The 72089-nt window shown below is 40.9% G+C and overlaps 1 long non-coding RNA gene across 1 annotated transcript; it reads right to left on the bottom strand.

Moving 5' to 3' along the window:
• Positions 1–34273: 34273 nt before the first annotated feature.
• LOC116600640 lies at positions 34274–61639 on the bottom strand. Its single transcript, XR_004289739.1, has 3 exons — positions 61579–61639; positions 38522–38667; positions 34274–34352 (listed from the first exon to the last, which is right to left on the bottom strand). It is a non-coding gene; the product is annotated as an uncharacterized LOC116600640 (long non-coding RNA).
• Positions 61640–72089: the final 10450 nt, after the last annotated feature.

Raw genomic sequence — 72089 nt, 5'->3', positions numbered from 1 at the left:
CATCTTACAAAGAACCTAACTCTCATTCTGGAAGGACTTGTCAAGAAACTCTCGGTTTACCAGCTTACAGAAAATTAAGCGGTCTGGAGACTCGAAACCGAAATTTAAGTTGTAAATGATCTCAGAAGTAATAAAACATGGAGAAGCCATCTTCTCAAGAAAAATCCAAAAGGTGCTTGCCAGAAACCAGCCCAAAAATAGCTCAAGAAAACTGATCCGACATATCAAACCTTCCTACGTTCCTTTTCCTTTTGAAGAGTTTGCTTTAAGAAATTAAACAGGATACAATCCTCCAACTTCATTTTTTTCCCCTCAGGTCCCTCATTTTGATTCAGAACCACATCTTTGTTGAAAGGTTTATGTAGATAAACCTCAATTTTGTCAATCTCAATTTTGTCTAAGAAGTAGGATCAGCTTCTAATTTTCCGTGTTAAATCCCACGCTCTACTTTTTTCTTGCGGAATTCTCAAGATGACTGTACCGGTGTACATCCCATGCTGGGCTGGATGTTCTCAGTAAACTGAGCAACTGTCTCCACATTATTTGCTTGGTAGTGCTACATGCAGAGTCTAAAACAGATGAGGCTCATCGAGAGCAATTGCTTCATGTTAAGGCATCAAATGCTGGAGAGAACAGAGGGAAATCCCAGCAATGCTCACTGTCTGTGCCCTTTCCTACCCGGTTCTGTGAGGCAGGTAGAGGTCTCCTGGGATTGCCTGAGGCTTCTTTGGTGAGCCTTTGACTCCAGCAAAATTAATCCACATGGTTACATTTTCATAGTCATTTGAAGGCGATCAGAAGGATTCTACAAGCAGCAAGATCCAATACTACAATGGCAGATGAAATCAGCACTTTTGTCATTGTCAGAGAGTAACCAGTATAAAAAAGCTCAGATGCTTTGGGTGAGGGGCGCAGGCAGGAAATGTAAAGGAATTTAACAGGGCATCAGAGAGTAAGGAGCAGTGGGGACTGAGAATTCACAATGCATTCTTGCCCAGAGGCACTGAAATTTAGAATAAATTCTAAGGTGTTCAATAGGACTGAAAAAATCGAAACAACTTGCCATCTAAATTTGTTTACGAGACCTGTAGTATAAAACCTCTAGGTAGTGGTTGAAACTCTGAAGGAGAAAATATTCCTCAGATAACATTCATCTGTAGGTCTGTCAAGATGACCACATCTAAGACTAATGAGCTGGTGACTAGCTACTAGTTAGCCTCAAGAGATGGCTTAACGATGTGCCTCACCATGTACGGAAGCCAAGCTTCTAGAACCATTTCAGAAGCTGCATTCAAAAAATTGTCTTTTAAGTCAAGCAAACAGACATTTATGAAAATTACTTTTCTGAGAAACATATTTATGTGCGTTATAAACAAGAACACTTTTTAACATTAAAAAATTTGAACTTTAAAAAATATGTAAAATGTTCAAGAAATGTAAACAGGAATTTTCATCTCGTTTTCCATATGGTTATGTAAGCACCTTAAATATCAACACAGATCACAGACAAGCCCATTTACATTCATAAGAATTTTCTAAATAAGAAAAAATTAATTAAAAAATTGTTTCCAAAATTAAATGTTATTTTTTGGCAGCTCAAGTAATGCTTCTTGCAACCAGAAATTCTGAAGGATAATGTGTGCTAAGTCTAAGTAAAATGTCCACATAATTGAAGTTTTTTTCTTCTTAAGAAGCAACTTTGAAGTGTTTATATTTAACATTTGCAGTAGACACTTTCCCACAGGTCTCTCTACATTTTTGTGTCTGAAGATACAGAATAGGAAATTAGATTTTCTTGATGACTCATGTTGGCATTATAAACATTCATAATTGTTCAGCATTTCCTTCACTATTCCCTTTCTTCTCAGTAGTTGGCTGTTTATAGGGATTTAGGGCCTTATTTCATCTTCCTTGAATATCTCCTCCAACTCTAGTATTACCATTTGCAATAGGCAAACAACCTAGATTATGAGAAATGCTTGTTCACCAAGAATAAGTTGTTATTGAATGAGATTTTAAGACACTGCTCAGTTGAGAGGAGATAGTTATGATCGTTCCTTGGCAAGTGTTTTAGGTGAGCAGTTCCTTTAGGTTTTTATTTATTTGTTGTTCTTGTCTGTATTTTTGTGTTTATTTTTTGATCACAATTTATGTCCAAAGGTGGTAAGAACACCGACTTTCAGAATAGCAACTTTTGAAAACACAATGCACCTATCTTGGTTTCTGGTTAAAGGAATTGACTTTCATAGATTAAGATGGAATGAAATCTCTACTTTGTTTCCAGTCTCAGATACAAATAAAAATATTTAAATTCGGTTAAAATTGAAAAATTGGGTAAAATTTAGTTTTCTCAGCCAAATCACTAATTTTTGTCTTACTGTGAAGAAAAATGCACTTATTCTTGATATAAAATGCAGAAACAAATGTATGTAGTATTAGTTTTGGGGGTTCTGTGAGAAAGTTACCCCAAACTGGGTGGTTTAAAATAATAAATTTGCTCCCTGACAGTTTGGGAGGCTGGAAGTCCAAGCTCAAGAGGCCATGAGGCTTGATTCCTTCTGGAGACTCAGAATCTCTTCATGCTTCACTCAGGATGTTGGTGATTGCCAGCTTTCCTTGGCTTTTTGATCTTCTCTACCCCTTCTTTACCTAGGCTTGGTTTATCCATATATGCACATGTGTGTGCCTGTGTTTATCCATATACATACACATCTGTGTGTCCAGCCCCAGTCCTCTTATAAGGATACTCATCACTGGGTTTGGGCCTCACTGTAATTGATTCTGACTTCATTTTTAACTTGATGACATCTGTAAAGACTCTATTTCCAAATGAGGTCACATTCACTGATACTGAAGGTTAGGACTTGAACCTATCTTTTTTTGAGAGGGGAGCATACAATGCAACACACCACTCACATGTACATGTGAACTACTGCCTTTGTCCTATAGAATGTGCAATGTATAATTAGGTAAAGTACAAACCTCCTTGATAATTTTACAGATATGGAGGAGATAATCAACTGCAAATCGATTGTTAAATGGCACCATCTTACCAAATTAAAGTTTTAATGTCCTACTTGGAAAAAGCATGTAACCTTTCATGTCAAAGAATGAAGTTCCAACACCAGGAAGCTCTCTATTCTGGCCACTCTATCTTGATTTTAAGTGAACATTCTAATTAGAACCGACCCTCATAATTACTTTTATATTAATAGCATTATAAGGTAAATGTTCTTCTATCTAGGTTTTATCTCTCTGCTATAAATTGCATTGTTACTTCATATCATGCCCCTTGCATTATCAATTATTGGATATGCTTTTAGACAGAATTGGGGCCATGAGTAATTGTAAAGGCATCTGATAGATGGGAGACATTTTTTCCTTCTCTTGCAAGACTGGAGCTCTAGAATTTGGCTGTAAGAACATTAATGTAAGGCAACCCTGAATTCATCCTGGCATATTTTTGGAATGCCACCTCAAAAAAGCCATTGAACAGGTAAAGGGCTTCCTAACAGAGGAGTCGAAGACTGATTTTTGTTTTTGCCTTTTTTTCCTCCCTGATATCTTGCTGAAAACAAAGTACATTTATGCTGATTAACACAAGGAGCTTCTATCTCTAGGTGATCGTCTCTACAGTTCAGTGATAGCCACCGTCAAACAAAGGAAAAGTTGTCATTTTAAGGGAGCAGACTTTTGTTTTTACCCTTCTAAATTCAACACCAATTGCTGACCTCCCAGGGTAAAATATTTTAAGACACTTCCATTGCCAGAAACACCCAGAAATCCAGCTTGGTTCATTTCCACTCTTTATACTAGTCTGATTTATGTCTGAAGATAGTTTTTACGGGTATCAGGTTGCCTTTCTCATAAGCCTTTTTAATGTGCACCATTATCTAGCGATAATGGTGTAATGGGCTTGCGTCTTCTGGACGATAGGAAAGCAGACATTGCCACAAAACACTCCGAAGTCTTCGTGCATGGAGGGAAACTCTGCTGGATGCCAGGAAGGGTATGGGAGCTGACAAAAATGTCAAAAATATAAGTTATTGTTCCAGTTCACTTGAAACCCTAGAATATGTTCCCCCAGTCACCTTATTAATGGAGATATATTATCTCTCTGAGAATTTCCTGTCAAACTCTGTTAAGTAAATAAAGGCTCGGTGAACTATCAGAAACAGGGCTAACAAATGGAGTGAAGGCCTCCCCTTGAAAGAAGGGAGCCAGCTGTTTACCGCACTAATTCGAAACAAAATGAAAATGTATGTTTCTCATCTTCGTGGAATATAATTTTCAAACACAGATTGAAAATTGGCTTTAGAAAAGATTTTTTTTTTTTTTTACTTTTTAAAGGATTATTCGTGGTCTGGTTTTTGTGTGACAAATGTGACCAGGGCCTGACAAAAGACAAATGCCCGGTGGAGCCTAGCATATTGCCTCTAAATTGAACTCCAACCACAAAGTCATGTTTGAATCATTTAGCTGGGTTAGTCTGAATGTGTCAAGATCAGAAGAGACTCAAATTTTTTTCTTGTCTGTGATTCCTAATTGTCAGGACCAAGGACTGGGCAGGACATGGGAAGACTGGTTCAAAGGAACAGAGCTACCTGGCGCTCTGGGTCTGGTGTAGATTGCTGGTACACTCCCTCACTCTGGGAATCCAATGCATACTTGGTAGTTCAACCCGTAGGCCAGCGGTTCTCAACTGGGTGTGGTTTCTTTTCCTCCCAGGGGACCCTGGGTGATGTCTGGATAGAGTGGTGGTGGTTACAGCGAGGGAGGTTGTTCCTGGCATCTACTGTCTTCAGACCAGGGAGACTGGTCAACATCCTGAAGGATTCAAGTCAGTCCCTACAACCTAGTAGGGTCTGGCCCCAAATCTCAAGAGGGTCACGGGTGAGAAACCCTACAGTGGAGCAGTGATTCTTAGAACCAGATCTAGGTCAGGACCACCCGAGAAGATGAGAAAGGCCAAGCTCAGTGAAGTAGATGAGGGCCTGTTCCTTTGTATGTTTACAAAGTCTTCAGGTGATTCCTACCCGAGCTGGAGAGCCACTGCTGTGGGATGTGAGTGAGATTTGAAAACTGGACCCGAATCCATCACCTTCGACCACACTAGCTCTCTTGCACAGGCAAGAAAGAAATCCGAGGGCAGGGAGTAGTTCATGGTTACTTCTTCAGGCCAGTATTTCCCAGTCTGCCGGCTGTGAAGTTACAAGGACTGTGTGGGTCCTTGCATGCAATATTGATAATACAGAACATTCTCTCATACATACAAGTAGGAGCGTTTCCCAAGTTGTATAGATGATCTCATGAATAATATTCACATTCGTTTAGAAGTGTTATTTTTAAACTGAGATTAAAAAAACAATTAATAGGTAGTTACTGTCATGTATAGATTCATGAAATATTTTGGTATTCATTTTGAAAGGGGTCATCTGAGTTGAAAATCACCAGGTACCCCCGGACTCATTAATTTTTTGAACACAGTGTTACTGGACAATAAGAACACTGGACAGAAATTCAAGTGACAAGGGCACCTGGGTAGCTCAGTTGCTTAAGCAGCTGCCTTTGGCTCAGGTCATGATCTCAGGGTCCTGGGATGGAGCCTTGTGTGGGGGCTCCCTGCTCAGCAGGGAGTCTCACTCTCCCTCTGCCTCTGCCTCTCCCCCTAACCCTCCGGTTGTGTGTGCCCTCTCTCTCTTTCAAATTAAAGAAAAAAAAAAAAAAAGAATTTGGCTATGGGAAGACTCTACTGTAGAGGTGCTTTGGATCTCCCTGGGTATGAACTGCATTTTATACCCACTCAGCTCTGACATCTCTTCCACTAGCATGGCCAGGGGGAAAAAAATCTACAATTTCATGGCAAGCAAGTGAGATCACTGAAATCACTTTAAAGTTTGTCACCTGTCTCGATAAGTGCTCCTAAGTATTCCGCCCCAACTGCAGGCAGCTATTTATTTTTATTTATTTTAAATATTTTATTTATTTATTTGACACAGGGAGAGAGAGAGAGAGAGAGAGAGAGATCACAAGCAGCGAGAAAGGCAGGCAGAGAGAGAGGGGGAAACAGACTCCCCACTGAGCAGAGAGCACGATGCGGTACTCCATCCCAGGACCCTGACCACAACCTGAGCCAAAGGCAGAGGCTTAAATGACTGAGCCACCCAGTTGTCCGGCAGCTATTATTTTAATACATAAACTTAAATACACTAACAACTGTGACAGAATTTATTAGATTGAGATTAGATTTAATAGTTCTTTAAAAAAAAACACAGAATTAGGTGGATTTCCAGGACAATTAATTGGTTTGTTTTTCTGTGGTAGAAATGGGACATTTGTGCAAGGAAATTAGCATTTAATAGATTCTCAGTATGGATTCTCAGATTAGTACCAATTTATATAAAACATTCTAGCCCAATTGGCATTTCCTCCTCTGGCCTAGTCTCAGTTACTAAAATCTGTCCAATAAAATAATTTAAAGCCTTTATAAAACTATAGAGTAGTGAATGAAAACACTGATATTCACTATGCATGGACAGCTAGGTTTTGAAAAAGCTAAGATTCAGGGTGCAATTGTCTCCCCCGGCAAGTTATACAGAATAGACCTTACCTAATTGGGGGGTGACGTTGACTCATCCCAGTAAACGGGTATGATGCAAGAATTGGAGTTTTGAGACTTTCTCAATTTGTGAGGGTGGAAATCTGAATTTGTGTGTGAAATCTCCTGATTTAAGTATAGAAAGTTAAAAAAAAAAAATCCCTGTATGGAAGAAAGTAAAATAATAATGGAAGTTGAATTCGGTTTCAGAGCCCCAGTTAACCACATTTGCTCTAAAGCAATGGCTCTCCAACTGTGGATCCCAGACCAGTAACAGTGACGTCCTCTAGGAACTTGTTAGAAATGCACATTCTCAGGCCCCACCCAGATCCTATGGACTCAAACTCTGGGGAAAGGCTCTACCAATCTGTTTTAGAAGGCTCTTATATGGCTCAGAGACAAGATCCAGTTTAACAATCACATCTAGAGATTTTCCCACATGTCTGATCAATTCCTTCTGCCATGAACCAGCACTTCTGCCTCAGTTTACCATTTAGTGCTCGAGGAACTCTGAGATATAGGCTATACTCTGCCATTCTAACTCTTACTCCTGATGGTCTGTCTGCACCTTTACTCCATTCATTCTAACCTGCTTCCTACTTGCAGAAATCTCTGGAAACCCTTTGGCCCTTTTAATATTTAGCTGAACCATAGGAAAGGTCTGTTTTGGAGGTCAATCCTTACTGGTTCTGATGCAACACACTTGACGGTATTGTGTGTATGACCTAGCTCCTTTCTACCAGGCGCACTATCTTGATGAGTTCCAAGCAGCTAACAAAGTAATGCATATAGAATGTCTAGCCCAGTGTTTGGCACTGAGTGAGCTCTCAGTAAAGGTTAGCTATTTCTATCATCATGTCTGAAACAATAACAATCCAGGAAGACCATATTTTCTCTTTCGGGTGAATACCTTGAGGCTCAAGGAGTTTAATTGTTGGAAACTCAGTCACAAAGCTCGTAAGAAGGAGGGCTAGGACTTGACATAGCATATTTTTGCTCCCACATCCTTTAATTTACCTGATCGTACTTTCCCTTGACCTATGCTAGTGAACGGGGATGCTGTATTTGCCACTTCTTTGGGGATGCTACATTTTTAACTTGTCCGACCCCCTTGACCAGAACTTGCCCTGCTCTGCCAGCCCACGATATACATAATGGAGGCTTCTGCTTCCATGTAGTGTGGTAGTGGGAATGCCAGGGTGATACCAGCTCTCCAAGATCTCTGATCTATTCCTCAGTGATGCTACCGGTAAAGAGAAGTCAAGGGAGGAGGTAAGCCTGGCTGGAGGGAATCCCAGGTTTGCTATCAGATGGGGCTGCTAAAGGATATAGTGTTCCTGGCCACTAGCAGGACATTTGAGTTCCCACAGCCCGTAACAAAACATCCAGGAAGGACAAGTTACTCCCTGAATATGTGTCAATGGCACTGGTAGGAAAAGCCCTAGGTCGGAGGTGGTGGCCAGCAGAGGGCAGCACGGGTGACTGTGCTTTGTCAGTGAAGCCAAGACCCAAAACAACAGAGCCCCCATGAAGGTTTGGGTCTCCCTCTAAGAGCAACCCCCAGCAAGGAGGGAAGAGGGAAGAGTTGACTAGGCTCCGCTGCAAAGCTCAATTCCTACAGGCTTTGCCACTTGGAGGAGGTAGCTTTTTCTAATTTTCTCAAAGATAAAGAATGGGTTCAGGCTAGTGCTGAGTCAAAGATAACCCCATATCAGACAGAGTGCTATATAGGACCTTTGAAGCTTAGGTAGACTGAGGAATGATACACACTGTCACTTGTTTATTGAAAGGCACACATCTACTTGGTCCCTCATCAGCAAAAAATTGAGAGCCTTTTAACAAATTATTAATAGACTTTAGGTTGAGGACAGATTTAGGTTTATAAAAAAATTTAGCAGAAAACGAAGAGAGAGGTCATAGGTGGCCTCTCAACCTCACATAGACCCCTCCCTCTCCAGGTACCACATTTTGCACTGGGTCAGTACCTTTGTTACAAGCGATGAACCCATATGGATACATTTTTATTAACTAAAGTCAATGTTTGTGTTAGGTTTTATGCTTGGTGTTGTACATTCTGTGGGTCTCCACAGCTGGCTATCACACTATCAGACACCATAGTTTCATTGCCATCACACTATCAGACACCATAGTTTCATTGCCCTAAAAATCACCCATGTTCCCCTTATTCATAGTTTGCCCTCCACTCCCTGATGGCTGATCTTTCTCCTAGCTCTGTAGTTTTACCTTTTCCAGAAAGTGGTAGAGTTGAAATCCTAGAACATGTAGCCTTTTCAAACAGGCATCTTTCATTTAGCAATATGCATGGAAGTTGACGTCACGTTTTTTTCTTGGCTTAATAGCTCATTTTTTAAACATTGTGCGGATATACCTTGAAGATTTTTATTTACGGACTCATGCGCTAAGAGTCTGGGAATATACAATAAACCACACCTAAAATTTTCACCACCAACCTGATGCCTGGAGTTTTGCATGGCAATTTGAATATATTAGCACATTTAATTCTCATATAATCCCCATGAGGGATGCCCTGGTTTCCCTATTTCACACGTGGAAACTGGGATTTATGTAAGTTAGCGAACTTGCTCCAAGACAGTGTGTGGTAGAATCTGCATTTGAAGTGGGGACTGTTTCCTAATTTTTTCAGTCCTTTAAATACATTGTCCTTGGGAGACTCATTCAGTGGGACTCAAGACCAGAAGGATTTGCATTCAGGTTTCAGATTTTCCACTTGTTATCTGCCATGAAAGCAAAAATCTCTTCCCTTGCAAATTGTCTCTTTCCCCATCATAAATATCCTCCTAAAACTAAGTCTAGTATGCCATGCAGTTCACAACTTGCCCTTAATTTGTATTTGGCACCAGAAAACAAAATCCTGGTGTTTAAGTAAATGCTGTCCCCCACCACACTATACTCTAACTCCAATGCCCACTGTTTGCTCACTGTACCCACGTCCGTATCTAGAAAAGACACAGGTTCGGCAGATAAACTGAATCTGTCTGTAATTTTCTATACTTAGCAGGTCCTCTGACAGCTTGACCACATGGTTTGCTTTTGGAAAACTCAGGATGTCCAGTGAGCATTGTTGGCAAGGCTTCTGAAGTGGAGTTCAAGGTCAGAAGAGTAGGACAATGTATTTCCTCTTCTCCAAAAGCCTCAGGAGCTCACATGCTACATGCTTGATTTTGGCTATCACCCCCAGGGCCCAAATCCCTTCTCTAATTAGTTTACCTGATGGCAACATTATGTCCCATTTTCCCTAAACACTACTTTGAATTCTATCTTCTTCTACTTAAAAACTCCCAGTGAAAGGAAAGAAGGTAATTTACAAGTGAAAAGCCTGGCAGACATTTTCTTAATCTAGTGATCAGAGTTATCATCAGGAATGGGACATAGGGAATTCCAAGGCCAGGAAAGGGGGACCTAAGTAGAACACAACATTGCCCCTATGATTTTCTAGCCAAAGTGGGGTTATCTCAATCTAACCATGAAAGGTTTAGACAAACCCAAACAGAAGCACATTCTACCCAACTACTGGCCTGTAATCTTCCAAAGAATCCAAGTCACAAAAGTCAAAGAAATTGCTGCAAGCCTAAGAAGACAAAAGAGACAAAGCATATGCAATGTGTGATTTTGAACAGGACTATTTTGGGGGGGGCGGGGGGAAAGAAAGAGCTATTAGCTGGGGAAGAGAGGGGGAAGGGCAGAGGGAGAGAGAGAGAATCTTAGGCAGGATCCATGCTGAACTGATGTCAGGGCTTTATCTCATGACCCCAAGATCATGACCAAGCACAAAATCAAGAGTTTTTCACCCAATCATCTAAGCCAGCCCCTGAACTGGATCATTTTGCTCTAAAATGGGCCAAATGGAAAAATCAGAATGGGGTCTGAAGATTGAATGATGGCGGTAATTTACTGTGTTAATTTCTTGATTTTGACTTTAGTACAGTAGTGATATCGAAGAATATTCTTATTTGTAGGAAGTACTATTTCAAACACTGGGGGTGACAGGGTCAGCCATGCCAGCAACGTCATCTTTTTAATGTTCTTGTACTTTTGTTCTAAGTGAGACATGTCAAAGGTATTTATTTATTTATTATTATTTTTTTTAAAAGATTTTATTTATTTATTTGACAGAGAGAAATCACAAGTACACTGAGAGGCAGGCAGAGAGAGAGAGAGAAGGAAGCAGGCTCCCTGCTGAGCAGAGAGCCCGATGCGGGACTCGATCCCAGGACCCTGAGATCATGACCTGAGTCGAAGGCAGCGGCTTAACCCACTGAGCCACCCAGGCGCCCCTGTCAAAGGTATTTAAAAAATGTCAAGATAGCACTCAGTAGCTGCATGCTTATCCATACGGTCTTCAGCAGATATGTCAGGACCTCCATAGTAGGATTCCACCCTCCCTTTATTGCCTTTACATCCCTGGGCTGCTGCTCCTGTCCTAACTATTCTAAGGAAGGGTGTTTCCATTCCTGCTCCATGCTTCCCTCTGTAGTCAAAACTCCCCCTTCTGCCACCGCATCACTATGCTATCTGTTAGTTCAAGTCCAAGGTCAAGCTTGTCTTTTTGCCAGCATGCTGGTCATAGCAGCTTTCTCTATTTATCTCATCAATTGGATTGTGAGCTTCTAGGACCCAATTTAATATTTACCTGTACAAAGATACCTACTCCCTGCCAACTCAAATGGACCCTCTTGGGATGCGTTTAATTGCAAATACTCTCATGAATATCATCCTCATAGTATATGCTCAATAAACATCTGATCTTTGGCTCAACGAGGCCCGATCAGATGTTCATGGTTATAGAATAAAGAACTATTTATGATTCATTTCTCCATGAAAAACTCAACACTTTCCTAATACAAAGGATTTCTACTCTTCCTAGGCTTGACTGAAAATTTAAAACATGTGGCAATGAAGGTTCCAGAGCCAACTTCCTCAAACCTAAGAAAAACTCAGCTGTAAATATCCTCCAACAAATGACTTGATCTGGGTGTCCATCAGAGACTTCTGACATCTTTCGACTCCCTTTTCTTATTGGTTTTTACCTTATTAACACTTGCACAGTAAAGTGTGTTCAGCAAATACAGAGCCTGAGAAGTAACAGAACTGAAAGAACTGAACCCACACGTTGGGTTCCTGCAGGAACATTAAGTCTAGCCACGTGCCACACCGTCGGTCAATCATGCACACTATGCCTGCTTTCTTATGAAGATACTGGTCTTTTCAAGGTATCTGGTCTTTAAGCTACAGATTGTCTTTGGTGGGAGGGAAATCAAGGGAATAGAAGTGGGGTGATACATGAAGGGTAAGGAAGTTTCTGGAGTCTAAGATAACTGCATATGTGTCTCCCTGACACACTGATTCCTTAACTACATGTCCAATTGCATTCTTACAAAATGGGAAATTACATGTGTATCTTCAGACTATGCATTGATTGGAAGACAGAGGAAGCCTCTGACACTTAGTGCATGTCTCTGCTTTTGTGGATGTACTTGCTCAACCCAATTTTGGAAATATGGCCTTCGGTGGCTCATTTTTGTATGATTGGTACATAATGATACTCATCAGTAGCTTATTGCTATGTAATCAAAATCACTCAAGATTTCAATGCTGCACTAATATTAACTTCAACCATTTACTATTTTAATGAAGTGAGTGTTGATATAAACATTTGCATACTTATTTGTCAATACAAACAGATTTGATGTTGAGTAATAAGGTCATTAAAAGTAATCACATATTTACGTTCTTAATCCCCATTCCCCTCCACCCCTTGTTCCAATTCCTCTCTTCTTTACCACTGAACTAAGTCAGTCAACAAGGGAGGGCTGAAACTACAGTACAGGACCAAGAGGGGCTTTTCTATTATAGGACCTGTCACCCTCTGTTGAGAATCTGCTGGCAGGTGCCAGCCACACAGAGGAAGGCTGCTTTCTCTAGTCCGAATCCTACGAGGGACTCAGAGCCCTAAGAGTCGAGCTGTGATTCATTTTGGGAGTTTGATGCATTCACAAAGTCCCAGAGGAGACCAAGCAAACAAAAAATGAAAACAGCTTTCATCGGGGTGGATTAAGGTTATATCTCAAGCTGCAAATGTGCCTCCTGGACCACGCTTCTCCTAAAGCCTCTGGACCTCCTTCTCCTGACAGCCCCAATCCAGGTGATGGAAGTGTGGCTTTGGGAGAGGAAATGAGCTGGGATGGGCGATGAGGGGGAAGGAGGAATCTAGAGTCACTTTCTAGATGCCGTAATGCTGCGTATGAGAGCCTAAAGGCATCCCTGAGCGCCTTTGACTAAAACTCTTATCTTACACGTCGACAGTGAGAGACTCAAAGAGGTAAGGTGATTTGCCTAAAGTCCTACAGCACTCTGGATGGTTCCTCAAAGCTATTCTTCAGTGTGTTTTTTTTTCCCCCTCAAACTAATACAAGGAACTCCGCTACTAGTCAGAAACAGGATCAGTTGTCCTGAGTCATTTCATCGTGTGTGTGTGTGTGTGTGTGTGTGTGTACATATTCTGACTAGCATTCATTCCCACTCCACACACCCACTCCTCCCAATCACCTTTGGGTAATAGCTACGGGAATCTATCCCTTCTGCTTTAGCTACAGTCTTGGTGAGAGAGTTCATCAAAATGCCCTGTTCTTCTTTCCCTGGGGATAGGCTTATAACCCTGGGCCGATCTTTCTCTTTTTCCTTGGAATTTAGGTCTTGAACGCTCAAAGTGGTTAGAGTGGATTCATCCCAAGGGAGCTGTCTGGTAGAGATAGTCTCCTGGGTCCTGTTCCCTTGGAATCAAGCACTATTCTGGTTCTTTCACTTTGTCTTATTCTAGGAATACCCCTATCGTCTGTGGCCGATGCTGTGGGTATGCTAAGCCAGTGATTCCTAACCAGGAGTGATTTTTCCCTCCCAGCGGATAGTAAGAAATGTCTGGAGACATTTTCAGTTGTTACAACTGGGGCGGAAGAGGGCTACCAGTACCACGTGGATAAAGGCTGGGGATGCTACTAAAAGTCCTTCAATGCACAGGATTGCCCCCAAAACAAAGAATTACCTGGCTCAAAAATGTCTGTTTGTAAGGTTGAGAAATCCTGGGCTAAGCCACTACTGATTTCCAATAACCCCTCACATGCCAACTTGCCTCCAGAGGGTAAAAAAATTTACTTTCCCAGCCTTCCTTATATAGGGAACAGGGATCCAAGTAATACAGTTTTGGGCAGTAAGACTCAAGCAGAGTCTACTTTCTTAATGTAACAAGCACAGCTTGTACCTTTCCTTCTTTCTCCTGCTGTGAAGGCAGATGAAATTTTGTCTGCTGGCAGTCATTTTGTGATCAACGGAGAAAAGCCAAGAGCCTCAAAGGCACCCAGTTCTTACACTGTCCAGTCATCAAACCAATTCCAATGACTATCTCCTTTCAGTCCTGTTGCTGTTCAATAAAAATTAAACCCTCACTTGTTTAAGTCTGGGTTTCCTTCACTTCTAGTTGAGAGCATTCCAATGGTTGCTCCTAACAAATGGTTTTTCTTTTGTTAGCTAGAATCCATTTTTCCATTTTTTGTAAGAAAAGAACTCCACCTGAGACAGTATGCTAAATATGAACCTTTGTGTTTTATTATGGCCAGAACTGAGCTATTTCTAATTATTCTTGACACTGGCTGAGATTTTGGCGACATGTAGTAAGTCAATGTGGTCAACGCTTTGCTAGCAGTCAGCTATATTTTTGGATCCGTGCTTTGTGATAAGATTTGTGATAAAAATCACTTTCTGACTTTAACTATAGATCAGAAAAATGTTTCTGCCTTTTTAACTGGAGGTCAGAAAAGTCCTTCAAATTATGGAGTCAAGTAGATATGTATGCAGGGAAAGCTTTTCCATCTTGGGACTAGGGAGTAGAGATGAGGAAATGTTTTCTATGCTCTTCTATGAAGGGACGTGAGGATTCAACAGGCCTTTAGCTAGGAAGGCAGGTCCTTGTATTTAGGTGGAGTAGACAAAGCTGATGCAGATAGACCCATACTCCTCCAATGTCCATCCCTTGCTCTCTCAGCACTTCTTCCTGGAGGGGATAGGGGAAGGGTCAAGGCACTGCCAGAGATCCTTCTGACTACAGCCCAATTGCTGCTGGACTTGCATACTTATTGCTGATTTGACTTGGGGGGGGGGTGGTGGATGGGGAACGTCAGAGATGTGGAAGCATCTCTAGGCCCTCCCCATTCAAGACCTGAACCATTCCTGTCCCCTCACCCTGCAATGGCGGCTCAGCCCTCCCATACTGCTGGGCCTCCTTCCCCCACATGGGGCCACCAGTCAGGGCAGGAACCACTTTGGCCTCTAGCCTCAGTCTCAATAGGAAGCAGTAGACAGTCATTCATTTGTTTATGTACCGCGGTCACGCATCGGAGGCACCTGAGGTCGTAATAGCTATTCGCTCTACAGCTTCTCCTGGTCGGGGTGACAAATTTAGACAATTCTCTGAACTGAAGCATTTTTGGGAAGCACTCTGGATAGAGGTTAGGACCACAGGTTCTGGAATGTACCTGAGTGCAAATGGAGATTTACCCCTCCATAATAATGCCAACAGCAGAAGCAGCGGCTAATATCAGTAGGAACCGACCAGAGGCAACAGTGTTGTAAGTGCTTTACAAATACTGACACGCTTTGTACCTGTAGGACTTTCATCCTGTTGCTTAACCCCTTTGAGCTTCAGGTTATCAAACGAGGGTAAAAGGACCCAATTTAGACTGTTATGAGGACAAACAAACAAAAGACACAACAGAGGGCTAAACATCTAGGTAATAGTCTTTCAGCATTATCGAGGCCACAGGTCTTAACCAGTTGAAACCTGCCTAGAATTCTGATTAACAGGATACATCCTCAAACAAACCATTCGGCTAGACATATTTTGACTTTTCAAGAAGAGATTGTCATCATAGCCTGAACTCTGGAACATCTCTCTTGCTCAGTAACCGCTAGCTAGCTTATCAGGAATACAAAACCAAGACTGGACTACAAAGGTCCCAAGGTGGTTTCCAGCTTCTTTCTTGCCCATGAAAACCAGTAAAATTCATCTCTTAGGCAGGATAGCTTCAATGTATAGGACTGATCTGAGCGTTTGGAAGAATCATGATCCAGTATTTTCTTCGTTTTCTTGCTAACACAAGCCTATACTTAGTCATTTAGAAGCTGTTTGGCCAAAGCGCCCATTCTAATGATGTGCCGTGGTTGGAGGGAAAGGGGGCTGGTGAGCTGGAATTATGAGGACTAAGCAATAGTGGTGATCACTGATAAGAGGAGATCTAAGTACTGTGTTGTAATAGAGTACTGAAAACCACTCCTTCCATCTTAGCAAGACACATGTCCCTCAGAGAATGACATTCCCAAATCTATGCAGTAACCCTCAGTGGCTTACCTTAGTCATTTCCAAGTACACTTCCCAGAACCAGCTGACACCGAAGGGACAGGGCACCCTGCAGCTACTCTGTGTGGCCCCACCATGCAGGAGAGCAATTGGCCCACTGGTCTAAAATGAACAAATGAGGCTTTGTGGCCTTCTAGAATGTTCATGCTGTTTGGAGTGTAATGGGGAGCCCAACTGGTCAGGAGCTGAGCTCTGGGAAGCCCTAACCAAAGATTATTCAAGACAGAATAAAGAAACTTTCACCTCACAGAGCCAGGGGATTAAAATCAAATTCCCATTTGATATTGGAAAACCAGTTTGAGAAAATTCGGCCCATTTTCCTCTAATACACCATACCCCAAACCTTCAGGGTCCTCCATGTCCTGGAGATGTCCAAGGATCTTCCCATGAGATACTCGGTATAAAGTGTATCCCAATGACCTCATGCAAGGAGCTGGTATTTACCTCAACTCTGAAAAGCCGATGGTCTCCTAAAGGATAGGTTACAGCTGTTTGGCTTCTTTCATGTATGCTTTGCACAATCTACGTGCATTCATAAACAACCTGTCAGTCAGGTTCCGGCCAACCTCGCCGGTGTGGATGCACTCAGCTGAACCTGTAAACCTCTCACTTCATTAGCCATACCTTTCTAGCCATTGTTTATTATTCCTTGAGATAAATGAAACATTTCTATTTCTTGCCAGAGCTCTTACTGAGAAACCTGCTCCCCACCCTCCCCCTTTGTGGTCCTTTGTCAGGTTCATGTATAAAATTCTTGGAACTCATTAAAAAACTTAAAATCAAGTCCAAGTTGCTAATTGTGCCTTAGATTATTAATTAAGTCAACAATTTTTTTTTTTTTAAAAATAAAGAGCTTACTAAAGGAGACTCAAACCAAGCAATGCACTTCCAGCCAGTGATAGTGATAAGAAGAATTTCTAGGAGAGGCCTGCTGGTCATTAGACAAGGCAGTAGAGCCTTAGATAATTTTAAGAATATTTATCAAGGTCTAAGGGCTAACACACAGAGCTTTCTTTCCCCTGCCCCTCTCTCTTGCCAGGCAGTAGCCATATTTATCAAGTAGGGCAACCATGTAGTTGCACAGGTTGTACACTGCACAATCTATGTCACAAAGCTCATTAATAAAGCTAAAATATTTTAGTTTACATGAGACATAATTCATTTGGGGCCCACAATTTCCAGAGTCATCAGTTTCTTAATTTCTTGTCATCACAACTTTTGAGGCCCAGAGAACAGCTCTGGATACTATCTCCAGAAAAACATATGCTGACTATTGAGAGTTTATACAATTTAAAGGGGTTCATGGGCCTCCAAATACTATGCTTGGATTCCAAGTACTTAGGCTAAGACTATCAGTTTCTGGTAGAACCTGAGAAGCCACATCAGAATAAGAAGCTTGCATGGTGAGCAAATATTCACATATTTAATGGTATCAGACTAAGAAAACACAATGCATCTAACTCCATGCTGGGAATAGCTTTACTTTGGCGCAAGAAGACATCTCAGTTCTAGGGAGGCTCCCTCTCCTCCATAGGCAAAGCTGGGACGGGCAATGTAAGTGCTGAATGTCCAGATGCTCATTTTTTCTTGGCTTTGATTTCAGATCAACACCAATCCAAACCCTCTGTTTCCTGATTGACACATTCCTCCTTCAAATATGTTGATTTGTGTAAGCCTCACTGGCTGAATGCCAGTTGAGTCTTCAAGAGATCTGCCATATTTCTGCCCAGATCTATTCGGTGTTTATCTTGCCTTTTAACCTCACAGCGTGAGGTCTTATTTCCAAATCCTCCAAGGGTTCCCTCATTCTAGTTTTCTATTAGACACTATTCTGGACCCTAGACCTAATATTTTATTCACTCTATGAATTAAGTCCTCCAGCTATCATCTGACATATAATGACCTGTTTTTATCTTATCACATTTTGCCACAGGTACCAACTACAATCATCCGCCCCATTTTACAGGTGAGCAAACTGATGCCTACAGCTCCAAAGTTAGTGAAGCAAAATTATACAGTCTATGCTAGCTTTGGAAGTCAAACCTGATCACGGGCACGTAACCCCTACATAAAAGGTGGGCAAACTTTTCCCCATCAGATAGGAAATATTTCAGGCTTTGCAGGTCATACAGTCTCTGTTGCAAGTACCCTATTCTGCCACAGTAGTGGGAAAGTTGGTGTAGATAGTGCTGGAAATGGCCACGGTTTTATCCCATAGGCCTTCGTTTGTCATCCCTCTCTCCATGCCCTACTTGAAGCTCCATGTTTCAGGCTGTGCTCATCTCAGAGAAAAAAATGATCAAAACTTGAACATCCACAGCTTGGTAGTCTTTTAATGCAAATCTCTGTTCTTATCGTTTAAAAAAAAAAGTGTCATAGTAAAATACCAATAACGTCGTACTTGGAAACTAATGTGCATCACACTTGTTATGGGAAATTTTGTCTAAATTACATGTTTCAAATTATGCAAGCCTTCCAGGACCTCCCTATTCTTTATTTTCTGGAGATGTGGGTTTTACCTGAAATAGGACAACAGCTAAAATAAAGGGTTAGGAATATCAGGATTTCTCCAACTTCTTTGCATGCCTGGGTACCATGGGAAAGCAACTTCCTTTTTAAATATTTCTATAGCATGCTAGGTCTGAGGAAACAACGGTTTGTTTATAGTAAATACCATTCACGCAATGGTGATACAAGACACTGAGTAGCTCACAACAAAGATTCATGCTAATGTTTCCAAATCACACTCTCATTGGTTTTAAGTATTTTCCTGTTCATGCTTCACAAGCTCCATTCTTTCTTTGTCTAGAGAAATGGATCTTAAAGTTCAATTACAGATACCATCGTGACGGATGAAAGATTTGATTTGTAACTTCTTGCTCATGCATTGGCTTCCTTTGTTAACACAGGGTGGCCAAGGCAGCAGACAACAAAACAAAACAAAACAGAGAATAGAAAGTCTGAGTTGCTTGGAACCTGGCATGGACACATTGGAGCCATCCTTGAGGGAAGACCAATGGTAGATGGGATAGCCTTGGAACCAGCCAGAATAGCAGGTGTAATAGCTCAAATCATGATGTTGCTAACTTGAAGATGAAAAGAACAGTGACTGTATTTAAGAGCAGTTCCATTTTATAGAGTGGTTACTGCCTTATATTCCTGAAATGGTCACAAAGGTTCTAACAGAACAGCAACAATGAAACAACATTAACAACCACAAGAGCCACAGCCAACCTTTATGAAACATTTTTTATGTATGAAATATCACTCTTAAAACTACGGTAGGATTATTTGCTCCAGCTCTTTGAAGAATACTGGTATTCTTCAAAGAGCTGGAGCAAATAATCCAAAAATTTGTATGGAATCAGAAGAGACCCCGAATTGCTAAGGAAATGTTGAAAATCGAAAATAAACCTGGGGGCATCACGTTACCTGATTTCAAGCTTTATTACAAAGCTGTGATCACCAAGACAGCATGGTATTGGCATAAATACAGACACATAGACCTGTGGAACAGAGTAGAGAGCCCAGATATGGACCCTCAACTCTATGGTCAATTAATCTTCGACAAAACAGGAAAAAATATACAGTGGAAAAAAGACAGTCTCTTCAATAAATGGTGCTGGGAAAACTGGACAGCTATATGTAGAAGAATGAAACTCGACCATTCTCTTACACCATACACAAAGATAAACTCAAAATGGATAAAAGACCTCAACATGAGAGAGGAATCCATCAGAATCCTGGAGGAGAACATAGGCAGTAATCTCTTCGATATCAGCCACAGCAACTTCTTTCAAGATATGTCTCCAAAGGCAAAGGAAACAAAAGTGAAGATGAACTTTTGGGACTTCATCAAAATCAAAAGCTTCTGCACAGCAAAGGAAACAGTCAAAAAAACAAAAGAGGCAACCCACGGAATGGGAGAAGATATTTGCAAATGACAGTACAGAAAAAAGGTTGATATCCAGGATCTATAATGAACTCCTCAAACTCAACACACACAAAAGAGGCAATCAAATAAAAAAATGGGCAGAAGATATGAACAGACACTTCTCCAATGAAGACATACAAATGGCTATTAGACACATGAAAAAATGTTCATCATCACTAGCCCTCAGGGAGATTCAAATTAAAACCACATTGAGATATCACCTTACACCAGTTAGAATGGCCAAAATTAACAAGACAGGAAACAACATATGTTGGAGGGGATGTGAAGAAAGGGGAACCCTCTTCCACTGTTGGTGGGACTGCAAGTTGGTGTAGCCTCTTTGGAGAACAGTGTGGAGATTCCTCAAGAAATTAAAAATAGAACTTCCCTATGACCCTGCAATTGCACTCCTGGATATTTACCCCAAAGATACAGATGTCGTGAAAAGAAGGGCCATCTGTACCCCAATGTTTATAGCAGCAATGGCCACGGTCGCCAAACTGTGGAAAGAACCAAGATGCCCTTCAACGGATGAATGGATAAGGAAGATGTGGTCCATATACACTATAGAGTATTATGCCTCCATCAGAAAGGACGAATACGCAACTTTTGTAGCAACCTGGATGGGACTGGAAGAGATTATGCTGAGTGAAATAAGTCAAGCAGAGAGAGTCAATTATCATATGGTTTCACTTATTTGTGGAGCATAACAAAAAGCATGGAGGACATGGGGAGTTAGAGAGAAGGGGGTTGGGGTAAATTGGAAGGGGAGGTGAATCATGAGAGACTATGGACTCTGAAAAACAATCTGAGGGGTTTGAAGTGGGGGGGGTGGGAGGTCGGGGTACCAGGTGGTGGGTATTAGAGAGGGCACGGATTGCATGGAGCACTGGGTGTGGTAAAAAAATAATGAATACCGTTATGCTGAAAATAAATTAATTAATTAAAAAAAAAAACTATGGTAGGTACTATCGTTAACTCCATTTTGTAGAAGAATGGTGATTAGAGAGTTTACATTTTTTAGGGTTTCACAGATAGGAAGCCCATAGATAATTACATTGAGTCAAAGAGTTACCAGTGTTTCTCAAACTATTTCCACTGTGGTACCCATAAAAGCACAGGAGAGACTGGAGGTTTCTAGGTAAAAGCCAGACATAAAAAAACCCAGTGATGTATTTGTGATCTCCAAGTATACTTTACTTTCTTTTTTCTTTTTGTATTTCAGATCCTACTTAATATTGTAACTGTGTTCGATACAAAAAAACCCAAAAATAACAACAACAAAAAAACCCTCAAAACAAACAGGTTCAACTTGAGAATACAAAGAGCCATTTCTACCATTGCTTCAAGTATTACCAGGGTCAGTCTGCACATGTTTGAGAAATGAAGGTCAAGCAAAGGACTAGTCAGACCCAAAGTCCAAGATGGTCCAAAGCAATATTCAGATTGTCCAGCAATACAGACACAGAAATATAGGTACTGGACTGTGAGAGTGAAGAAGTAAATCCGGTTGACCTTTAAGGACTTTAGGGGGTTAGGAGTGTTTGGAGATCAACAGATACCAGAATATGGTATACCATACCAGAGTATGGCCAGGTGGTTCTGGAAAAAAAAGCAACATTTCTTGACTCTGAAATGCCCTGTTTTTCATGGATAGTAAAGCCAAGGCCTAGAGGCTGCCCTTCTCCACAAAAAGGCCATCCTGGTCGTTCTCACTAAGCGCGCACGCAACGTCAGAGGCCATCCTAACACACTGCCAGCTGCAAAAGAATCAAGAAAGCAAAAGATGGAAATTCCTCTGCCTGTATCTCCAGTCCAGATTTTTTGTTGTTGTTATCTCAGCATATTGGTAATTGCTTGTTTATGTCTACATCAATCAGACTATGAAATGAGGATTTCTGGGTCTCTCTTGTTTACTAATGAATCCTTACTATCACTCACTCATTTCTTTACACGTTCCATAAATATTTCACAAGCATACCTTATTAATTTCCTATTGCTGCTATGAGAGGTTCCCATAAACTCAGAGGCATTAAAGAAAACACGAATTCATAAGCTTCCAGTTTTGGACGTCAGAATTCCAAACTCAGTCTCACCTGGCTACAACCAAAGTGGTGGCAGGGCTGCGTTCCTTCCAGACACTGCACCAAAGAATCCGTTTCCCTGCCTTATCCCAGTTTCTGAGGCTCCCTGTATCTCTTGGCTCTTGAACCCACAGAGAGGCAGCCGTGGCTTTGCTGGGCAAAACAGCCTCTGACACTTCAGCCTCCCTCTTTATAAGAACGCCTCTTCCCACGTGGATAATCCACAGGGCTCGTTCCAATTCAGAGCCTTAACTTAACCACACCTGCAAGGTCTCTTTGCTGGGCAAGGTAATGTATTCACAGGTTTTGAGGATTAAGAAGTGGCCGTCTTTGGGAGGTGGGGCTAGGAGAGAATTCTTCCCTAGTAAAACCTACTGTGTGTCAGGCATGACGCTAATGCTATGAGGGGCAAAATCACATACGGGTCCTATCCCCATGACTTCATGACCATTGTGGCCTATGGGGATATTACCTGACAGAGGAAATGTCACAAAGGCTCAGGGGAGACCCAGAAGGGAACACAGCAAGCTTGGTGGACTGAGAGCAGGTCCGCAGAGTGGGGTGGGACATGTTCTGTAGGAAGCAATGGGAGGTGCATCCCCAGGATTTTGCAGATTTATAATGATCAGAAAAGGGGAAGCCAGTGTGGAGTTTTAAACAGGAGCACATGTTTGTGATGTCCGGGAAAATGACTAGCTGCCTGGCAGATGACTGCAGGAACACAAAAATGCAGGCAGCTGGAACAGTGAGGGAACCTCGGCAAAAGTCCAGGCAAGTGGCAGTGGTAGCATGAATCCGGGTGTAAGACCAAGGTAGAGAGGGGTGATGAATGATCTTAGAACAGAGACTGGCAAACAACGACCCAATGGCCAAAGCTGGTCCACCTGTTTTTTAAATGAAGTTTTACTGGAACACAGCTGTACCCACTTGTTTGCTGATTGTGTAAGACTACTTTCGCCTACAAAGGCAGGAGTATTTTCGATGGAGACTGTGAAGCCTGCAAAGCCTAGAGTATTTACTATCTGACCATTTGCATAAATAGTTTGCCAGCTTCCGAAATTGGAGGTTAAACTGAGGACTGATACACAAATTTGGTCTGGCAGGTGAAAGGAATCTTTCTGCAGGGTTGACAGGCCCTGGTTTGGAGGTAGTGTTGAGGGAAGACCATCAGTTATTTGTTATTTAGGTCAGGTTTGGATTGACCTTGAGACATCTAAGAGCAAGGGCAAGTAGATACATTGGTCTGGAGCTTTGAGGAAGTATAGACCCCACTATGCTGCCTCATGTCCTGGTATTCAAAAGCATATTTGTTATATGTTGGACTAAATTCCATGACAAGAGCATTTCATTTAAGCTCTCTCTTTTTTTTTTTTTTTAAAGATTTTATTTATTTATTTAATTGAAAGGTAGAGATCACAAGTAGGCAGAGAGGCAGGCAGAGAGAGAGAGAGGGAAGCAGGCTCCCCACTGAGCAGAGAGACTGATGTGGGGCTCGATCTCAGGACCCTGAGATCATGACCTGAGCTGAAGGCAGTGGCTTAACCCACTGAGCCACCCAGGCGCCCCTAAGCTCTCTTTTTAAACCCTTATCTTCATTGACATTAATGGAAAAGACAGTGCTGAAAACACTGCTTGAAAATTTGAGTGTGTATGTTTATAAAGATCAATCTGGAATTACAGAAAAACATTAACATTTTGATTCAGCTTACTTTGACTCCTGGTCATTGTCTAAACTTCATAGCCAAATAGCAGCAAATTCATATTTTAGCCATTTCTCAAATTTGAAAACTGTGAGATCTATATTTTGTTATTGTGAGATTCAACATTAATGTGTCAGAAATGAATGGCAGCATGAACGATAGAGGGTACTTTTTATCCAAGCAATTGTCAAAGAGCCACGTGAATAGCAGTGACATTTCTCCTCCCAGTTAACGGCTCAAGATTTCAACTCTCCTTGACACTGCTTCTCATGGTCAGAATGGGAAACCTACTTAGTATGCAAAACTTGGGTGGTGAACCAATGGCTTTACTTACTTGAGTTTCAAAATATGTAAACTTCCTTATCTGTGTGCTCAGCAGTCAGCACCATTCTGTCTTGGCCCCAAAATAGCCAGATGTCTCTCAACAAAAATTTCACCATGTATTTCTGATACTTGGCCCCATGGACAGGAACCAATCTGAAAACATACTCTGAGGCTGTAGTTAGTTTGTGACTACTATCTGTAAACAAAGCAACCTCCACCTTCTGTCCTCTCCTTTCCCAGACAGAAGAAGATACAGCCCTCTGGTTTACCGATCACCATTGTACTCACCAGCATTTAACAGTCTTTATTCTACTTCTTTAGCTTATTATCTGTCTCTTTCCACAAGAATGGAAGTTACCCAACTGTAGAGATTTTTGTCTTTTGTTCTTTATGTTCCAATACCTAGAACACTGCTTGAATTGTAGTTGAGACTCAGTAAGTAGTTGTTGAATTGATGAACGAATAAGTAAGGGATAGTCAACTATGCAATAGTTTAGATTAGCAATAGCAATAGATATGCAAACTTTATAAAAATCTCTATCAGTGTGATCCACATCCAACCATCATCAACTCTCTCTCTGAACTGGGCAAGTTTTCATTAAAAAAAAAAAAATTCTGGCACATTGTTATTTAGTATAGAATAGAGTAAAAAATGAAAGACAGTGAGATAGTTTGCAAATGATTCTAAGCCTAGTAGTACTTTATTAAAATGCAAGAATCCTGACCTTTATTAGAGTCTGGCCATCAGCTTACTTCTTCCTTTTCTATGTGAACTGCTCAATATCCCCAACCTTGGTCCTAAAAATAAACTTGGACTTTTATGAGCCAACATATTAAGTGTCATTTCTAAACTAAGTTTGATGAATTGGTAGCAGATTGGACTATAAGTAGAGCTCAGGAATCTCCTGTCTTGGTTGGGTAATGGAAGGAGTGACCTTTGCCTCCATCCAGGATGGAATCACTGAAGAAAGGAGTTTTTAGATGTTCATTCCTTGATGATACAGAGGTACTCCAAGCTCTTTGTGGGAAGTGTTAAGGAGGAAGAGGGGCGGAGAGGAGTTTGCATATGATGGTCAACTACTGCTCTGAGACATGTCCTTACCACTACCCTAAGAGACCTTCTGAACCTTGGGTAGTCACCAGACCAAAGCTGGGTCATTCACATTCTCTGTCCTGGGAATTTCTCTTTGGCAGTTCATCCATGCTGGTTTCTGCTGGATATTCCCAGAAAAGCTATTATGATGATAAGGCCATCTTTGTCATGTGCATAGACAAGCTGAATGAATGGTTTTTCAGGGAAAGAGGACAAAAGAAGACCCTGCATATAGAGAAGAATGAGAAAACATGTAGTCCCTCAAGAGATTGAAGAAATGCATCTGTTTCCAGTTCCCATTTCCTTCTAAGACCTGTATTAGTCAGGATCCTCTTGGTTGCAAGTGACAGAAACCCAACTCAAACTCATAACAAAGGAAATATATGTGTTTAATGCAATCAGAAAGCCCAAGCATGTGGGTTCAGACACGACTCAAGAGAGGGACACCAACTGTGTGATCAGGATTGTCTCTCCTTCCCAGGTTTAATCTTATTCTAGTGCATTGCTGCCATTCTCTCCCCGTGCAGATAAGTTCTTTCCACCTGCACAAGGGCCTGCTGCTTGTAGTTACTGATTTGTGTGCTTTTGATTCCATAAGCCATGGGGCAAGGCGAGTTCTTCTCCAGTTCTAAACTGAACGATCCAGGAAGAAGAGTTCATTTTGACTGACATGCTCGTTGCTGGACTAACCATCATGGCCAGGTGCCTGGACATTGATGACCAGCTACGCTTGAGTCTTATATTACTTTTTCTTGCTAGGGTAGCAGCAGGCCTGCCAATCCTCCTGATGGTAGCAATGGGGAGCTCTTCCCCCAAAGGAAGAGTAAGGGAGGAACTAGATAGATGAGAACTAACATATCTCTCACAGTGTGTTTGACCATTCCTAACTGGATTTCTGTGAACAAGCCTCTTAGCCCATTTTCTTACTTCTTTATGGGTAGATCATTCTTGATCTAACAGCCAGTCTGATTTTTTTAAAAGTTTATATGAGAACCTGTCACTTCGCTTGTGCTTAAACCGTCTGTGATAGATTGAATGATGGCTCTTCAAAAATGTCCATATACGAATCCCCAAACCTGTGAATGTGTTACCTCACATGACAAAAGAGAATTTGCAAATGTAATCAAGTTAAGGATCCTGAGATGGGGCTTTTTTGTGGAATATTTGAGTGAGCCCAATGCAAACAAAAAGGTCCTTAGAAGAGGGAGTCAGAGGGTCAGCTAGACGAAGGCAAGGCACAGAAGAAATGGTATTGGGATGGTGTGACTGTGAGCCAAGTTGTGCAATCAGGCTCTAGAAAGTGGAAGAAGCAAGGAGTGAATGCCATCACGGAGCTTCCAGGAACAGCTAACATGACTGACACCTTGGTTTTAGCGCTGTAGGCTCATTTTTAATTTTTGACCATCAAAATGATAAGATAATACATTTATGTTGTTTTAAGCCATTGAGTTTGTGGTCATTTGTTACATAATTCTAATAGCTGTTTATTATACTTAGATTAAAAGCCAAAATTCCAAATTGCTTACCATTGTTGACCAGGCTTACATTGCCAATTCTCCCTCTCACTCCATCCACCTCTATTCCCTGAATTTCTTGTTCTCTTCTTCTATACTGGTCAAAATGTTAGCCATAAGCCAAATGTGGCTATTGAGCTCTTCAAAGATAGCTAGTACAACCAAGGAACTGATTTAAGTCAAACTAAATTTTAATGAATTTACATTTTAATTTAAAAATGAATCAGTATAAAACATTTTTCCACCAAAACTAACTTTGTTATTTTGGTAGGATCACATTTTACTTTACCGAAAATTTAGCATAGAAATTGAGATGCCTTTTAAGTATAAAATACACGTTGTGGATTTTGAAGACTTAATACAAACGACATAAACTATGTCAATAATTTTTATATTGATTTTATGCTGAAATGATAACATATTGGATACGTTAGGTTAAATGAAAGATGTAAACATTATTTTGGTTTGTTCCTTTTTGCCTTTTTTTTTGGATATGGCAACTAGAAAATTTAAAAATTACATTTGTGATTCACATCCTGTGTCTATGGCAAAGCAGGCTCTAGTCTTCTGAGTTTTGACTTGTCCCTTCTGTAAGCAAAGCCATTCCCTTAGATTTTGCAAGGCACACAGATACAGCCTCTGGCAGTTCATTTAGATTTCAAGACCAGTAGCACCTCTTCAAGAAAGCTCTCCCAACTGCACGAAGCTCTCATTTCCCCTTCTCCCAAATTCCAGGACTCTTGTTTTATCCTACTTGGTATAACACATGCGTGTTTTATCTCTTCATACTAGTATTTGACATTCTTATTTATGTGGTTGTGTGTTCATAATCTGTCTTCCCACCTGGAATGCAAGTTCATGGGAGCAGGGCCTCTGCTGGTCTATTTCAGCGTGGCCTTCAGCAAGTATAAAGATGCCTGGCAAATTTCAGGTATACAATCATTATTCCTTGACAAGACCTAATTGTATTTCCCATTGTTGAGTTCCCAGTGATTCCCCTGGAAGTTCTTAAACAAAATTCCTTGTTTTGCTTGAACAAGTTTTGAAGGGTTTCTATTATCGGCAACCAAAAGACCTTTGACTAAGCGCCTTCAATGGCTGTGTTGAAGGGAGTGAAGACGCTTCCTCACTCTGTTTTTGCACTTGGAGTAGTCTTGCTGTCCCCTTCAAATATGAATGTACAAGTCAGGCAGTTGATGAGGGACATGAGAGTAATAACTGACCTTCTTTCCCTTTCTCTCTCTCTCCATAATGGTGGTAGGTAAGAAACTTTCTCACTTTCTTGTTACTTTTTCTTTACTCATGTAAGAGTTTGCCATAAAAGGTTTTCCTCTAGGCTCCTCGATGCAGTAACTTTGAAAGAAAACTGAATTTGGAAAGGAGTCGAAGCACAGCCAAACCTTCTAAATCTATTTACAGCAACTTGAATTCCTTCTTTGGTTCTTACTGAGATTGCTGGTCTCCTTTTATTAGTTAATGTTGTCGCTGTTATTTACACAGCTGTTAATAACGCATTTTTTCCCTCATGTTATTTTTGTTTTTTCCAATTCTGTTTGTCTGGGCAAATTTGGATGCTGACAGTTTATGTACAGCCTAAGATTTAAATGTGGAGTTGTCAGTTATTAAAAGCTACAGAAATAACAGTTCATCCTCTTAAGACAGAATGTTCTGGATGCCATTTTTGAAAACAGGACTTGAACGGTACAAGCGATGTAAGCAACTTAGACTTTGTATTATTAGTCAAAAGGTAGATCTATTTTCTTTGTACTTTAAGTTTGAAGACAAAGTAGATTGTGAAGATAAGGTCTCCTTTTATGATGATATCTTCAATTATGGAGGGAAATCATTGGTTTTCCAATTTACATATTTTACTCTCATTTTACATTTACTCTACTATTCTTTTATCTTCCAAACTTTCCCCCCACTCTTACTCTCAGTACTCATAAAATACGGAAGTAGAAGGGGGAGAAAAATCTATTTGACATGAGAACATGGGAACTGACCTGTACAACAAATTGAGATTGACATCTTTTTAGTGATAAGCAGCAGAAGGTGAACACCTATTTTTTTCTTTAAGTTTGACAAGTGATTCAGTTTCATCTACAGAAAATAAATAGCCATGCAGTCAGGAAATTTTCATGTCCTCTCTGGGCATGAATAATTGGGTTTTGTGGGAAGAGATAAAATTAATGAGGATCACAGTTTTTGTGGGGGTATTTACACAGCCCCAGCTGAGATATCTGGCAATTATTCCATTAGTCTGAACTATATGGAGGACTATTCTATGCCCTGAAAAGCCACTGATGAAATTTGTAGAATTGTGAATTTCCACCTTACCTTGAACTTCTCCCTCCGTGCCTCTCTGTATAGGCTGCATCTTCTAGCCTACACGGTGTACGTGGTCACATACGTATTCTGACAAAAATTTACACTGTGAAAAACAAAAGGCACAGGGTAACGAAGGAGATAATTTTATTGAGCCCATTGCGACAGAGAGCTTGTCATTAATGAGGAATATCTCAAAGAAAAGCAAGGGGGCCACAGATCATACAAAGGCAAGTAAACAAGAGAGTCAGCACTAGTCTTCTAAGAGTTACAAGGACAAATGGAGACAAATCTTCTCTGAGTCATTGACGAAGGATGAAGGTGAGTCTTAGCTCAGAGTCGTGGAGGCAGAGTGGTTCTTGGTGGGTAGTTCTTTTTCAAAACCCAAAGGGTAGGAAGGAATTTTCAAGCATCACTGCTTTCTGAGAACACAGGACTCAGGCAATGTTCAACACTGTCAGCCTTCCCTTTTGTTCAAAATGAATGAATATTCTTTGTTGCTGAACATCGAAGAGGTGATCAAAAACCTCCCGAGAGGGGCAAAGCAGGGGCTAAAAAATCATGTCCTGAGGATTCTTCCTGCATTTCTCCAACTTGGTTGGACTACCTATTGAGAGGTGGTGGAAAACAACAGTCGTTGGTAGTCCTAGAGATCAGGCATCTTAAAAGAGGAATGCCTAAAATAAAAAAGAAAAGTTTTAATAAAAAGGTGGTATTCCAGAAAAGACTCAGATATTGAACTCTGAGGGTAACCTGGCCAGTGGGTTCTAAGAGGTCTGTGCAAGAAAGTCTTCTACTGATGCAGTTATGAGTCTCTTGATATTCTTCAGGTAGAATATTAATGCACTGGGTGACGTCATCCACACTAATGGTGACTGACCTCTGAGACAACCATAGGCATGACCGGACTTCCTTAATGGTCTAGCCATGGCTTATCCAGGGATAATTCTGGTCCATGTATGATTGGTTGTGACGATTCCTTTGATGTTTATATCAAATCTTTGGGCTTCAGAGTGTAGAACTTCTTGAGATTTTAGAGTCTCAGAGGGATCTGGTCAGTCAGGTTGAAACTCTTTGTGATGCTAATTCAGGCAGGGGAGAGAAAAGATTGGAAATATTAGTTTGGAAGATGATAGCCAGCTCCTGAAGGAAACTGTAATGACTGAAAATTTGATAAAGATGGACAATTTGAGTAAGGTAAAAGATTCCAGTCCAATTTGCAGGCAGGAACCAAGAGAGACAAGATTTCTATAACCCATTAATCTATTTACAGTTATCACCAAGTGATCAGGCCCTGAAACCCATAGGAGGTTAACACCAGAAGTCAAATGAGAACTCAAAAAGAATAAAAATCACATCCTTACCTTGCTGCCAAGGGTCGAGGATCCAGAGCACAGGACCAGGAACTAGACTCACTCTGGGGTCCCTAGATCACCAGTCAGTCTTTGTTCCCTAGCTGGAGTAAGCAGGGATCTGAAGATGAGGTCGAATCTTACCTAAGCCATAGCCCTAAACTATGAAAGACAGAATACAGAAGACAAATAAAGAGATGATTCTATTTAGGCTATTGCAATAGGGAGAACAGGTCTTAATGGGGACAATCACACACACACACACACACACACACACACACACACGAAACGAGTTTAGGTTTTAATAGAAGTAGGTCATAAAATCTCATCAAGGAATCTTCTGGGAGTCATGAGGAAGGACAGAGATGGGTCTTATCTGACAGGAGAGGTCTGTGGTAGGTGTTGTCTCACAACAGATGAAAGCAAGGTAGTGCTTGTGGTTTCTCAGAACCCGACAGTGTGGCTGGAAGCTCAGAGTTCTCGACCATCATTGTTGCATTGAGGAGCTGAAACTCCAATCAACTTCTAAACTCTTCACTTTCCATAGAGTGGTTTCAACATTACATTAACAGGGACATAAACACGAACAACCAGGGAACCAACAACAGGTGTGTGGCTGACTTAGGATGGCACTTACATGGGAGGTCTAACCGCTAGTTTTGTACTAGACCTTCTTTATCTGTTACTCAGCTTTCTCTTGGTCTCTTTTATGGACAAGGAAACTCGTGAATGTGAGGAGACAACCAGTTCTGATTTGAGCCACTTCTGTGACAGAGTTTTTCTTTTCTTTAACCTCTAAATTAAAAAAATACCTTTTACCTACGTGGGAATTCTAACCACTGGGAAAAATACAATGTTAGAATTTTACAGAAGAGAGTTAGGAACGGAACTGAAATTGCTAGCAAAATGTTAGCAATTTGGATTAATTAGCCAAAAGTAATTTACAATTAATGAAAATTCTGAATTTAAGAATACAGTATTTAAAAGAAATCTTGGTTTATTACTTTCTGCCACATTCTGTAACTTAAATTCACTAAGGGAACTTGCCTAGAAGATCTTCTTAGGAGACCTACTTTAATAAGAATTACTTATAATTAGCATAACAATTTCGTATGCAAATGGTACTTCTAAAGTACTTTAAATTTACTCTTAAGTACTTTATACATTCCCATTTGCAGTCTTATTTACACCCTTAATTTGAGCTTTCTATGAAGAACGACTTCCCTAATGAAGAGTCAACTTGAAGCCAGCTCCACAAACTCTGAATTAGCAAACCCAAATCAATGAGATTTTATTTCACATATGTTAAACAGTACTATATATAACAAAAATACTGATTCCTAGTGATATACTATTATACTAAAACTCTGCTCATATTTAAATTCTGTAACATTTATATATACATGATTTATTATAGGTTGGGAAAGAAGCTAAGTTATTGCAAGTAATTGGATGTGAAAGCCTTTAAAATTCATACTGTAAGTGCTTGTACTATATACCATATACCCTCATTTGGTACTTTTAAAGAACTAGCACTTTTGAAGACTATTTTCAGAAAATAGTTCTTCAATGCCCAAAATCTTAGTTCACATGTAGAATCAGTAGGAGAAAACTGTAACCAACGGCACATTAATAGGTCTTTAAAACAAATATAAACTAAAATGAAAACAGACACACACACACACACACACACACACACACACATTTCCCCAAATTTACAACTAAAGGCTGAAAGAATATGCAAATTAGCTTCTAATTTTAGCTACCTGGGCCACTATATCTTTAATTTAACTCCGAAAGAAAATGCTTTGGACTGCTTTGAATTTTTAGAATTTTTTTTTTCCATTTGGCAAGCATCGCGGGCCACAGTTTTAAAATCTGATTCTTTCTCAATCTACCTTTTGCGGTTTCCAACGCTCCCATTTATCTCTAGGGACTCGCAGGCTGTGTTTACGTTATGCCAAAGAGCTGAAGCAAAAGTAAAATTTCAATTCATCACCCAGATGTTTCCAAACTCCATGTAGCCATATTTGGAATTGTATATATAAAATATCCCTATAATTTATTAATTTTTCTTCCCCACCTGCATGTTTTGGCATCAAGTCACTTTATGTCTGGCAACTCCTGGGAATTTCATATTAAGACCTGGAAAAGGGGTTCCTTGCTAATCAGTCTGCTTTAATCTTGAAGTCAAGCCAGATCGGTGGGGGTGGGAGATGGCTAGACAACTCCTAAAGGCCCCTACGCTTATAACTCAGGGTTTTTTTTTGTTTGTTTGTTTGTGTTTTTTTGTTTTTTGTTTTTTGTATTTTAATTTCAGAAGAGTGGAGATCCAAACACCAGGATCAGTGAAGCTAGCTTATTGCTCTGGAATAGTGACCAAGGACCGAGAAAGCCAATTTGCTCTGTAGTACTTAAAAAAGTACGTAAAAAAGAGTGTATGCATAAACATCAAATGTGTATTTATGTGTCTTTATGTATGCATATATCTACACCTGGTGTTACTCCGGTCATCAGAATCAGAAATGTTTTTTCTTCTAAAAAGAATACAATACAGTATTGACTGAGTCTTAGAGCTAGACACTCTACGTAGAGGAAACGGGACTTTGTTTCCTTCCCTTCACAGATGAGTCAGTTCGAGCTAAGACTGCGGAGCTGTCCAAGGCGGCAGAGTGAACCAGAGAGGAACTGAGATCAGAACCAAGGTCTGAGCCCTCTTGGCAGTGACTTTGTCTGCCAGTATTAGATTCCTCTATTTTGCCACGAGGAAAATGTATTAGGATAGTTAAGGCTTTTATTATTTTAAGTGCCAGATTACATTAGTGTAATTATCATGTTGAAAAAGACTTAGAAAGTTTTCATTTTGTGTAAATGAAGTGAACACTGGCATTTTTAGATCTGAATCAAATCATTCCTTCCATTGGTCACATGTGATTTATATTGGGGTCCTATGGAAGCTTGTAGGGACATAGCCTCTGAGCCTCAGTTTCTCCTTCTGGCCAACAAGAAGACAAATACCAGCCCCACAGAACTGATGTGTGAATGAGCCAAATGTGTGGAAAGTACCCACATTTGTGGCTGGTATACAGCGAGTGTTTAATAAACGGTTTCAGTGATAACGGTGACCCCAAAATTCTATACTGGAAGGAGAAAATGATGTTTTCATGAACAGGTAGATTGAAGACAAAAGCTAGTCTATCTTTCTGTTACGAGAGCAAACAATGCGTCATTGCACAGATTGGCTGAGTAATGTGTCACATCTGGAGGAAACTAGCTCAGGAATCATAGGAAAACCTGCCGTGGTTTAAAAAAAGAAAAACAAAAAAAAAAACCCCAAACAAACAGACATGTAAGTGTCCAATGCAGGGCTTGAACTCAGGACCTTGAGAGTGAGAGTCAAGTTCTTCACTGACTGAATCAGCCAGGTGCCCCAAAGTGAAAGGTTTTTTTAATACACAAAATTAATATTAAAATGAGCTTTGACAGACTTAGAGAGACATAAAAACAAACAAACAATCAAAAACAAGCAAACAAGCAAATTGAACCAAACAATTTAACTAACCAACCAAAACTATTTTGTGCTGGAGTGGAAATATTGTTAACTATCATGAACAGTGGTATTGCTTTGGAAATTGAGAGCCTATACCCAGCCTACAGTATATTACTATGTCTAATCACTGAGCCTGACACTTATTTTGCAATCGCTTTTAGCTGCATTGTCCTGAGCAATCGACCTACCAAAGATCTTTTATGAGAAAGTTAAAAAAGATTAAAAAAAAAACAAAAAAAAGGAAAACCCAAAAAACCCCAACTCCCTTCTAGGTGAAGTGATTAAATGTCTACTTGGGGCTTAGGAGACGATTTGTTAAAAGGTCTCACCTCTCCTGTGAGCTGATGTAGCAGACACTTGACATTTAGAAGCAATATGTCCCGAGACCATTGCAAATATAATATTGGCTAAAAATTGCAGTCAAGAATCCCTGCAAAAATTTAAGGAAATCTTGCATTCTTAGGGAGAATTTTGTCATTTGCGTGAGACAAAATGTAAGATGATAAAGTGACTTTAAGATACTCGTTCATGAATGAAGAGATGAGCTCTTGAACTCTAAGCTTGCTTGTACATCCATTCAAATCAGTAACTCTATTAGTTACATATTCTTGCATAACAACTCATCACAGACTCAGAAGCTTAAAGCGACAGACCTTTATTAGCCCATAGGTGCAGACTGCCCTTGAGGATGTCAGCCAGGGGTGGATTCTCAACTTCTTCTTCTTTTTTTTTTTTTAATAAACATATAATGTATTATTAGCCCCAGGGGTACAGGTCTGTGAATCACCAGGTTTACACACGTCACCACGCTCACCATAGCACATGTGCATTCTCAACTTCTTAACTAGAGGCTGAGCTGGGAAGTTTTCCTACTCATGAGATTGTAGGCAGATCTGGGTCTGTGGCTGTGGACTGAGAACTTTCGCTTTCTTTCTTCATTTCTTCATTCCTTCCCTCCCTTCCTTCCTTCTTTCCTTTCTTTCCTTCTTTCTTTCTTTTTGAGACTAGCTGTCAGCCTCAGCACTTGGAGGCTGCCTGCCGTTCCTTGTCACAGGACCTTACCAATATCCCACTTAATTTATGGCAATGGGCTTCTTAGACAAAGCCAGAGAGAAAGAGAGACAGAGATTCCAGCAAAGATGGGTATTAAGATCTCCAATAATTACCTACGTGTAATCACATGCAGCCTGTCACCTTTGCTACATCCCATTGGTTAGAAGCAAATCACATTCTCATCCACACTCAAGGAGAGGACACTGCACACAAGTGTGAACCGCCAGTGTGGGGGAATGATGGGGGCAACCTTCAGAGTTTACCCATGACGGTATGTCTGCACAGTTTTAAGTACTACGAATTATGGTATTTGACTGTCTCTTGCGTAGTCAAAATTACCAATATTAATTCTGTAAATACCTAAGGTCTCCATTTGCCTAATCCCAAGAGTTCTTCCCTTACACAGCCAGCCAACATTTTTTTTTTTTTCCTTGAGCACCTGCTAAATGACAGCCCTGCCCTCATAGAATTATAAACTACTGGTATAACTGTAGGCAAATCCTAGGTACTCAGACTTGCTCACTCTTTGTTTTCAAGACATTGTGGCAAAAGAGAACTTTCTACCTATTCCTTTTCCTAGCCTCTATCCCTGCCATTCTTTCCCTAGCTCCAAGGGGAGAAAGGGTTCAAAGTTTGGCATTTTCTTTGCTTAATAGCTCATTGAAATAATGCTGTGAGAGTAGGAGAAAAGCTTACTTGAGTTGATACTCAACTTCCTCAGAGAGGAGTCCTTGGGAATCCGGAGAGAGGTAAAAGGCTAATGGCATGGTGAGTTATCAAAGATGGAGGGACATCAAAGAGAGGAGAACAACTATGTGTACCCATGGGACATGGAAGTGGGTTGACCCAATCTGTGACTTCATAAGGAAAGTAATGACCTGCCTTGTGCCTTCTTTATGACCTGTTACTAGTGGCTTACATATCTCTTAGGCACATGGGCATGAGTACAGTTTACAATTCTAATTTCCCCAAGTTTTCAGTGTGGATCAGGACACTCTCATCCTTAAAGGAAGAAAGAGTATCTGAAAAGGACACAGTTATAGTTTCATTCCAGATGATTCTGGAACATTCTTCAGGGTCAGAGAAAACTCAGCCTTGTTATGAAATATTTTAATGTCCTCTCAAGATAGAAAAAACTTCTTGGGAGAAATTCTCAGAGCAGAGAAAAGGTAAACTGTTTACATTTGCTCCTTGCCCTCTTCCCGTTGAGCACAGAAAGTGCTATCTTGTTAGCAAAAACAAACGAAAGGGGTGCCTCCTTGTCTCAATACATGGGGATTTATGCAGGCAACTGGTATTAGTGTTAATGGGTGTTAGACGTGTAAAACCCAGCCCTTCAACATGATAATACATAATACACCCCTTAATTTTTAATTCACTCGGGTCTCCATTTTAAAGCATTTTCTTGTAGTTTGTCCTAATTATAATCATTTTTAATGACAGCTTAAAAATTTCATCCAACTGTCTTATCACATACGGTACTTAATTTCTCAAGTGAACAGTTTTACTGTACACCATTCTGGGAATTTTAAGAACTAAAACATAAAAGGAAAGAAAGTCCTTTGTATGGTGAAACTAGATGTTAATTGTTCTAATATACATAAAGAGACCAAAGCAGTTTCTTGAAGCTGGGGACTGGCCTTCCTGCAGAGGCTTCTCCATCTCCTTTCAAGGGAGATTCGCCAAAACCCCAGGGGAAAAAAGAAGAAAGGGATTTTTTTTTTTTTTCATTTTGCTCGGTTCTGCCAAAAACCAGAACAGGGATTGAATATTCATTGTTGTATTCTACATGTTGAATAGACAGTCCTGTTTGCTTAGACCTAAGTGGAAACTACCCAGCTAGAGAGAATAACGAGCTGACGACCTTAGCCATACTATATTTGGACCAGCTTGTTTGTGAGGTTGTTAGCGGCACGATGAATTTTCTAACATTTGCTTGCAACTCTTGGGGAGCACTGACCTCCTGGTATGGTGTGTAGCTTACTGGCACCCAGAAAGACACAACTGATCACAGAGTTGTTAGACTGCTTGGTTGTAATTAATCATGAGCCATCTGTAGGATGTAGGAGGGTTAGAAACACACACACACACACACACACACACACACACACAGAGTTTTTTTTTTTTTTTAAATCTGGCAAGTTAAAATACACTTAAGATTGCAGTTTCTTTCCCATCTTCAGTGGTATTAATAGCCAGGTACATGGCTCCATCAAATGTTTCCTGGGGTACTTTTCCCCACTGCCCTTAGCAATCTGACCTTCTGTGTTACCCTCAGTTCCTGCCTCAGGACCTTTGTGCTGTTCCCTTTCCCTGTGCTCTTTTCTCTCACAAACTGAGGTCTCTGCTCAAAATGCTACCCTCTGAAAGGTTCTCCTTGACTCTGATTTATCCCTATCTTCCCAGTCACTCTTTATGGTCCTATTCTGCTTTTTGTTTTTCTACAAACCCTTTATCATGCCTAAAATGATCTCATATGTTGTAAACGGAAAATGCTTCACTTTCAACAGCAATTGCCTAGAGGACCCCAAAACCCAGTACTGCCCTTCATCATGACTAAAGTGCTATGACGCACACTTTGAGTGGCCCCCCTTCACCAGACCTTGGTGAGACCTCAAAAACACTCTTCCTTCCTGACCATTAGCAACAGGACTTCCCATGGACCTATGCACTCATGGGCTCCTAACTAGAGGGCTAGTTTTCAGTCCTTAATTTGCACAACTACTCAGTGAATTTCTTTGGTGATGTCTATGCTCTTCCTTAGCAAATTAGTACATTGATTTTTGAAAATTTTCATATAATCCTACTTGTCAGCTCTGATGGTCTTTGTACTATTTTCCAGTAGTTGTCCAGTTCCTTATTTACTGTGTTTCTTCCACAGATATAAGTGACATGAAAGCAAGAGTTTCACCTGTTTACTTCCGGCTCTGTTTAGAACCTTCGCTAGCCTGCAACAGATGATTGATAACCCTACTGAATTATGTTGCTAAATAAATGACAGATTGTCCTTATCTTTGGTCTCAGCTGATACACACTGACTGGACAGAGCAATTAAACAGTACTTCTAGTTATTTCTTGACTATAAAGGCAACTGAGAGCAGAGGAGGGGGCTTGGGAAAAGTTAGTTTAGTTTCAAGATTATAGAATTGTCATAATTGAATTTTCCATTTCTCAATGTGATTTTTGAAGGGCTGAGTAGAACATATAGGAAAAAAAAAGGGCTAGATCATTGATGTAAGGGCTTGAAGAATTTTCACAAAATGAACATATCTTCAAGGTCAGCACCCAGATCAAGAAACAGAACATTCCTAGGATCCCGGAGCCCCTGTGCTCCTTCTGGATCTGTCTGCCAGGATGAATGACAGTAATTGGAAGGTTCCCCTGACCCCGTGCCGATCAGTCTCCTGGGGCGTGGTTGTACTGTTACTGGAACACATGGCTGTTTGATGAACTAAATTAACTATTGAGCTGGGAAGAGGCTTTGCATCTTCTCCTTTTTTGTAATGTTCTGGGGCTCCTGAGTTTTGTCATACTTCATTCACTTACAATTTTTTGGAGAAGCTGGGAGTCTCTAGTGGCTGCCCACGGAGGCAACAGAGGTTTTACTCTGTTCACTTTGTCTGGTAGAGACTGCATTGAAGTTTTTTCTCTTTCAGATTCCTTGGGTCACTCACAGGTGAGCACTGAACAGGCTGGGAAAATGAACTTTCATTACTTGTTGTAATTAACACTGAGGACATATTTAAAAGAACACAGGAAAACACAACATCTGTGACATTTACATTATTTAAACTGTGCTCTGGAACCAGCCACACTTTGGGAGCTCATGACCTCGAGGATACGCTGAGATCACCTGGGTATTCCGCATCCGGGGACAAAGGGAAGAGGGCACATTTTGAGGAATCACTTCCAAAGACCCAGTTTCAGCTGCTCTTGGGAGAGTTATTTCTATTAAGAACCTCCTAGGATTCTCAGGTAAGATTTGTCAAGAGTGACTTGGGGACTGGCAACCTGTTTCTCTTGGTAGGACAAAAAGCCAAAAGGAAACAAATCTAAACAAAATCCAGTAACAACAACAAGAACAACAAAAAAAATTCCCCACTAAATGCCTGTAACTCTTCTTGAGCAGACAATTTCCTTTTCCTGTAAAAAAAACAGCCCTAATAATAGAGTTCCTACCCAGTCACACACAAAGGTTTTCTACACCCACACAAACATTTTAAAGCTTTCTGAATCAACCAGCCACCAGTGGGTATGAACAGGAGTTTCATCAGGAGCCTGATGTTGAAAGTGACATTTGAGGGAAAATCTGGCTGTGGTTTGACCCTCTAGAGTTTGGGTACATCCAGATCTAACGTAACCAATGGGAAAAAGCAGCATTCCCCCTACCCCCCCCCCCTCAGTTTACTCCTGCCGGGCTCCTGTTCCAGATGGCAGGAAGGCACAAACGCTATTTCCGTGCAGTGTGCGGTCTGTCTTCACTTCCTTTTGGGAAAGGCCCAGGTTTTTCTGGATGGTGTGTGCAGAGTGTGTGGCTGTGTGTGTGCCCCGTGCATTGTCCCTCCCAAACAGTGACGGCCTTGGTGACTCTGTATGAAAGGGCTCTCGGGTTTGCCGTGTGATGATCAGAGCCCAACATTTACCCAAATAAGTTTACTCCAATCATGTGCCAGATGGAATGAAGACTGCAGGCAAAAACATTCTCTCTCTCTCTCTTTTTTTTTTTTTTTTGGATGCATCTCTCCCATCTATGTGCATGTGCTGTCTGTTTTGACTTCTTTTTGAGAAAGGAACAGGTTTTCCCATGTGTTTTATGTATGGCCAATATTAAGACTGATAGTGGTGTTCTCCCAATGGTCTTGTGTTGTGCTCCTACCAGTCACCCCTCAAGTGGCCCAGGGGACAGTTCCAGGGGTAAAGGGGGGTTGCAGAGCAGGTGTCATTTCCTTTTTGGTCTAGCATACCTAGGGAGTGGAACTGAAAGCCAGTGGCTACCGCTGCAGGTGAGTGAGCTTATGACCACAAAGGCAGTGGGCAAGAAAGCTAAATTCCCTTCCCCTGTGTGGCTGGGCCAAGTCATCCCGTGACCCTTCAAGCAGAAGGGGAAGTTGCATCCACTGTAAGTGCCGGAGGGTAAAAGTCACCGCCAAATTAGTAGCTTCCAAATATCATTTTCCATAAAAACTTCCTGATAAAAAGCATGTTAATACCCAATGGTTAGTGGTTTTTATGATGGCGTTAAACCATTTGTGCTGAGGCTCTGCTCTCCATGCCGTTTTCCTCACCAAGGAATGAAATTGGCTGCTCGTGCAACGTTTGTGCGTTTTCACTGTTGCTATAAAATCAGCCCCCAGGAGAATTTTAAGTCTTCTTGAATTGCTTTTTAGCACCGACTAAGGAAGTAAAAGTTCTAAAACTGCCTGGTTACAGACAAATCACTTAAAAAGCCAGCTCTGTACTGGCAAAGTCATGCTATAGGAAACGTTTCAAAAGGCAGATGATAACAATATGAAAGCTAAGTATTGTTATTTATTTAACAAACGAGGCAGGCTGTCATTGAAAACTAGGAGACTCCAGGAACTCTTTAAGGTCATGCGAAATGCCAGATCCTTGTTGTAACAGACGTCCTGCTATAATGCGCGATGATGTTTATACACGTATGTCTTGGCTGGTGGACTTGTTTATAAACAGCAATACAAGCACACATTCTCTATTCAATAAAAGTTTATTAATCCATTGCAAGTTGATTCAAAATAGTACCTATGTGAAGCCATTCTCCAGGTGGCCAGAATCATTGCATCTTCCAGTGAAAAATATAGAATAACCTAGGTTTAGTTCAAGTCTAATACATGGAAAGTTAAACTAATCAGAGTTAGTTGTTATGTTGCATATATCCTGTGTACACACAGTTTTTACAAAATGGAGAGAAGCCAGAATCAAAGACTCACCAGGAAAGGTCAACAGCATTTTAGACGTGGGGTTATTTGACATGTTTGACTTGGTCAGTGTTACTCTTCCCACCGCATGGCGAGCCCCTTCAGGACAGATACCTGGGAAGTCATCTTCCTACTCCCTGTTCCCTGGCCCCTGTAGTGGCATTCTGCACCTAAACATGTCCAATAAGCAGAAGCTGTCAGAAAATTGGTGCCGTTTGTGTACTGTCAACTTCAGGGGAACGACACTGTTTCATTTCATTTACTGGCCAAGAACATGAAGATCATAATAGAAAAAAAAATTCTATCAAACAGGATGACAGATTTGGACTGGTTTTAATCAATGGACAGTGAGACCCTCAGTCCGGAAATCCACCTGAAAGGGGTTCAGTGTAATCCGCATGCCTTAATGCTCCCTGGCTTCTATGCAGTGACCTTGGGGTTGGCCATCACGCTGGTTCCAAATAACCTCTCTGCCTCACATGTAACAAAGAGCTAGGATTGTAAAATCCGGGAAAGACATTTTAGAAATGATAAACAACCCTGAGGGTTTGAGTATTTATTCTAGGCTGCTTATGATGACATATTTTCCTAACACTTGTCCGGGTGCCAGGTAATGGCAGGGTGGAAAATCACATTCCCCAAATAAGTGAAGGGTGTGTCACCCTGAACCCGCCTCTATCTCTAGCCAACTCTATCGATAGCTGAGAAAGAGACTTTAAAGGTGCAAGAGAGATTTAATTCCTCTCAAAATGTCTTTTAAGAACCTTATGTTCCAAGAAGCCTTCCTTTTCTTCCTCTTTCGTTCGTTCGTTCTTTCTTTCTTTCTTCCTTCCTTCCTTCCTTCCTTCCTCTTTTTCCTACTTCTTCCTCCTCTTCTTCTTCCTTTTTTTTGACAACTTTTTTTTTTTTTTTTTTTTTTTTTGGACAGCTCATTGTCAGTGTTTGCTAATTTGTGATCTTTAGAAATGTCTAATGTATTTTCAGGGCTTCTGCGTACCTTTAGTGAGAAAGGTTTCTCTGCTTAATTAATTTGCCTTCCTTTTTTTTTTTTTTTGTTTTTTTTTTGTTTGCCAGACAGGGTCTTCTGCTAAAAAATCTTTTTTTTTTTTTTTTCTTCTAGAAAGCAAAGAAGGAATTGGAATAATTTTGCATGTCAGTTTTAGAACATTTTATATGGGTAATTTGGGGTTTGAGCTTGTGAGAAGAGATATAGGAATCACATTCCTCTCATTTCTAACACTGCGTTCTGTAGAGTGTTCTCTGGAAGGTTCACTTAGTGTTTTCTATTAAAGTCTGACTTGAAATTGGGATTCCAGAAGGAAGCGTGTATACTTTCTAAGCATACTGCCACTTTCCCATTGTAAAATAGCCCAGTATAAAGTTTCAAACACTATACAAATTAGGGATGGTCATTAAAATAGTCACCCAAGATGCCTGTATGTTTTCCCCTCAAGTAATTAAATTTACCCATGGACGTTAAAAGCTGCCACAGAAAAGGAAACATAATTTGTGTAAAAATCAGGGCTGGGAAGTTGTCGCTCCTTGCTGAAAATTACAATTCTCATAGCATGTGGAACCGTAATACCGACCTCATGCTGGTCAAGTAAGAGACCATTATTACTGACAAGGAAAACGGGGAGATTTGCAATTATGACTTTGTTCAGCTAGGGGTTGAAAAGTGCAGACAATTTATGCCAAATATATCTGATGTCCTGCATTTTTTGATGTTATTAGTAGACCTGGCTTTCACATTTGCTGAAATTTGCATGGGGTATGCCCTAGCTCCGGGGAAGAAAGGAAAAAAAAAAACAACTTGTGTTTTGGGGACCAGATCAAAGCCCGCAACCTCCAGAGAACATGGAAAACTGGTTCCTTGGGGCCAAAGAGTATTTCTGAACGATGTCAGAGATGTCACACAGGGGAGGACCATTTTTCTCCTTCCTGAATGTCCAGTATTAAGCATTTGAAAAAAATGCAGGTGTGTTCCAGGATACACGCAAGTAGACCATCTCATTTCGTCAAGGGAAGGTGACCTGTGCAGTCATACAGGGTCCTCGGTGCAGATGGTCTGCGCTTGCTCTGGTACTTTGCTCTTTCCACTCTTGAAGTTTTAAATAATTTTAGCTTCGAACCTGTGCTTTGCAAGTGAAGGCCAATGGGATGGCAGACCATGCGTGAGAACAGAGGAGATGTAGGTCACATGTGTGCTCCTCTCTCTTTGCCACTTTATTTCCATATAGCCTTTGAGCAGCCCCTGGAACACAGAATTTGGGGAGAGGGCCAAGTCCTTGGTACGTGGGACTTAAAGTGAGAAGAAAAGGAGCATGTTATGGAAGCCCCAATTTCCAGAAGGTATTGGTAGAATGTGGGTGACCCAGGAGGTAAGGTAAAAATAGTGGAGTTGCTTTTGTGCCGTGTTTCTATTGCTGCGGTAAGAAGGAGGGATGAGCCTCATAAGAGCTATGAAATATAAGTTGTGTAATTTTGGTGATTTCATGCATGACTTAAATGCTCTTATATTTGCATTTAAAACTGGCAGGGGCACATATAAAGATGAATGGTAAAGATCGTACTAATGATTTAATTCAACTTTTCTTTACTGAGAACAATATCAAACGACAAACAAGAAACACTAGGTGAAGTTGAGAGAGAGAGGGGGAAGACGACTGAAGAAGGAAAAAAGAAAAAAAAAACTATATTTCAGTATCTTCATTGGTACTTTTCCTCTACTTTTTGAGCAACATGTCCTGCACTTTTATTTTACACTGACCTACAAACTCCTAGCTGGGGTTGATTAGGAAGATGGAAACCACAGTAGCTATTTCAGCAGAGTCATTTAACGTAAGGGATACTATAAGGAACTGGAGAAACAGGCATGGATGGGCTGAAAAGGCAGAAAGAGGACACGGAGGTAATTTGGATAGTCAAAGCAGGCAATGGACCGTCACCACTCCAATGGCAAGGAGAAAGGGGACGAGCTGGGGTCAGCCACACCCAGAGCTCAGAGGTGGAGCCTTGTAGAATGGGGCCCAGATGCTAAGGAAGGACACAGACGGGCTGGTGCTGGTACCTCAAGAGCTCCCAAGAACAGCCCCACAGAGCCAGGGTGCAGCCCTGTGGGAGCAGACATGGCGTCTTGTGCTGGTACCGCTGGTGGAGCATGGTGGGCCTGCTTCTAGAAACTGGACCAATAGTCTTGAAGCTGACTACTGTAGCAGGACTGGGTGCTTGGAAAGGAGCAAGGCCCTTCTCCTTCCTGTGCCTTTGAGTTGACTTTTAGTCGTCCTGTTTGGCCGACCTACTAGGAGCTTGGTTGGTAAAGGACAGACATCGTTTGTGGAGTCCCAGTGCCAGTGTCACTAAGGGTTGGAACTGAGAGACTTCCTTAATAACCAGAACATCAGTGAACCACGTTGAGAGCTCTGGGGTATTCATGGTTTCTTACAAGAGCCAAGTTTTCACTGGTGGCTACATGCAGTAGCTCTAAGAGGCATCCTGAGAGGCTAATGAGAAGTTTCCCATATGAACACCACCGATGTTCGAGGCTGAAGATATGCCTCATCTAGTCTCACCCACTTCTGGCCTTAGTCACTTCTACTCTCTTCCATGCCAGGCCCCTTCTTACCTCAGGATACTCTCAGGTCCAGAGCGCCCTTCTCCCAGATGTTCCCATGGCTACCTCTTCCCTACTTAAGTCTCAGCCCAACTACTTCTCTGTTAGAGAGGCCTCTCTTGACCTCAAACCCAAACAGCAACTTCCTCTCCCGCCCTGAGGCACACCCCACCCCACTGTACTCTTTTGTCTGTGCAATTGTCAATATCTACAATATGTGCTTGCTTGTTTAACATCTTCTCTGAGCTGGCTTGTCAGCAGCATGAGAAGAGAGAGGTGGTCTACCCTTTCCAGGGCTGAGATGATGCCTGGCATGTGATAGATACTAAATAAAATATTTGATTTTGGCTCCAAGTGGGAAGAGTCCTAGAGCAGGTGTTTTCTGTCATTAATATTATTAGGTGAAAGTGGAAGGTAGAGTTAGAATATGGTACTTTGCTAAAGTGGTACTATGACCATAGAAAACTCTATTTAAAGAAATATATAATCGAGGATTAAATACACTTAACTCATTGCAACTTTTTCTTGAGGGGGTTCCTGGTGTGTGTGTGTGTGTGTGTGTGTGTGTGTGTGTGTGTGTGTCCGGGCGCACTTCGGAATATAGAGTTTTCAGTGAACCAGTTGAAGAGTTGAGAGACTCAAAGAATGTTTTGTGGACAACCCAAATGTCCCCTGGTTGAATGGATATAATGTTGTATATCATATAATGGAACATTATTTGGTTGTAATAAGGAAACAAGTACTGATATGTACAGAACGTGGATGAACCTTGTAAACAGTTTGCTAAGTGAAAGGAGCCAGTCACAGAAGACCACATAGTATGATATTATTTATATCAAATATCCAGAAGAGTCAGGTTTATAAAGACAGGAAGTCGATTTGTGGTTGCTAACGGCCAGAGCGGTGGTGGTTGTGGTGGGATAGGGGAATGATATAGCTAAGTACAAGATTTCTTTTTGAGGTGACAAAAATGTTCTAAAATTGAGTGTGGTGTTGGGAGCATATATGTGTAAATATACTATATATTAAATATATGTATTATATATATGAAATATACAATATACTGCTGAATTACATACTTTGTATGGGTAAATTGTATGGTGTGAAAATTATAACTCAATAAAGTTATTATTAAACATACATGTTTTCTTATTCAGGATGGTATATGAAGAATGCACACTTATATTATCTCACACCCTATAGATCAGGGATGGATACACTATGGCCCATGGACCAAATCTGGCCCAGAATCTGTTAGCCTGTCTTTTTTTTTTTTTTTTAAATAAAATTATATTTGGAATGCAGCCAACCTCATTTGTTTACATACTGTCTACAGTGGCTTTCTTATTACAACATCGAGATTGAGTAGTTGTGACGGAGACTTCATTGCCCACAAAGCCTAAAATGTTTATTACCTGTCCCTTTAACAGAAAATGCCAACCTCTGTTTAGAAGAAAAAGATGGGCAGATGAATAATAGCAATGTCATTGAAAGAGCAGATACATGTCATGCTAAGTGCTACATAGCATATTAAAACAGAATATGCTGGAAATGGCCACCTGGAAAATTTCTGAAGAAAACCCAACCTTGTTGTGAGCATCTCTTTCTTTTGTCATCATACTATTGCCTAGATCATTCTATTTCATTGACTCTACCATTCCACCAAGTGTGAGAAGCACCATTACCATATGTACTACTGAGGAAGAAAGACTTGCTTTATTAAAATACAACACAAGGCCTTCTCATCATATAGAACTTCTATTTTATACTTGTTGAAAGAACTCTTCCAGATACATTTAGATGCATTTTTATCCTACATTTTTCTTGCACAGGTGACCATGCTCTGTGGCAATATGTCAAGAGAAACGATGGAACTCTGGGTAACTCTGGAAAGATGTTCTCATGCTTAGTATTTTATTTCTTGCCTCCTATCCATTGCTTCTTTTAGTCTCTCCCTCTAATTGTCTAGTCTCTAGTCTCTCTTTCTAATTGTTGCATCTGCCAGTCTCCTCTGTCTAGATGCTCCATATCTACTTTCCTCTCTCTTTGTCCCTTTCTCTGCTTCTTCTCATACATCCTTTGTGAGTACAAAGGACCTATGGATAGTGACTAAAAGAGACGTCTTGGGGCATAAAAGTTGAGAAAAAAAAAATGTGTGACTTGGAATCCATGTAGGATGATATTGAAGATGTATGGATTTTTATAAAGATTTTATTTATTTGACAGAGAGACACAGTGAGAGAAGGAATACAGGCGGGTGGAGCGGGAAAGGGAGAAGGAGGCTTCCCACTGTGCAGGGAGCCCAATGCAGGGCTCAATCCCAGGACCCTGAGATCATGACCTGAGCTGAAAACAGATGCTTAACAACTGACACCCCCAGCTGCCCCAAGAAGATGTGTGGATTCTAAGTTATAAGTAAGATGATGTAGAGAGGTTACAGGATAGTAAGCTAGTATAGTCAATGTTGTTTGGATTTTCAATTTGATAGGTTTTGTATGTGTGTGATCAGCTGATAATGCCTGGAGATATTCTTGTGTCCAGCCCTGCAGAGAAGGATCTCTCCAGCCCTCTGCTGGGACAGCCTGTGGTGACTGGAACATGCACCAACCAGTTCATGCTGGAGCTCTAGTGGCCAGAGCCTTGCTTCTGAATCGCAGTTCCTGCTCTGACCGACAGGGGGCTCTGTGGTGCCCAGCAGTCAGCCTGGGCATACTTCTCTCTCCTCCACCTTCACTCTGCTGTCAGTGGTACTTAAGGTGTAGCTACAGGCTAGGCGAATCAGGATCACCTGGGACCTTGTTAGAAACACTAAAGTTTGGGAACCACTTCTTAATAACCTACCTGGAGTGGAAATCTCTATCACCTTTACCAGTTCCTGGCCTGTGGGCCTGCATCTTCTGCCACAGTGGGATTAAAGGTGGCAGGAAGTGACCATAAATCTAAATTTAAAAAATTCATATCAGGTAAGGCTGTTCTTTGTGGGAGGGACTGCTCAGTTAGGGAAAAAAGGCCCCATGCTTTTTGCACTATTGGGTAGAGAACCTGTCCTTCTTGGGTGATGTGATAGGACAGGACTGATGAGCAAGGATAGCCTGCACAGTCCGAGAAACCCTCACTGAAGAAGCGACGCTTAAGGGGCATCTGGAGGGTCTTCCTACCCTCTTCTCTATTCCAAGTTATCCTTCACATGGATGACAAGTTGATATACTCAAAACACCTGTTTATTCACGCCACACTTCTGTTCCAGACACAAATATGGCTTCTGCCCCAAAGTCTATAACACCACCAGATTTAGCCTGCATTCCTCCATGGGACACAAGCTACCCATCCCTCCTGAAGGAGTCCACTTACAGTCTTCTCACTCTGCCCAAGCTTTCATCCTGTCCGCATGTGCTTCTCTTCCCCAGTACCAGTCTGAAGGCTCTCTACCTACAACTGTGTCACTGTGTTAAGCAATCACATTAATCATGCTGCTTTTACAAAGACCTTCTATGTGGCTAAACCATTAGCATCTCTATGCATTTTCCTTTTTCCACTATTTACACATTGCTTTATAATTGTCGCCTTAAGGTGTAAGAACTGCTTACCCATATGTATGCAACACACATACATCCATTCCCCCCACCCAGGTATTGTTAAGATTCAGATCTGATTCAAGTATTCATTTTTGTTTTTTCTGAGCCTACATAGTAGGTATTTAATGAAGGTCTGTCAAATTCAGATAGGAAAATGTGCCTTTTAGAGAGTTCTAAAGAAATTTTTGTGGCAGAGTTACCACCGCATTCATTTTTCCTTAACAGCAATTTTGGTTCGGTGTGTCTTAAACCAACAACAGTGGTAGGGTTCACAGGAATTACAGAAAGTACAGGAAAGGAGACCCCTGCTTCAGAGGAAAGTGTACCCAAAAGAGATTAACGGAGTAGATTTTTTCAGTGTTAGTGATTTCATAAATAAGATTTTAAAAAGGAAGGATGAAAACCAAGAAAGATGAGAGAATAGATTGCAAACAGTAGAATTTTAAAAAATAGAACTATGAATCAAGAGATTCAATATATATATATTTTAAAGATTTTATTTATTTATTTATTTGACACAGAGAGAGAGAGAAAGAGAGATAACAAGTCGGCAGAGAGGCAGGCAGAGAGAAAGGGGGAAGCAGGCTTCTTGCTGAGCAGAGAGCTTGATGTGGAACTCGTTTCCAGGACCCTGAGATCATGATCCAAGCCGAAGGCAGAGGCTTAACCCTCTGAGCCACCTAGGTGCCCTGGGGTTCAATATTTTTAAAAATGATCATAATAGCAATTTTTTTAAAACCTATTTCTAACCTCCCGGTTTTTAAAAGTTTACTACCATGTAACTGCCCCATAAGAAGGACAATTTCCAAATTACAACATAAATGGCAAATGTCAAGGTTTGGAGGCAAGTCAGACAAGCTCTCCCAGCATCACTGTGCCCATTTCAGAGCACTGTACATGGAAGTACCAAGAGTGTGCCTTAGAAAGCAAACCCAAGGCCAGGAGGCTGCAGTGTAGAGCGCTGGTTAAGGGTTTAGGGTTGCAAATAAGACTGTTGGGGAGGCAGACAGCTGGTGTCAAATATCTGCTCACCCTTTACCAGCCGAAGGCCTTGGGCAGTTTATGGAACTGCTCCCGGACCGAGTCTGACAGTATTTCCGAGGTTGTCGGGAGACTAAAAGAGATACAGCAGGGGAAGCTCTTAGCATAGGTTTTGGCAAGTTATAAACACTCAATAAATGCTAACTATTGTACAAAGAAGGGGTCTTTCTGTCTAACCACCAGATGACATTTCCTTCCTTCTGGGTTTGCAGATTCATTGCAGGGGACTATCAAGCTATCTGCTATCTCACAGCAGAGGACTGCTTTCATGTTTCAGTTTTATGAGTTTCCTGGCTATCTGAGTGCTAGGAAATCCTTCATTTGACCAATGTGCCAAACCCATTTCCCTGCTAACAAACAAATGACAAGGGTGTCCTCCTCCAAAATAAAACATGAGCTTGAGAACGAAGGCATTTCCACAAAGAATAATGAGCACATCGAGCCCATATTTTCTGCCCCAGTCCAGGTGGCCTTCAAGGCAGGTGACAGCAGGGGCCATGATGGTATTAACTTCATAAGAGTAGATAAGTCAGCGGGAGCTACTCAATCACTTGACAGAAGTCAATTCAGAAGGCATCTGAAATGCCTGGCTTTAAAGATAATCATGTTAGGAATCAAAAAGTGGTCTCATGTTTGAGTCATGCCTTTCAAATGTAACAAATCATTATACCTGTCAAGATTTATGGACAGATGTATTTATGTTGACACTGGACCACTAATACTTTGACAAATGAGGGGCCTTGACATATACAGCAGATACGTCTAAGTCTGTTTCCCAATTCAAAAAAAAAAAAAAAGGGATGAAGTAGTGAATCATGACAAGCTGGCGATGTGGGCAGGCATGGCTCTGGGCAGGCTCCTACCGTCCAAGCCCCATCACTGCCCATTGCCCACTGCAGCAAGGCCAAACTGTTCAGCACAAAGGGCCTCTCTCACCAACGAGTAAGACTGGAAATGGCTGATCTGAAAGTCTAAGAAAGAATGAACTCCCGTGGAGGTTACCCACTCCCAGAAATGAACCTGACTCCCTAGCCTTAAAGCGTTTGTGGCCCTTTGTGAAGGAAGTGAGCATTTGATTAGCAGCTGGGAATCTGAATGTGGCGATATTGCAATGGCCTTCTATTCTAAGTTTATTAAGGAGGCTAATTCTTATCAGTGAATTAAAGTCAAGGCTTGATTCATAACCAGACACTTGGGAGAAATTTGCTGTGGAAAGAAAAAAAAGTCTCTAAAGAGACAATTAGATTTATGATGTATCATCAGAATTTGATAAACTTGCCATGGTCAAAAAGGACCTTAGATGGGATTTGTTAATGTAACAGGATCTATGGCATTAATGACTTTTGCAGATGGAATATTATTTCTACCTGCTTGTTTTTGGATAAGATCCCCTGATTTTTTTTTTTTTTAACCAACTCATAGTTCTTGCTTTAGGTAAGTCCAATCCATAGTAATTTCGTTCTTGGATTCAAAGAAGGAATTTCTTTATTATAGGACAACTCAGTGTGCACCAAGGTTTTTGCCTGGAGGAAACAGAGCCTGGAATGATGACAATGAGCTTCTTTATAGAGACAGAGATTGGGTATGGGTGTTATGGCAGAGAGGGAGAACTTGGCCCCACAGACTTCCAAGATAGCTTGGGTGGAAAACAAGGGTTCCATCAATGTATCTCTTTGTTTGGGCACACACATACTCTCCCCTTCTGAATTTAGTTGTGACTATGGAAAACAGAACAGTAAGAGGAGTTCTGCAGGCTACAGAAAACAACTACCTTAGCGTTCATTCATTCATTCAACAAATAAACATGAACACCTACTGTGCTCCAGACAAGATGCTAAGGCCCGGAGAAGCCCCAGTAGAATATAGCAGGTAGCATGCCTGCTCTCAGGAGCTTGCAGTCAAGGTGTGGGTGGTGTGAAGGGAAGGACCATCAAATAATGAACACACAGGCAAAGAAAAAGATAAATGCAGTGTGAGTAAAAGCTGTAAAGAGGATAAAGATTGTGGGGTAGAGAGCAATATGGAGGGGGAGCTCCTTTAGGTAGGAAGAGTAAGATACTTTTGTAAGATGATGAAGCATATCAGGAGAAGGCAGAATGGAGCAGCTCTGCCAAAGCCTGGTGTGCCAGATCGTGGGACCAGCGGGTACAAAGGCTCTGAAATTGGCAAACACTTGGCTTGTTGGAGGAAAAGAAAGGAAGCTGAGATGACAGAGGAGGAGTAAGTAAGGGCCAAGAGTAGAGAGGATCCACTGAAGGGGTTGGCACTTAGGAGTGGGATCATCTGATTTCAATGGGGGGGGAAAATATATATATATACATGTATGTATGTGTATATATATATATATATATATACACACACACACATACACAGCAATCAGAATATATATATATACATACATGTATATATATATATTCTGATTGCTCTCCCAGTGATTGCCTGGAGAGAGGTAAGAATGAGTGTAGGAAAATTTGGTGACTACCTGGTAATTAGGCAAGGTGACGGCAGCTTGGACCAGATGGACACCACACAGATGGAGAGAAGTGCATGGATTGGGGATTTATTTTGGAGTCAAAGGACTATAACTCCATAGTTTCTTGGAAGGTTGCAATTCTTTTTCTAGTAAGCACCTAAGATTTATATGGAGATTAATGAAATGGTACCCACACAGTGCTTTGAATTCCTTGGAGGGAAGCAAGGCATTATTTTCTTTACTCATATTATAAATTTATTAACTTTTAGCTCCTATACCAATGTGGGTATTTCACTAACAACTGGGGTCTCATTTAGCTCACCAGGTGCCCATGTGAAACAAAGGTTATATTATTATTGAAGTTATTATTAGAAAAACATAATAGCTTATGCTGAATACCACTAACAAAACTTAATTTCGTGTAACTCTGGCAAGCAGCTTTAGTTATGGGCATGGGCGAGCGAACTGGGTGATCATGTTTCTGATGTTCAATGTTCGCTTCTCCTGCTGGCTTTAAGGGTATTTGGGATCCTGAGTGATTCCAGCCCAGTTCATTTGGAATGAGAGCTTTGCACAGTGGTCAAACCAAAAAATTTCTCCAGAATTTAAAATTAATCTCTTGAGGAAGTGAGGGACAGCATGTTGATAGGGCAAAAGAAAAACCCAAATTAACTAGTCCTCAAGAAGCAATTAAACCCAGGAAATTTGGTTATAGGAGGAGGGCAATTTTAGAACACGCTTACGATTACATTTAACAAAATGCAATAAATGTAGGAAGAATATGCAGTCATATATTTTTCATTGTTTGGATGTGGATAAAATCAGAGTTAATATATTACCCGAGAGCATTCGAATCCTCTACCTCCTGAAGCCCTCGTCCTCCCAAACTGGACTGTACCACACATAAATTTCATAGCTAGTTGCAAGCACTATCACTTAATGTTTGTTTTTTAAAAACAGGAGAGCCTGCAAACCAAATAATACGTCCTCAGTGAGGCGAGGATGTGTAGAAATACTGGTTAGTATCCATGTTGACCAGGGTAAAAAATATTCTTTAACACAGACTTGGCAGAGAGAGATCACAAGTAGGCAGAGAGGCAGGCAGAGAGAGAGAGAAGGGGAAGCAGGCTCCCTGCTGAGCAGAGAGCCCGATGCAGGGCTCGATCCCAGGATCCTGGGATCATGACCTGAGCTGAAGGCAGAGGCTTAACCCACTGAGCCACCCAGGCACCCCTTCTTCTTCTTTGCTTGGTTTTATTTGAGGTGACAATGCTCTTGGGAACCCTCCCCCACTCAGCTTCCCAGCTTCCCTTGCAGCTAGGTTTGGCTCTGACAGTTTTGGCTAAACAGCTGTGAGTGGAAATCTGCTGGGTAGCGATTCCCGAAAGGTACTGTCTTCCTAATTTTTAGAAAGCCAGATTTGACTGCCATGTCTTTGTAAACATCTGAACCAAATACCCTTGATCTTCTTTTTCTCCTTTGTGCCAGTAACCTGGATGTGAGTCCTGGAGGAGGAGCAGACATATTGACAACAGGAGGCAACGAGCGTGAGGACAAATGTTAACTCTCTAAAGAGGCCGTGGAAGTTAGAAAAAGCCTGGGCCTGGCCTGCCTTGTTGAGCTGCAGTGACCATCCTGGTTCCAGATTTGCTAATACAATTCCAAGCCACACTTGGCGTAGTTCTCTGTTACTTTCACACTACCCTGAAGCAGGATTACGCATGGAATTCCCCGTGGGTCTATATGTGTAGAAATAAACACACACAAACACATATACCATCCCCACCTAGGCTCTATCTCTAAACATACCGATTCGGAAGATCTGAGATGGAACCCTAAGCATCTGTCTTCAAAACAAACAAAAAAACAAACAATAAAGAGCCAAAGCTCTGTAGGTGAGATTGAAACCCTCTCTTCAGACAACTTCTGGGAAACTTGGATCTAACTCTTCATGCTGTACATACCCATCCATCTCTGTCTCTGAAAATACTCCCCTCCAGAAAAGTCCTATCATTTAAGGCTTCCTAAACTTCTCAGTCATATTTGGAATGTTAGTGGCAAGAACTTTTTCTTCCATTGCCCCAAGAATGAAACAGGGTTTTTTGTTATACCCAGAGCCTTTTCTATTTTAGCCATTTGAGAAGAACACGAATGAGAGCAAGCAGGAGTTCAGTCATGGCTAGCCAGTCCAGAGCATTGTCAATGGGAAAGCTTCAAGAGTGTGCCTAGTAAGGAGTTACAATTATTGCATCCCTTAAGTAATTAAGATATTTCAAGGTGGCTAAGTACTGGCTGTCCCTGGAAGGATTAGCATAGGGCCATAGGGACATCCAATCCAGTAGGGGTGCTCTGGGACATCAGAGTGGAACTCTTCCTAAAAGTAGGTGGTAGGTGCATGGATATTTGCTCTCCATATCGTAGGGCATTAGAGATATGCTTGTATATAATCATTCATTAACAACATTGAGTAATTCAGGCAAAGGATACTGGGCCTTTTCTTTGATCAAAGAATATAGAAACACAGCAAAACAACAGCCAAACAAAGTGTTCCATACAAATTTTCCCTAACAGTGAATGATTCCAGTTACCAGTTTTCTTTTCTACCGCCTTAGTACACAAATATTCATGATGAACGGAATCTTCTATAATAAAATACAAACCCTGGCTACATAAGATAACTCATCTCTAAAGTAAGGAGTGTTTTATTTAGAGTAGTAAGGGAATAATGACTTTCCATTGACACTCAACTTATGGAAGAGAGGCAGGTCATGGAAGGTTGGACATCTATCTTGTTTTATTTCAAAACAAATGCTCTTTTTATCTTCCCCTCTTGGACCACACGTTCCAATGATCTGCCCTGCCGTGGAGAGATGCAAAAGTGGACAGATTCCCACAGAGCAGGTGAACTCACAATGGTATAATTTTAAAAGCTACTTACTTCCTATCCAACCTTATACCCTCCTCAGAGTTCGGAGCTGAGTTAGACATTTGCAGACATGCCTTTCCTTCCTTCCTGCAAACACCGGAGGCTGAAGCAAGGCAGTGCCAGGGAGCAAGTGTGTGAGGGCTGTGCTACCCCCATGGAGAGTCCACAGCTGACGATGCTAACGAAACTCTTTCCTATTGAGTCAAACAGTGGACTCAGAATCTACCCCACGGCACTGCCAACAGTCTCTACCACTCTGCTGGAGATGACAAACCCCATGGACCTATTTACCACCACGGCTGAAAGTTGAAGACCAATTTCCCACATGAGTGGGGAGTAATGAATTTCCCAGCCACACACTCAGGCTTCTCCTTTGTGCCGCTCCACCTGGTGATGTCAGCCAACTGGCTAGTAGGATATTGAGATGTTAGAGACCACCTTACTGAATGAGGTGACTTCCTCCTAACTTCCTTAAAACACCCAGGACAATCATTCTCAAAATCAGCATGCATTAGAAGGACTTGTGGCACCACCCCCTCACCCCCATAGAGTCAGGTGGCCTAAGGTAGGACTCAGGTCTTCCATAGTTGACACTTTCAAAACACTTTTCAAAAACCATCTCTGGATTGTTCTTCTTCCTCTTTGGAGAGAGAGAGAGTCAGTTTTGGTAACTCTGGGGACTCAAAGGGGTACCACATAAAAGGTGAAGTGCATACCTCTTCTAGTCCTCACTGTTCCTACCTGTTATGTTCAGACCTAAAAGTTCACACCAGACACAAAGATTTGTCCTAATTCTTCCACCGATGTACTCACTGATTCACCTCAAAAACAGAAAATTGCTGACACATAGATTCTCAAACCCATGTTGAATGTACAGACGCACAAGTCCAATTTTACTTCAAGAAAGAGCTTTTAGATGGGGCGCCTGGGTGGCTCAGTGGGTTAAAGCCTCTGCCTTTGGCTCAGGTCATGATCTCAGGGTCCTGGGATCGAGTCCTGCATTGGGCTGTTCGCTTCCTCCTCTCTCTCTCTGCCTGCCTCTCTGCATACTTGTGATCTCTGTCTGTCAAATAAATAAATAATATATTTAAGAAGGAGTTCTTAGAGGTCCCCTGAGATATATTTGATAATTTTTAGAAGTCTTTGCCCTACATCACTTCTTTAAATACTTTTGCAGGAACAAAATCATAACAGTTGTCTCAGAAGCTCACCCCAAAGTTAATGCTGTCAGTTGCAATGTGCCTGGAGTGACTCGATCAAGGAGCATTTCTGCTGCCTGGATACCTGTTCTGGATAACTGAGGAGAGTGTGGCTGTCAGCTGGCCCCAGAGCGTAGCACTGGCTGACAACGTCCTTTGTTGCACAAGCTGCCCACTATGCATAAAAGAACAAAGCTTGGAGCAGATACTGGCATGAGAGTTGTCCAGTTGAAAAACTGTCTCCATGTCAAATTTAAAATAGGACTTTATAAAACAGATCACACTTGTTCTGTGACACTCATTCACTTGTCTCGGCATCACTCAAGGTCAATGGTGCCAGCTGCTTTTTACATAAGGAAGGTATTGGCTGTTTTATGTCTTTGTAAACTCAAATGCCATATTCTCAGCAAGAGCTCATGCCACACAACTGTAGGACGTCACCTGACACACCTCTGAATGAGACGTAAGCCATCCGCTACCACAGGGCCACCTGTCCTCCAGGGACAAGAGAGCTTTCCAGATTCATGGGGAGTGGACTTCCAAATAATGGCCGGCTAAAACTGATTCGGCTTTCATCTCAATTCAGTTCCAGCACATTCTTACTGTGCATCTGCCATTTGCCAGGCTTCTTATAGGGACCTGGGGATATGGTGGCGATTCAGCCAAATGGGGTCGGGCCTCACAGAAATTTTAATCAGGTGCAGGAGTTCTCACCCCTTCTATGCCATCGAGCCCTTTCGAGGGTTAGTGATGCCTATGAACCTCTTCTTATGATATTAGTTTTAAATACATTAAATACATAGGGTTATAAAGAAAACCAGTGATAATGAAACTGTCTAAATAATTTAAAAATTTTGATATAATAATATATGTGTTTCTTTATTAATGTATTAAATAAATTCTTGAGGCATGTCTTATGACTACCATAATAGTGATGAGCATAAATATTTTAAGAGATCAGTAATAACTGTAATGTGTTATGAAATATCTATGCTCTACTGTTGACAAAGTTGGAATTGCTGCTACTACTGTGTTTTGTTGCCTCCATTCACAAAGGAAGGAAATGATGAATTTCAGTTTGAGGTTAGAGGAAAAAAGATGTCATTTTTTTTCCCTCCCACAATTAAGTTTGAAAAATACCCTCCCCCACCCCCAAATTTCTATTGGACCACCTGGAGGTTAGTCAAGTCAGGTAGAAAACACCTGGAAGTGGAATAGCCTATGAATGTGGTTACTCATCCACACCATATCTATATCTATATATCCATATAGAAGTAAAATATAATGCATGGCAGGTATTGTGATAGAAGAGTACAGATTCCCCTGTGTTACTTACTGTAGCCATGGGTGGAGGAAGGCTAGGACATTTGGAAGAAGTAAAAGGTAGGTTGGGACATAAAAGTAAAGTAAAGCCCGTGGAAAGTATTTAAGGAGAGGGAAGTCAGTACTGTTTCAGACAAAAGAAATCACACGTACAAACTCCATTAAGTAAAACAGATCATGCATGGAAGGGATAAGGAAAGTGTCAGGGGCTGGACTATGGAATGGTGCGTTGTCTGTGCTCGGGAAGGGCTAAGCGTCAAGAGTGGTGAAGATGTTAGATCACGAGGGGAGGCACTTCATGCTAAGGAACCGACCTTCATCCTTAAGAGCAGTGAGAAGCCATGGTGGGTTTTCAAGAAGTGTGTCAATTTAGAAGATCACTTTGACTACCATGTGGAAAGCAGCTCATGTGGGGTAAACAGAAAGAGGCAGAGAGACTCCTGGAAGGCTGCCGGGGCTAATTTGGCCACTGATTTGATATGGGAGTGAGCAGAACTCTGGGTGTCTGATGATGCCTTTACTGAAATTGTGATTGCAGAAAGAGATGTGAATCGAGGGCAAGGGAGAAATACTGAATGCAATTTTGAGTGCAGTAAATTTCGTATGCTTGTGAAAAACTCAAGTGGCCGTAACCAGAATGCACTTTTATATCTGCATGGAATCTGATGCACAGAAATAAAATATGGGCTGGAGATGGAAATTAAACTAATCTTTTTCTTGTTGGATACCAAACCAAAGATTCTAAAATTGGCAAAAAACTATATTGAATCACATATTATGTAATTATTTCTAAATACCATTTAATGCTATGCACCAGACATAATATATAATTTGGATGTATTTTCTCTGTCTTTGAAGAATTATACGATTGTGCTAACTTCACAGACAGGAAAACCAATACTAAGAGAGGCTAAGTAATCTGTAGATCAACAGTGAGTAAGAGACAGAACCAGACTTTAAACCAGGTCATGAGATGCTCAAACCCATGATCCCAAATAGTGTGTTCTAGGGATTCCCTAACTACCTCCCATGAGAAAAAAACACAACATTCCCTTAACAGAAAAGACAATAGAAATATCAGACTTTCTCTTTCTCTCTCCCTAAGAAGTGAACCAATTTCTACAAAATTTTCTGTACATTTTCATTTGAGGTCTCAGTTTATACCTAGTAAAATCTTATTTAATTATTTTATATTTATAAGGATTTTTATTTATTCATTTGACAGAGAGAGAGAGAGGGAGGGAGCACAAGCAGGGGGAGAATGGCAGTTGGAAGAAGAAGCAGACTCTCCTGAGCAGGGCACCTGATGCCGGACTTGATCCCAGGACCCTGGGATTATGACGCTTCACTGACTGAGCCACCTAGGTGCCCTCTAGTAAAATCTTTTCATCCATTTCATTCGTTTGTGTCAGATGTACTCAGTGTCTATTTATCAAATGAATGGAAATCCCAGCTTCACCTGAGTTGAGTTCATTAAGGAAGAAGAACATACACGAACATTTTCTGAATTAGGGAGAATTATGTTCGTGATAAGAGACACAACCCAACAAAGTTGATTTGGCTTAGTTCAAGGGGGAAAACAAGGATTATTTCCTGAATAATGGGAAAATTATCTTCTCTTCAGGATGGCTGGATCCCGGTCGTGTTCAAATGATGTCACTAGATTTGGTCTCCCCTGGTCCTTCCTGGGATAAGCTTTCCACAAGACTCTGTCCAGTAGCTCCAGGTTGACATCCTCTTGGATTCATTTCCAGGAAAAAGAGCTTCTTTATTCCAGTCATTCCAATATGATTCTTTGAATTGCCTCTCTTTGGTCTGGCTGGGATCACACGCTCAGTTTGAGCCAATCTCTGTGGCCAAGACGAAAGACTCTGATGTCTGGCCTGGTCTGAGTCATGGGTCCACCCTTCAAATGTGGGCGAGGATGAGGGTCCTCCCAAAACCATATGCACTAAGGGGATTAGAGGGGGTGGGACCTCCCCCAAAATGCAGCCTCTGCTAATAGTAAAGGGAGGAATATGTGCTGGGCAGGCAAAAACAACAGATGTCCATTACATTTGGCCACAGCAAAATAAGATTCTGGTTTGTCACAAAGAATGCAGTTTTCATATAAATATCTTTGTGTCTAGAGATAAGAATATTTCGACAACAGTAAGTTCCATAGTTAACTCTTCAATCACCAGGTGCTATTTCATGGGCTGCTTTGGGGTTCTAACTAGAATCGAGGAACATAACCAAGATGTAAAACTTTAAGGGCACCTAACTACAAAAAATGAAAACAACCATAAGCAATGTTATCTGGCCTCCTGTCAGGAATTTCTAGAGCTACATTCTCTGTGATTTAACAGAAAAAAAAAAAAAAAATCCCTGACACCAGTGTAACTTCTGTGTGAAGAATAAGTGACTAATCTTAGAGCAGAATAAGAAAATTTGCCCTCATTACCTAAACTCTATTTGGTTCCTGATTTTGGCTAGTGTGTGTTATCACTGTGAGGGAAACCTATACCGGATTTAGGCTAATGATTCCCCATTCTTTAGGTAGAGCAACTTTTACTTTTTGATGTATCCTCATAGACATCAATGACATACACAATTATGTAAATGTAACATTTAACAAAATAAGAACAAAATTCCATCCGTTAGAGATGAACTATAGCATTCTCAAGATGTGTGACAGTGTTAGTTTTGTTTAGAAGTAAAAGCAAAAGGAGTAACTAGCTCCCTAATAGAGCTCATTAAGCAAATACGTCATCGTCATTAACACTGTATTCTGTGGTGCCAATATTGGGATGCCCTGGGATGACAGATGTCTAGACGTTTCTTAAAGAATAAGTTCATCTCACAACAAAGCAGAGCAAAATTAGACTAAGGCTTTTCTTTTCTCCCTCTCCCTTTTTGTTCTTGGCACCTAAAGAGAGATTCATTAAAGAAGGAACAATAGGAAATTGTTCCAGAAAACTAATCTTCCTAAATATTTCAAGATCAAGAGAGGGAATATTAGTAGGACATAACTAACACTCATTGAGTACCTACTATGTGCATGGAATTTGGCAATTAAGAAAAAAACCTTTTTATTTTGAAATAATTTTAGATTTACGAAAGAGTTGAAAGAAAGGTTACAGAACTCCTGTGTGTTCTTTAGCTACATAGAATATTTATTATAATTAAGAAAGTTTGGAACAATACTGCTAGTGAATGTACAAATTTCATTTGGATTTTACCAGGGTTTTTTTTTCTTTTCTTTCTTTCTTTCTTTTTTCTTTTTCTGTTTCAGGATCTAATCAAGGATTCTGCATTGCATTTAGTACAATTCTTTTTAATACTTACATATATGTCCTTTGGTCTATGTGACTTTCATACAAATGAAACAACAGTTACTAAGAACTTATTAAGATTCCTGGTGGCAAAATCTCTGACATCAAATGCCGTAATTTTCTCATCCCTATACTGCACTTTGCTTACGAATTCATAAGTTTAGAAATTGATATTGAGGATATTTTTTGCCTAAATATCATTGCCAATTAAAGCATTTAAAATTTGTACTTTAAAAAACTCCCCCCTCTATAAAGTGTGATAGAGACATTTTCACAACCCGTGTTGATCTAAAACTAGTTGGTTATGGAGATCAATATAAGATTGTAAGAAAGCTACCAGCATTTGATTAATTCAAAAAACAGACATTTCCGTTCAAGATTCTGAACAAAGAAACAAGAAGCGGTTGAACATATCCTGCAGTCACTTGTAGCCTCACGTCCCTTCCTGCTTTTCAATGTACCGCCATGTTGAGTGGGGGAGGTCAAATGACCTGTTCCCTTTTGCACATATTCTTGGTGAAAGGTCCATTTCATGGGATGCTCCCACACTGCAAGCAAGAGAGGAATCCGCTCCACCTTCTTCCTACCTGGAGAGAGCCTAGGAGGAGGTACGAGACCTAAGCTTAACCAGTTGCAAATGGTTTCCCAGAACTTTGGATCCCTAGCAGATAACATGACAATGAAAAGACTGATCAGAAGTCAGCGGCCAGCCCACTGTGGCCATTTCTACTTCTTTTTTTTTTTTTTAATATTTTATCCATTTATCTGACAGACAGAGATCACAAGTAGGCAGAGAGGCAGGCAGAGAGAGAGAGCAGGAAGCATGCTCCCCGCCGAGTGGAGAGCCCGACTCGGGGCTCGATACCAGGACCCTGGGATCATGACCCGAGCCGAAGGCAGAGGCTTTAACCCACTGAGCCACCCAGGTGCCCCCGGCCATTTCTATTTTTAAACCCTGCTTCCTGCTGCCTAGGCCTCTGTTCTCGTCCATTTCTAAGCCAAGTTCTCTAAATGCCCATTGATTCTGTGGGTCTGCACCTCAAATTTCCTTCCCAAAGACTCCCTTTTATTTCCATGAACAGAATGGATTTCTGTTGTTTGTAACCATGTGCTGTAAGAGAAACACACAAGATCTCTGGTCTAAGCATGGAGAATTGCATACATGTTTATTAGGCTTTGGAGGCCATCAAAATGCTTACTTACCCAATTGTTCCTTTGTTGAAAACTGGATGTTGGCTTCTACCTTTGGGGGCCTGGAATGCAGTGCCGCCTGCTCATTCGGTCAGAATCCTCACACTGAGTTCTTGCTGTTTGAATTTTTCCCCAGGTGACATTCTCTATCCAGGCAGGGCCTTGGCCACCGGTGTCTAGCATTACGTTGGACACACAGCAGGCTCTCATGAGATGGAAGGGAAAGAAATGCATGATTACCAGAAACATTTCTTCCAGTAAACACACACCATTTATCCTCGAGAAGGCACATTTTTACCTTTGGGATAGTTATTTCAACTTCTAGTGAAGAGCCACCATCTGTGTCCACATTAGCAAAAGCAGATGCTTGTTCACCAAATATTGAAGGAGACCCCTTTAAAGGTGCCAGAAACACTGTCGTCATGTCAATTGGAAAGTATTTACCAATTTTTACTTCACCAGATAGGCCCATATTATTAGTTAGCATAAGGTCCTTTAGAAAGAAACCACTTCCATATGCCATGTGGAATCTTGTGACGGATCATTACAGCTCTTAAGGGAGACACTATTTTTCCTCTAGAGTTCAAATGTATTTGGAATCATGGACTTACACGTGGAGGCAAAATTATAGCCCACCAAAGCCATAACAACACTGTTTAGCAAATGAGGGTGATGTTTACAACAGGACTGAATGTGACAGCTTTCACAGCATTATGTACATTTCTAGGCCTATACATGCAGAACACTGACAGCATGTCAGTTATAATTTTTGTAATAATGTGGACATAATTTATTAGAATTCGAATATAGAATAAACTAAGCACATGCTTGCGTCCAAAGTACTAATTTGTCTATTGCTGACAGTTCTGTATGTGTTTTAAGGAGAAATAAAGACATTATAATGGAATAAACGTTCTTCCCCTTGCTAACCATGCCCTCTCAGGGTTAACAGCGAGCAAATGGAATAATGCGGAATCCTTGCAAAAGTAACCTCAAATAAGACAACCATGGGGGAGAGGTGGGTTTCAGCTTTCCTGGTTGCCTGCCATAGAGGTTTGCTCATATGTGATTGATTGCCCTGGTGAGTAATACCAGTTGGCAGACATTAGTAACACTTTGTCTTACTTTTGGTACAGTTGTTAGCTTTTCTATGTTTAGCATGTTTTCATATTTTAATAAGAATTCTGAAGCTGTGTGTGTGTGTGTGTGTGTGTATGTGTGTGTGTAGTTAGCATTAGCCTGAAACTTGACACTTTTGATTCTGGGGTAATTTATAGCTTCATCTGTATTTGACATAACTACAAGATGCTTTCAACATATGGAATTATGCTTGTAAAATTTAACCTTATTACATTCCTTTTCCAGCCCCTGTGCATTTTTTTTTAAATACACATTTACTCTGCATTTTAAACATTTTGATCCTATATTGTTAGTGGGGTTGGCATAGTTTTGCAGAAGGCGCAGAGGATGGGAGAAAACCAGGGGACACGTGGAGTTGGTTTTTTTTTTTTTTTTTTGTGACAATTGACCAGGAGGCTCCATTTCATTTAGGAACCGAGATGGATGAGGTACCAGCCTGAAATCCTTTGTGATTTGGCCAACAACATGAGTACCAGGAATGTTTTTACCCCTGCACTAAAGTATCCGATGAGGTGTTGGAAACATGTGGGCTTGTCCAGTATTCTGTGTGGTGCACTTGCTCCCTTCTGGGAGTTGGAACACATCCACCAGGCGAACCATGTGAAAGGCATGAGCCTTCAACAATGGTGTGATGGAAATTTAAATAGGCGAGGACCCGCGCCAAGTTTGCAGAGCATTGTTTTAGGCTGACTTTAGCTCAAGCCAATGAGTGGCTTGGCTTGCGTACTTCAAGAGAAGTTGAAAATGGCTTAGGGTTGTCTTGGAAGTCCAGGGAGTTGCTAGATATTTAATAAAGCAACCCCATCTTCATCAGGAGTTATTTCTAAGGACCGGCTCAATCTAGGAAACGGCACAAAATACCTTCGAGAGAGAAGGCTCGGGATGGTTTTAATTCACAATGACAAACTACAACTAAAATTAAGTGGATGATAATCCATTCTGTATTTGCTTATTTCAGTTTATTGCAGCAGAGAAGTGCATTTTAAATGCTTTATTATGTTCTTTCTATGGAGTTCAGTTAACATCGCCTGGGGCCCCTGAGCAAGGGAAACTTAGAGGTTTTTCTTAAACAAAAGAGAGGAGAGCTTGCTCCTGAAGCAGGTTTCCCAAGGTCAGGGCCACTTCTAATTACAATTCTAATGAAACGTAAGGAGATCTTCCCAGGAGATCATTACTTGGTAATTTTTCAACAATAGCTATACCATCTTCTTCCCTATTTGGAAAATACAGAAAAATGGCCCATCAGCGTCCCCACCATAGATGTCATTTTCATACTCAGTATTTCTGAATCCTTGATTAGTTCTCTGACAAGCAGCACATTTATATACAGTATGAAATATGAGCGTTATCTGTGCCTCGGTCTTAATTTAAAATTTGCATTATACAGTATTTATGTGGACCCTCTCTGCAACCTTTCAAGTACTCAAACAAATGATTCTCCATTAAAAGAGTTTATCTTGAAATATCTGTCTGAGCATTGTAAATAGCAAGTTATGTATCACGCGTTTATTTAGACAAGTGAAATACAACATCAAAAGCTAGCGCTGAAAAACTAGGCCAATATGGGCATTAAAAATATAGCATCATATATCTTGGGCAAGAAAGTTCTCCAGATCCCATGTGCGATGATGGGGAATATTTAGACTCTCTAGCAAAGATTACATGTTTCTTGATTCATCTCACAGAGCAAGTCTACTTCATTTGCAAAGTGATAACCTATTACCATAACTAAACCGCCTATTGCATGGAGGCTCAGAAATAAAATAAAAAGATTAGCCAGTTATCTTATTTACATATATTGAATTGCAGTAATACAGCCCGATCTCTGCCTCTCATTTGATTCTAATTAAAGCGTAGCAGAGAAACTGCAATCCACACAAGAGCTTATTTTAATAGTCAGAGCTGGCAAAGTCCCAATATCACAATGTAGCAATTAACAGCACGGCTGTATTTGCTATTCATGGTTTGATGTAAAAACTTGTTTATTAAGATGGGCTGGAGGCGCTGGTGTGCAATAGACCTGCATGTAATTAGATTCCAATTATTTGTCTGTTTCTGATATTGTAAACTGGCACTTAGCACATCAGTTAAATTGACACACGGCGCTGCATGGTTTACTCGGTAATTAAAACATGTTCTGTTAATTAGATGATGACCACTTTATTTCAGGGCTCTTGTGTTTGGGTTTTCTAGTGTGCTCTGTTTGTATCATGAGCCACCAGACGCTCCTCTAATGAGTCCTTGTTTTGTTTCAATTACCACCTGCTGTTCAAAAGCAAAGCTTGTTTTAACTAAACAAAATTAATGCTTGTCTCTTCCTTTGTAAGAACTTAAACGTTAGACAAATTAATACGCTTATTATCGAAGTGCTAAGCTCTGGTTTTAAAGACTGCTAAGGCAATTAGAAGAAAGTTATAAAATGTTGTAGAGTGCGGCATAAATATTGTTTAGCGTATTAAGAGGCATTACAAACAATGAAATATTTGTTGGAGTTGAAAGGGAGCATAGAGACTTAGCCTCCCCACTCCCAAATTAAATTAGCTCTTGCAATTTGCAGAGGGATCCAGACACTAATGATACCAGGGACTTTCTAAGAGAAGGAATTGAATGAAGTTAGACATGAAGGTATGTGGCATGGCTATAAATAAATTCATGAATGGTCATGGATCATCCTGGATGGTTTCCAAAATTACGTGTTTGCTACATGTTCTCTTACATGATACATGTTGTTTCCATGCTAAAGAACTGAAGCAGAGGTTTCTTAGAACTTTCACTGCAAAGCCTAGCAGGAAAGCTTCTGCATTTTCTGGGGGGTATAGGCTTGTCCTATAAACTAATACTTCCCTATCAGGGATCGTCTCATGCAACCAGCACAGCACAGCACAGCACAGCACAGTTCATCTTTACAACACCTCCATCCGTCTCAACAGCGGCTCATTGCACACCATGACGTGTTGGCCGCCACGCCCATCTAGAGTTGGGCACTGAGTTAGTACAAGAATCAGGAGCAAAGGATGAGTTCTTATTTGCCACAATATCTTCCTCACTGGATTTGGAGGACTCATTAATGAGGTTAACGAAGTGGTGTCAGGCAAGCAAGCCACCGGTGGACGTTTGAGAAAGCACTCTAAATAAAGTCAGACCTTTCCGAACGGCATACAAACCCACCAGCTCATTTCTCTCCATGGGGACCAAACCAGCCAAGTCAAAAGCTAGGGGGTTGTCCTGTATAAGACAGACCAGCTTGAGGTAACTCCAGGGTTGTTCCGATGTGCTTTTTTGTAAGTGGCAATTCAGCGTTATTCAGAGTTCATGTCACGTGTTTTATATTTAACTACCTGTCGTCTTTAGGAAAATGCCCAAACAGATCTGGAGTGGTATACTCATAATGTATTTTCTTAGAAAGGCATTTTAATTCCAAGGCGAATCCTGTTATCCTGTTGGGAAAAAAATCAGTTTTATTCTTACAGGTGTATTCTAGAATTTGGGATTTCATTGACACCAGACATTCAACAACAGCAACGGCAGAGCACGGAAGGCGGACCTGAGATTACGGATGTCAGCCAACCCTCGAGACCATGGTTCATCAGTAAAGGTGATACACTTGTATACAAAAACTAAATGCTGCACTTCCTTCTGGAACATTAATTGAAAAAAAAAATTCACAGTAGCTGATTTCTATACCTTAGGGTACATTTTCAAAGCAATGGGCGGCAAGCGAGCTGCGAGACTTCTATTGATATTAATGGCAGTCGCAAAGCTAAATCACCAAGCACCACTTGGCAAACTTACTCCTTAATGCTGCAGTTGCTTTAAATTAATATTTTACAAAGACCTAAAGTAATTAGACTGTGTCTAACTAAATGCCCCATTTACTCATTAGATAATTCAAAATGCATCTTTTGCTGCAGGCCCACTGGGGCACATTAAGTACTCTAAAACGTATAAATGACTTCGGTGGGACCTTTTTAAAAATACTGGTGGAGGGGCAGGGCACAGTTTCCTCACCAGTGACCAACTAACACTGGCTCTCTAGGGTACACATTGTTGGGACTCAAGGGGCATGATCTGATCATGGCCATCCACATCCGGGAACCAATGAGTCATTTTTCAACCACGACTCCATGTATAAATTTCAGATGTAAACCCTAATTTCTATCTTTGTGGTAGACGTTTGCCGTTTTTGGCCTTCCAGGCTCTACTCCCTTTTGTCTAATTTTCCATTCACATCCTCCTCCTTGCCCATTTACACCTGGGGAAGCTGATTTCACTCCCAGTTCTGGAATGAAAAGGCCAGTGTGAGCCCACCCCTCCTGGCTGTAGTGATTGGCTTACAAATGAGCACCTTAACCAGGATGGTTGAATCCCGGAAGCCAAGGATGCTTAATTAATAGTTAAAAGAAGAAGTATTCTCCTTTCTGCTGGATGGGTGCCTGGAAGAAAATAACCCCAATAATTGCTGACAGACAACTTTGACTACATCTTTTCAGCAAAGGGCCAACACAGAGGAAGCAGAGGCAACAGAGGGAACTTGGCCAAATCACATATAACCTTTATCAGGCCATGTGAGTGCTACCCCTAGATTAATGTGAAGCATTATCTCCTCCACTACCTTGACCTCCATACTCTATTTTGTTTTGTTTTAGCACTTAAGATAGTTAAGGGTGTGTTTTTTTTTTTTCCCCCCACTTGGAAGAGGAAGAATCTCTAACCCAACTTTTCACATCATAGCATCATGCTATTTTACCTATTTAGGTCCTAAAGCTGAAGAGAAGAATCTGTTTTAAAGGTACATGGTCCAGGGGTGTCTGGGCGGTTCAGTGGTTAAGCCTCTGCCTTCAGCTCAGGTTATGGTCTCAGAGTCCTGGGATTGAGCCCCACATCGGGCTCTCCTGCTTCCCCGCCTCTCTCTGCCTGCCTCTCTGCCTACTTGTGATTTCTCTCTCTGTGCCAAATAAATAAATAAAATCTATAAAAATTAAAAACAAAACAAAAACAAATTACATGGTCCAGGATGGATTTCAGGAGATTAATTAAATCCATGAACTCATAAGCAACGTTTTCCTTTATGCGCATTTTTCTAGGGAGTCAAAATGATTGTTAAGATGTTCTCCAATTCAAGAAGTTTAAGAACCCCTGGATACTGGAAACGAAAGTCTTGGCAGGTCAGGAGGAATAGGTACAACCAAAATGAAGAAAAAGTTTGTATGAAATCACCCTCTGGTGTCAATTTTGACTAACCTCAAAAATTCAAGAGAGTACACAGGGGTTCTCTGAAGAAACATGCCTAACTGAATGATAGGACTTCTGGTTGTCCTGGGAGATAAAGGAGGCAAATCAAGGCTATATATGAGTTAATGAGGTGGTGTTTTTTGAAAGTCTTAATGATTGTCCTGCTTCAGAGATTGTTGCTTCAATGTGTGTTTGATCGCAGAGACTATGCTACATATACATTTTTTCACATGTAAGGGCCACTTCAAGGATCTGAACCAATAAACAGATATTTATAGTCCATGTTGCACCTGGAGAAATGTACAGTGACAACTTCAAATGCACTAGGCAAAGGGGCTTGCCTCAAGGCTCTGTACTCAGAGAATAAAACCAGAACCAGATTCAAGAGTTGTCATGCTGTAGACATGGAGGCCAAGTCTATCACATCTTCCCATTTCTCTTCAATGTTCTTCAATATCTCTTTCCTGTGATCTAGATGAAAATAGGTCCCTGCTCCTCAGTGATGATAGTATAAGAAAAAGAGAAGCAAAGCAAAGCTAAACATAAAAAGTAAAATCAATCCTCCCAGACTTATCACTCACTTATACTCTGGAATTCTGCCTAATTATTTTGTCAAAGTGATCCAACTATGAGCTCTAGAGCCAGATTTTGAATTTCAATTCTGGCTCTGCCTATTCCTACCTTGGAAGTGACCTTGGAAATGTGAATTTACATGTCTGTAGCACAGATCATCATCTAAAAAGCAGTAGCAGACTAAATTATAGGAAATAAATTGACATTCATCTATATTTAGAAAAAGAATAATTTTATATGGTTCAGACCCATATTTCTCCTGTATTAGTTTCTATCCAGTTTGTGGGAGCTTAAAACAACAAGAATTTATTCTCGCAGTTCTGGAGACTTGAAGTCCAAAATCAAGGCATCTGCAGAGCCATGATCCCTCTGAAGGCTCTAAAGAGGAATCCTTTCTTAGCTCTTCCAGATTCTGGTGGTTGTTGGCAATCACTGGCATTGCTTGGTTTGCAGCGGCTTCACTCCAATCTCTGCCTCCATCTTTACAGGGTGCTGTGTGTGTGTGTGTGTGTGTGTGTGTGTGTGTGTGTGTCTGAGTATCCATGTCTCTCCTTATAAGGGACACCAACCTAATCCAGCATGACCCCATCTTAATTTGATTACATCTGCAAAGACCCTATTTCTAAATAAAATCACATTCTAGGTACTGGGGGTTAGGACTTGAACATAACTTGGGGGGGGGTGCAACTGAACTCTGGGGTGAATAACCAAGGCTAAGTTGGGACATTCTTGTGAGACCTAACTAAATGTAACTCTCTTTAAAGAATCCTTCCTCCTGGTCCCTCCAAATGAAATTTGGGTTTTCCCAAAAGATACTACTTTGGCCATAAGCTTCTCTTGTTCAGGAAGCTGCTTTTCCAACATCCTGTGGACCTTGGATCCTCAGCAGTTTTGAACTGGCATTAGGGCTTCCTGCTTATTCCACATTAAGACTTGTGAACTTATTAAAAAAACCCACCATGTTATAGGGTCTTTTCTTGCTCTCTGCTTTGTTTTCCTCCCACTTCTCATAGTCATTCTCATTGTCACCCCCAAATCCCTGTTGACTGGTAAGTTAGGCAAGTTGAGTTGTAGCTTAGCCTCACTCCTATTTCAACCATGTGCTCAGAGATATCTTTTCCAAACAAAAGTGGTCAGATGCTCAACACAAGTATGTATGAGTCAGGGTTTTCCAGACAGGCAGAGCCAGTAGAATGTACGTATTTATAGAAAGAGATTTATTACAAGGAATTGGCTCAAGCAACTGTAGAGGCTGAGAAGTCCCAAGATCCGCAGTTAGCAAGTTGGAGACCCTAATTGCTGATGTGTAGTTCCAGTCTAAATCTAGGGCTTGAGGACCGGAAGAGCCAATGGGGTAAACACCACTCCAAAACCAGAGGCTCAACACCCAAGAAGACCCAATGTTGTAGACTGAATCTGAAGGCAGGAAAAGACCCATGTTCCAACTCAAGGCACTTAAGCAGGAGGAATTCCTTTTTCTTTGTGCAAGGGGCTACCTTTTTATTCACTTAGGATTCTGGCTGATTGAATGAAGGCCATTCTCACGAGGGAGGGCAATCTGCTTTATTCAGTCTACTGATTTAAATGTTAGGCTCATTCAGAAACACTCTCACAGATATACCCAGAATAATGTTTGAACAAATACCTGGGCACATTTTGGTCCAGTCAAGTTGACACATCAAATTAATCATCATTAGATGGTTCTCTCCTCTGAGAGAAATTCTACAGATAGCTCTTACATCTGTTTTTTTTTTCTCTTGCCACTCTCCTTAGGTTTTAGTAGTTTTCTAATTGGTTATCTGTTACCGACAGCCTCATACCAGTTCTATCGCCACATAACCGGTAAACTAAATTGTTTTTAAAAAGCTGACCATCGGGGCACCTGGGTGGCTCAGTGGGTTAAGCCTCTGCCTTTGGCTCAGGTCATGATCTCAGGGTCCCAGGATCGAGCCCCGCATTAGGCTCTCTGCTTGGCGGGGAGCCTGCTTCCCTTCCTTTCTCTCTCTGCCTACCTTTCTGCCTACTTGTGATCTCTGTATGCCAAATAAATAAATAAAATCTTTTTTTAAAAAAAGTAGCTTAAAAAAAAAAAACCTGACCATCCCCAGTTTGTCCCCCCCCCTTTCTACTCCATCCTACTCCTTGCAAAATTAAAAAAAAAATGAGTAGAATTCAAAATCCTTCATTTGGTATACAAAGCTGCCCCCAAATTAGCCCACTATACTTTTCTTAGCCATTCTTTGCAGTATCCTATCTCCTGTCATACTGAATTTTTCAGTTTTTCTTAGAGATCCTTTTGGTATTTTACTCTCACATAAGCCCTTAGTTCACATAGAATACTCTTAACACCTTGCTCACTTATACATTTGTTCTAAACTTAGGTAAACCTACTTGATCTGAGGCACCTGGGTGACTCAGTCAGTTAAGGGTCTGACTCTTTGTTTCGACTCAGGTCAAGATCTCAGGATTGTGGAATTGAGCCCTGTGTTAAGTTCCTGACTCAGTGGGGAGTCTGCTTCCTCTCTTCCTCCCCACTGCCCTCCAACCCTGTGACTCTCTTTCTGTCTCTTTCTTTTTTCTTAAAAAAAGAAACCTGCTTGATTTATTTGTTATATTTATAAAGCATATTCTGCACGTTACTATAATGAGCTCTAATTTGTGGTCTGTTTAAATATGTCTCCCTAAACTGACAGAATAGGAGAAGATATTTGCAAATGACATATCAGATAGAGGGCTAGTATCCAAAATCTATAAAGAACTTAGAAAACTCAACACCCAAAGAACAAATAATCCAAGCAAGAAATGGGCAGAAGACATGAATAGACATTTCTGCAAAGAAGACATCCAAATGCCTAACAGACACATGAAAAAGTGCTCAACATCACTCAGCATCAGGGAAATATAAATCAAAACCACAGTAAGATACCACCTCACACCAGTCAGAATGGCTAAAATTAACAAGTCAGGAAACAACAGGTGTTGGTGGGGAAGTGGAGAAAGGGGAACTCTCCTACACTCTTGGTGGGAATGCAAGCTGGTGTAACCACTCTGGAAAACAGTATAAGTTTTCTTGAAAAGTTGAAAATAGAGTTACCCTATGACCCAGAAATTGCACTACTGGGTATTTATCCCAACGTTTCAAGTATAGTGATCTGAAGGGGCATGTGCACCCCAATGTTTAAAACATCAATGTCTACAACAGCTAAACTATGGAAAAAGCCTAGATGTCCATCAACAGATGAATGGATAAAGAAGATATGGGGTGTGTGTGTGTGTGTGTATTCATTCATTCTATTATATATATATGGAATATAATATATAATTATATAATGGAATATTATGCAGCCATCAAATAATGAAATCTTGCCATTTGCAATGATGTGGATGGAACTAGAGGGTATTATGTTAAACAAAATAAGTCAATCAGAGAAAGACAATTATCATATGAGCTCACTGATTTGAGGAACTTGAGAAACAATACAGCAGATCACAGGGGTAAAAAGGAAAAAATGAAACAAGACAAAACCAGAGAAGGAGACAAACCATAAGAGACTCTTAATCTCAGGAAACAAACTGAG

Source organism: Mustela erminea, chromosome 1 (genome assembly GCF_009829155.1).
Source record: "Mustela erminea isolate mMusErm1 chromosome 1, mMusErm1.Pri, whole genome shotgun sequence".
In the NCBI taxonomy this organism is placed as follows: Eukaryota; Metazoa; Chordata; class Mammalia; order Carnivora; family Mustelidae; genus Mustela; species Mustela erminea.
This window is presented reverse-complemented; position numbering and strand designations above follow the sequence as displayed.